This window comes from Prunus dulcis, chromosome 7 (genome assembly GCF_902201215.1).
Source record: "Prunus dulcis chromosome 7, ALMONDv2, whole genome shotgun sequence".
Lineage (NCBI taxonomy): Eukaryota > Viridiplantae > Streptophyta > Magnoliopsida > Rosales > Rosaceae > Prunus > Prunus dulcis.
Genome location: NC_047656.1, coordinates 8,107,473 through 8,168,026, shown reverse-complemented (window position 1 = coordinate 8,168,026; position 60,554 = coordinate 8,107,473). Strand labels below are relative to the sequence as shown.

At 36.7% G+C, this 60,554-nt stretch overlaps 5 protein-coding genes and 1 pseudogene across 7 annotated transcripts; 1 reads left to right on the top strand and 5 right to left on the bottom strand.

The window, feature by feature from the left end:
- Positions 1–11,079: 11,079 nt before the first annotated feature.
- On the bottom strand, positions 11,080–11,970 carry LOC117635584 (protein MIZU-KUSSEI 1). Its single transcript, XM_034369892.1, has one exon. The coding sequence runs from the start codon at positions 11,923–11,925 to the stop codon at positions 11,080–11,082; it is 846 nt and encodes a 281-aa protein (XP_034225783.1). The 5' UTR covers positions 11,926–11,970.
- A 4,922-nt stretch (positions 11,971–16,892) lies between these two features.
- On the bottom strand, positions 16,893–19,553 carry LOC117635015 (agamous-like MADS-box protein AGL18). Its single transcript, XM_034369334.1, has 8 exons — positions 19,283–19,553; positions 18,437–18,518; positions 18,168–18,259; positions 17,887–17,986; positions 17,724–17,765; positions 17,544–17,585; positions 17,341–17,459; positions 16,893–17,165 (listed from the first exon to the last, which is right to left on the bottom strand). The coding sequence occupies exons 1-8, from the start codon at positions 19,498–19,500 to the stop codon at positions 17,069–17,071; spliced, it is 792 nt and encodes a 263-aa protein (XP_034225225.1). The 5' UTR covers positions 19,501–19,553; the 3' UTR covers positions 16,893–17,068.
- Positions 19,554–33,325: 13,772 nt separating this feature from the next.
- On the top strand, positions 33,326–42,577 carry LOC117635834 (kinesin-like protein KIN-14L). Of its 3 annotated transcripts, none has more exons than XM_034370202.1 (20): positions 33,326–33,466; positions 33,590–33,666; positions 34,010–34,167; positions 34,403–34,549; positions 34,639–34,891; positions 35,563–35,666; positions 35,796–35,867; positions 36,282–36,383; positions 37,608–37,682; positions 38,085–38,166; positions 38,551–38,646; positions 38,746–38,919; positions 39,001–39,107; positions 39,292–39,470; positions 39,559–39,723; positions 39,902–40,152; positions 40,370–40,533; positions 40,785–41,680; positions 41,858–42,039; positions 42,146–42,577. In XM_034370202.1, exons 2-20 carry the CDS (start codon positions 33,600–33,602, stop codon positions 42,220–42,222), a joined length of 3,351 nt encoding a protein of 1,116 aa, XP_034226093.1. In that variant the 5' UTR covers positions 33,326–33,466; positions 33,590–33,599; the 3' UTR covers positions 42,223–42,577. The 3 variants fall into 3 exon arrangements, with proteins under 3 accessions (XP_034226093.1, XP_034226094.1, XP_034226095.1); XM_034370203.1 differs by having other exon boundaries at positions 35,563–35,663; positions 42,146–42,439; XM_034370204.1 differs by lacking the exon at positions 36,282–36,383 and having other exon boundaries at positions 42,146–42,439.
- Positions 42,578–45,728: 3,151 nt separating this feature from the next.
- Positions 45,729–48,512, bottom strand: LOC117635676 (beta-1,2-xylosyltransferase XYXT1-like). The gene is made up of 3 exons (XM_034370014.1): positions 47,805–48,512; positions 47,630–47,707; positions 45,729–47,215 (listed from the first exon to the last, which is right to left on the bottom strand). The coding sequence occupies exons 1-3, from the start codon at positions 48,019–48,021 to the stop codon at positions 45,915–45,917; spliced, it is 1,596 nt and encodes a 531-aa protein (XP_034225905.1). The 5' UTR covers positions 48,022–48,512; the 3' UTR covers positions 45,729–45,914.
- A 225-nt stretch (positions 48,513–48,737) lies between these two features.
- On the bottom strand, positions 48,738–51,301 carry LOC117635305 (annotated as a pseudogene).
- A 663-nt stretch (positions 51,302–51,964) lies between these two features.
- On the bottom strand, positions 51,965–53,239 carry LOC117635861 (alpha-1,3-arabinosyltransferase XAT3-like). Its single transcript, XM_034370240.1, has 2 exons — positions 52,560–53,239; positions 51,965–52,508 (listed from the first exon to the last, which is right to left on the bottom strand). Exons 1-2 carry the CDS (start codon positions 53,198–53,200, stop codon positions 51,965–51,967), a joined length of 1,185 nt encoding a protein of 394 aa, XP_034226131.1. The 5' UTR covers positions 53,201–53,239.
- Between the last annotated feature and the right edge of the window lie 7,315 nt (positions 53,240–60,554).

Below are 60,554 nucleotides of genomic sequence, written 5' to 3'. Positions count from 1 at the left end.
AATTTCATTTCTAATAGCATATGATTCGATTATGCCAAAGAGCCATGTTCTTTACATGCGCTTTCAAGTGTGAACTGAAGAAGATAGCACCCAATCAGTGGCGGAGCCAGGATTTTATGTGTGGAGGGGCCAATATATTAGGGTTTAAGGTTGATTTCTTTCCCAGTGTTAAGTTTGTAAATAAATAAATAATCGATTATCTTTAATTTCCTATTTTCTTAAATATACTTGTGAAAGAAAGATTTGATTTGCTTTTTTTTTTTAAATAATTAATTATGTTGGTAGAATTTAGGAGTAACTTTGCCATATTGCTAAGGAAAGAGTTTTTTAGTTGGAGGGGGAAATGTAAATCCCTCTCTCTTTATTGTGGGGGGCCACAAGCATTAATTTAATATATATATTGTCCTATGTTGTACAATGCAAAGCAATATATATACTATTTCATAATTTTGGGAGGGCCAAGGCCTTTACTGGCCTAAGCACACCTCCGCCCTTGCACCCAACAACCATAGCAAATTAGAAGTAGACAACTTTTGTTTTTTCTTTAAGAACTTATTTGTCAAAAAGATTAGCCTTTCTATGTTTGCACTAAAACGACTTAGAAAGTATGTCATCAAGAAAAGCAAGATGGGGTTTTGCAGTGCTTGCAGTTGTAGATGTTTCCTTCAACACTGATCGCAAACAGTCTTCACATGTCGTCACTCTACACCTCTAAACTTTCTTAACTTCTTTTCTGGCAGTTACAGAGGGAGGAGAATAGCAACAAAACCTTTCTATTCATACTGTGTTGGACACTCTCCTATTTTCTTCTCTCTTTTTTTGTCTGACTGACTTTCTTTTATTTATTTATGTGGGTTTTTGTTTTGAGGGAATTTGAGTCTATTTAAGTGAATTTTTGGCTATTTTTGAAAGTCTTTAAAAATCTGACATTTATGAAAGTGATGGGTTAGTTTTGGCTATTTTTGATAAAAACTCTCCCGAGTTTGGGTGTCATTTTAAATTTCATTATTATTATTATTTTTTAGGCTAAAAGTCATTTTTGGTCTATGTAGTTTATCACTTTTACCATTAAAGTCCCTGCAGGCTAAATTTCAAGTAATTCAAAGGCAATTCTCAATTTCTGTCAAATTAAGAGCACTTCCACCCATTTGTCATGGCAAATGGCAAGAGGTGGCAAGAGGTGGCAAGGGTTGTTACTATTCATGTGAATAGTAGCAGCCCTTGCAAAAGGCAAGGTGTGTTTCCACTCATTGTCATGGCAAATGGCAAATACTATTCACTTTTAATTTTTTTTAAACTAAACAATTAATTTGGAGAAGATTTTCATATAAGATTTTGGGTTCCCACGTGTCAATATTTATTATAAAATTCATATCTCATAGGCTTATTTACTGTAGTACCCCTTGAAACTTCAGTCAAATCTCACATTGCCCCCCCAAAACTTAAAGTGGCCCCAATTATCCTGCTTCACCGTGGTTTTGTGACCCACTTTACCCCCGACGTCAACTTCATCCAAATTTTTATTAAAATTGATGATGTGACAGGGGTGTTTAAGTAATTTTGTACACATGAGTTATTTTTATAATGATGTGCACTCCACATAAACAATAAACCAATCAAACAAATTCAAAAAAAAAAATAAGAACAACAATAAAAATTCAAAAAGCCAAAAGAAAAAAGAAAAAGAAATTAAAAATTAAATTATTAGTGAGAAAAAAAGGCATCGCATCCCATTTTGCCGACAAGTTCCCACCTTACAGCCCCAACCTTCTCTCTCTACAACCATAATTTCCCTTTGCCCTCACTAGATTTAATCACTCATAGCCCATACCCCAACATAACCAATCCTCCATACAACATATCAAAATCCATGAATACCCATAAGATGGTTCGACGAAGGGAGGCAGGGGAAACCAAAGGCCTCCAAGTTTGTAACGAGGTCTCACAAAGCAGGGCTCCAGTTTCCGATGGGTAGGTAGGAGCAGGGACGGATCCAGGAATTGTCCCTCCGGGGGTCAACTTTTAAAAAGTTAAAAAAATTCTATACAAAATATACCTATAAATGTTTTTATTATTAAGAAATCCTTTATTCAAACTAAAGGTAACTAACCAAAATTAAACCTCCTTGGAGAAAAATAAAATAAAAAACCTCAACAACTAATCAAGAAAAACATCAATATTCATCCCATAAAAATAAAACGATAAATTATCATTCATATATAATTCATTGAGAAAACAATTGAGAAAACACATATTAAATCAAGTAACTTCCCCAGATGAGTCTTTCACATGTGGGTTCACAAACTCTAAAAGCAGAACAGTTGTTTGGATGGCTAACAGAGACAAAACTGTCAATAGCCTTGGCGCCAGAGTTTCGCTTCGAAAAGATGGCTCATTGGTCTTGAGACCGATGTGGATGGCGCAACTGTCTGGCAAACCAGCACCAACTCCAGTAGCCTTGATGTTGAGAGAGCAGAGCTTTTGAATTCTGGCAACCTTTTTCTGAAAGATGCACATGGTAAAATTCGATGGCAAAGCTTCGATTTTCCCAATGATACTGTTCTCCCAAACCACCCTTTGCAAAGAGCAAGAAGCTGATATCCACTTTAGGAAGAGGGACTTTTGGACGAAAAAAAGGAAGCGCTCTGCGTGCACTCCTTCTTGCTGCGCTGAAGTTGAAGTTGCTGCAACCCTTTGAGGCATTTCCTCGAACATATGGCGGGCATGAATTGCCCAGCCATCCAGCCATTGCAGGGGTCAATTTTTCTTCCTCTAGTGGCGGATTCTGGAGTTGCAGGGGTCAATTGACCACCCTTGCTCCTCTGTGGATCCGTCCCTGGGTAGGAGATGGGTATTTCTCCTCCATTATCGTCGAAGATGAGGTCACTACACCACCACTCGTCGAGCGTGCCGTACTCGGAGGGACTTGTGAGAGTAGCGGGTAAAGATGATGGGGATGGGCTTGAAGCTACTAATCTATAAGAGAGAGAGAGAGAGAGAGAGAGAGAGAGAGAGAGAGAGAGGGTTGGGGAAGGGGGTCCGGGTTTCAAACAACCCAGATTTGAAGTTGGGTGTTGAGGTTGAGATGAGGATGAGAGCATTGGAGGCTAAGATAGGTGGGATGAGTTTCTTTCTTCCAAGGGTATTTGCAGGAGACGAGAAGGGCGTAGGGATGGAGGTTGGGCGGCTGGGATCTAATTTCATTTTGTGTTTTTTATTTTAATTAGTTTTAATAATTAGAATATCTAATTATATTTTTATCTATGTGGAGGTGGGTTCCATTTGCCACGTCACCCCTCAGTTGGTGGATAATGATGTATGTGTATGAAACTACAAAAATACCCATGCCACTTCATTAATTTTAACAGAGTTTTGGATGAAGTTGACGACAAGGGGCAAAGTGGGTCACCAAACCACGATCAAGTGGGGTAAATGGGTCACGTGTCAATATTTCAAATAATATTTTAGGATAAGATTCTTGGGTGCCACGTGTCAATATTTATTATAAAATACAAATCTCATATTTCAAATAAGATTTTCACCCTCTAAAATCCTGCCACATGTCATCTCTATCTTCTAAATCTCTCTATAAAACCAGAGACTTAACTCATACCTCTCACACGGGATCTTTTCTATCCTTTCATTTCTCAGATTTTAGATTTCATACTCCACTCTCAATGTTAGACATGAGGAGATGCTTGGAGAGGCAAGAGCGAGAAATTAAAGACAGAAGGCGTAGACGAGCTGAAGAAAAAAAGGTGCAGCAAAGCCAAGGCCGCCACCGTGGTTCACAAGTTGGTCCTGGCAAGAACGTGGACAGACATAAGCATTCTCGGGGTAAGAATATTTTGGAATATTACTTTATCCCAAATTATGTGTACTCTAATGTTGATTTTTGAGGGCGATATAGAATTCAACCTCATTTGTCCAATAAAGTCATGCATCATGTTTGCAATTACGATGCATACTTCGTTCAAAAGTGTGGTGCTGCTGGGTTTTTGGGTTTCCTTTGGAACAAAAGCTTACAATTGTTATACGAATGTTGGCATATGGTGCATATGCTGATCAGGTGGATGAGATTGCTAGGATGGGGAAATTCACTACTCTAGAGAGCTTGGTCAGATTCTGTGATGCAATCGAAACTCTCTACACCAGGGACTACCTCCGCAAACCTACGCCCAGGGACCTTCAAAGGCTTCTACAAAAAGCTGAAGCTCGAGGTTTTCTAGGCATGATTGGAAGTATCGACTGTATGCACTGGAAATTGAAGAATTGCACAACTGCCTGACAAAGAGATTATGGGAATAGGAAAGGGCAAAAAAGTATCATTCTCGAAGCCATCGCTAGATTCGATACATGGGTTTGCCGTGCCTTTTTTGGAGTTGTCGAATCTCAAAACGACCTGAACGTACTTGGTCAATCCTCGGTATTCAACTATGTCTTGAGAGGTGAAGCCCCGAATATCACCTATGAAATCAACAATACCGTCTACTGGAATGGATATTATCTAATAGACGGCATTTACCCAAGTTGGACCACATTTGTCAAATCAATTTCGCATCCCTAATCCGAGAAGGAAAAATTATTTTCTGCCTATCAAGAGGGTCACAGGAAATATGTCGAAAGGTGTTTTGGTATCTTCCAAGCTCGGTGGACAATTATTAGGGGTGCTGCGCGTATGTTTGATAAGAAGGTGCTGAGGAGCATTATGATGACGTGCATCATCCTCCATAACATGATTGTGGAGGATGAGTATGATTATGATGCTCCAGACGTGTACGAACCGAATCCCATGAACACGGCATTGACAAGAATTTATGAAAGGCCCATGGGAGCAAATGGACAACCATTGGAGCATGATCAGTTGGTTAGGGACGGTCGTTTCATAAACCGTATAATTGATCGATATACGGAGATGCAATCGTCTTATATTCATGAACGACGTCAAGTTGACTTGATGGAGTACTTATGGGCGGTGAGAGGCAATGACGGTGAATGAAGTGAAGTGAAGATGCTTTGTTTTTAATTTTGCTTTGTGTTGATGTATGTTTTGTTTGTGTTTTATTTGCATTATGCTTTGGTTGTGTTTTTTTTTTAATTATGCTTTGGTTGTGGTTTTATTTATTTATTATGTTTTGTTTGATGTATACAATGTGTTTAACGAAAATGTATTTTATTGAATGATTTCTTTATTCACTCAAAGAAAAGCAATTCAACTAATTAAGAAAAACTACTAATTAAATAAAAGACAAGAATTACAACTACTTTAATACAAACAATTAAATAAAAGGCAAGCAAACTAACTTAATAGTTTTGATCATTTAACCAATAGGTGTTGCTAAGTCCATTGTCACGGAAAATTCTTCTTCTCATAACATCCCTTCGTTTTAGCTTCCAAAATTGTTTTGTTTCAGGGGACATATGACTTGTATCCATGGCTATGGTTTCCCAATCCTTCTTCTCAATGTCTTGTTTGTGTATATACTCTATTTCTCTTGCATATTCTTCATTCATTGCCTTCTCGTCCGCATCTTTTTTCATGTCTTACTCAATTCTCATGGTGTCGTTCCTTGCAATTTGCTCCAAAAATTTTGCAATATCATTGCTGGAAGTACTCACTCTCTTCGCCTTCGCCGCCTTTCAACGAATAGGCATCGGCTTCTTCTGGATTGGTGAGTCTTGACTCATCAGGGAATCCAAAGGCGAATCCGATGCCGTTAAATCATGGAGTGGCATTTCGTTCAACATAACGGTTGGACCTTTATGAATAATTCTGAATCGTTTGTAATTTTTCACCACCTCTCAACATTGTTGATGGTTGAAAGATTTTCTGCCTTCCCCAATAGCACCGAACCACATTTGTGCTTGCATAATCTATTTTTTTAAAAAAATTGAAAATGCAAGACACTTTTATTGTTTTGATTAGTTATTGCATGTTTATATTAGAACTCATGGAACTTTTGTTGTTTTGATTAGTTATGAAGTTTGTCCCACTAAAAAAAGGAATATAAGAAAATAAATAGAATTATTATATTTATAATCTCAATTCTGTAGTGGGTGCATTTTCGTCAGTCATTAGGATGACCGTATCTGTAGTAGCTACATTCTCCACTCCCGGAAGTTGTTCAAAGCCTTTATAGAAACAAAACCTACTAACTCTCTCAACTCTGGATACCTGAACCTATATTAAATAAAACATTGACTCTTTTCAAAAGATGCATTAATCTCTGTGTACTCCAGCTCTAACAATGGGTGAATAGTTACCCATGATCTCTCAAAATTAAGTTGACTCAAGCCGAGTTGTCGCTTCAACTTTTCGCTCTGTTGATAACAATAATAAATTTTCCTGAAGGTGCAACGTTTTGGTGGCATACCACAACTGAAACAGGTGCAACATTTCAATGGCATCTCACCGAATATACCTATCGCGTTCGATACTGATATACTGAACACAACCAGCGACCACCATAAAATTCTAAACTTGAAAAATGCCAAAAATAAACTCATATCTCATTCGAAGCATCTCTAACTTCAATCTCACCCTTTATGAATAAATACAAGATATTTTTCACCAATATAAACGTATAAACCTCGTTAGGGTTGTAGGAACATGATGGTTTCAGAAAATAGTCTAACTAGGGTTACATGAACATATGTGGGGTGTAGTAAGCAATTTTAATTTTAATTTTAAATGTTTTTTTGTCCTTAACGGTAATTATATAAAAGGATATAATATGTTATTTATGTTTAAAATTAGTATGGGGTGCAAAGAGCAAATAATAGAGTGCCAATAAAATTTTTCAAATAATTAAAGAAATAGGTTGAATAATAAGACAATTTACATAAATAAATTTTAAAGTAAACAAAAAACGAAAATAAATGAATTTTTTTTTTCTCATACTATTGTTTGTACCAAAAATTATAATTTTGCCTAAAATGGAAGATAATGTTCTATGAACATCAAAACGACCAATATGGCTAGACATGCATTGCTGCAGTCAGTTGGAGTGGGTCCAAACTTCAACTTCCAGCTCTCAAATCAAGTTTCATTCTTCATGAAGGTTGTTCATCTCTATGTTTATTGCAACATATCCAAGTTTGGGATCATTTAAATAAATGTGGAATCCTCACGACATCAAACATCAGAAGCATACCAGCAATAGCGAAAGTTGAAAACAGTGGCAATTCGGGCCTAATTATGGTCCAATTCGGGCCAACTTCCAGTCCTCAAATGAACATTCGTTCTTCATGAAATTGGATGTCTACTATGACATATCCGAATTTGGCGTCATTTGCACAAGTATCGAATCTTTAGTGCATTAATCATAATTTATATTCGTGACAGCAGTCTGTGAGGACCAATCAGTTGCAACCATGCTAAATCATATTTTCTATTGATTAAATGAAATTAAGTTCTTCCTGAATGTTGTTCCTACTTATGTGGAGAACAACATATTCGAAATTGGCAGCAATTAGATCAATCTAGCATTCCCAGTTTATTATGTATCAAGGCATGTTCGGAGAAGAAATTTAGTAGCTGCTAATCAAGTTTCACTTCATCAATGGAGGGACTTCATCACAAGTGATTTGATTCAAAGAAGAATAAAATAATGATGGGTGGATGAAAATCTTTTAATATTCTTTGTGATGAAGAATATTAAAATAAAGCCAAAGCTCAACATACACATGAAAAAGTTGAAAGAAGAGAAGAAATAATGCAAGTGGACTTAAAGAATGAATAAATAAAGAAGTAGAGATGGTGGTCATTATCTCTCCATTTATTTTTTCTTTTAGTCAGCTACTTTTGGCTGTCACTCACCAATTAATGTCAAGTGGACTAATACTTTGGATTTCTTTAAGTCTAATAGTGGCAACTTCTGTCATTTCTCATCAAAGCCTCTTAGCAACTTTTTTAGGTTTGCTTGTATTTTCAGCAACCCACTTACAAAAATCAATGGCAAGTGGGTACTTCAAATTGGTTGTTGATCTCAATACTCAACCGACCTCATTCTCGAAGGAGAAATCATCAGCAAAAAGACAACTCAACCAACAAAAACCAGACTCAATGTCTATAAACCCAGCTCAAAAGCTTGAAACAGCCTTCCTTTTTCATTATCTGAATTCCTAGTTGACAACTCCTGATCAATTTTCTTTATTTTGCTCTGCCAACTCTTGGTATGATTTTTTCTTGTACAAGATTGAATAGAAAAATCTTCAATCTCCATTTTAATTTTATATATTCATATCTGAATAGAGAAATCTTCAGGTTGTGTTGATTATGTATTTCCTTTGTCTTTCAAGTTGTCTGAATAGAGAAATATTCCGATAAACTTCTGTCATTTTCATTACCGTTCAATTTCAACTTCTTTCAGTTACCATTTTCACACTAGATGAATATTGAAATCCTCTTAATTAAGGCATAGAAAATAACCTATATTGGGTCAGTTCCCCACCCAATCCACAATCGATTGATTAAAGTCAATATAGGTGCTCATTTTCTAATCTTACCATTTTCAATCTGTTAGAGTTTTTCACTGTCAATAATTGCACGCCTTTGTAATCACAAGAAGCAACTCCACGGCCAAACCCCACGCGCGTGGCCGGTGGGTCCTTTTCGGGCTAAACAACTATCAAATGAGTAATTACTGCCGACCACATTACACCTCATATATAAACAAAAGCCTCTTGGGAAAGAAGGCCCAACGAGATTAAAAAAAAAGAATGAAACTGAACATGACAGAGGATTGTGAAACGACCCCATTTTAACCCAAAGGTATTTTTAATATAAGTGAGCTCACACGTGCTATAAACCTATGAGTGAGCTCACATGACACCATATTTTAACCCAAAGGTACCTATAGCTTGCAAATTTAACCTCCTGAATTTGTTAATTGTTTATGATAAAAACAAAAACAAAACCAGCAAGTTTTGTCACTCATTCTTCCATTTTTGGTCATCCCGTTAAATTTCAAAAAAACGACGACTTACTACTAACACTGATACTATCCTCAACTTAATCATTTGCAAAGCCCAATAAATGTGAAATTTTATCAAAAAAGACCTCGGTACGTTTATTAGTGAAACCACTCATTATACATTGTATTTATTTTTGTCAAATTTCTACATTAGATTCTTCAACACATACAACATCACAATATGTCAAATGCTAGCTATATAGCCAAGCAGAGTTTTTCCTGATATGCTGGAGACGTTTTACCTCAGTGCCCGACAGTGATCCCAAGAAAGATGCCCCTTTTCAAAAATTGGGTTTGATGGTATGACATTTTCCAAAGAGGAGAACAGGCGGGCATAGTAATCAATTGCCCAAACAAAACTAGTGGGCATAGTAATGCTCTCTATAATTTCTACACGGACAATGTCACATTTTTCAGACTTTTTTTCAATTCTTTCCAAATGAAATGACAATTGAATGTTAAAAACTTATTAATTTGCTTTAAAACAACAAACATCCAATTAATCTAACATTTCCTTCAAGAGAACTAGTTATTCTATTCTGATTTTTTTTCTTTTTGTTGCCGATGATTTTATGGTTTTTTAAATTTGGTTTTTAAAAATATTTTATGATTCATGTAGTTTTGTTATTTTAGTTTAATAGAACTGCTACTTAAGCCAGAAATAAAATACATATGAAGAAAAAATTTATTTTTCTTACTTCTTGAACTACGATTGTATACAAAGCGAAAGGGATTCATTCTAATTTCTGCCCCTAGACCACTTAAAAAATAAAGTTGTCTTTAGTAACGATGCTTCCTTGAACACCTAAAAATTGTTTCTTAACACTTTTTTTTATTTTTTTTATTTTAGAGAAACATATGCATGCTCAAGATTTATAAGTCTCGGGATGCTGCCAACTAAAATTTATGACCATACGAAAAAGAGGGGAGTGATTTCTAAGTGTTTCTATGAGATAATCGAAAAAATACATCAACACAAAAAATATTTCTAGGGAAGTTACCTTAGCACACTTACAACATTCAGGTATACCTTGAAATACGTAATATGTTTGGCATCTTCTCCTCGAAATACTTCATATTTAGGTATGCCTTGAAATACTTTATATTTGAGTATGTCATGAAGAAAGGTGAGGTTTTATCCTAAAATCAATTAGCAATAGGAGTTGTAACACAACTATAGAATATTGGGCAAATAATAAAGAGATATTTAGTAATATACTCATTCTTAGCACTAATATTATAAATAAATCATACACCATTGAAATTCTATAAACAAACCCCAAAAAAATCCAAAAAATGACAGTTTGTCTTAGTGAATTTAATATTAATTATTAAATTACTTTGATGCCCTATTGAGTATTTTTGGTATTTTTATGAGATTTTGGGGTTGGGTTTGTTTTAAGAAATTGATGACAGTTTTGTAATTTATAAGAAGTTAAAAGTCTCTTTGTTATATTGTAAATGGACTTTATGTGTATTTCTAAAATCCATTTCATATGAGGTATTTTTATAATTTGGGCCCCTATATTGATTATAATAGTGAATCTCCCAATAATAAAATAGTATATCCTGATAATTCACCTTGGTTTCCGAACCCATTTCCTTGTTCAAGAACATGTTTCTTCCTTGTATAAATTTTAGAATTTAGTATTGGAAGTGCAAAACGACAAGCGTGCCAATTAATCATCCTGCTAGCTAAACATTGTTCAATTTAAATACAAACATACATGCACGCACGCACTAAACCCACCACAGAAACATACAAACAAACATATCAGAAAAAGATCCATCTCTTTCTCTGACATCAAATCATCCCCAACCCAACACCAAAATCACAGCTCAGACCAGACACAAAATTCGCTTAACCACCACCTTTTTCTAATGCATATCATGTGAGTGATATAAAATTCTAAGTATATATATCAACTGTATTTCAACAGAAAGAAGATATAAAATCACATGGTCGTACATCTTAAAAGTTGTAAATTACATAAAAGTCACTAAGCTAGCTAGCATTCACTTTTGTTGCAACTTGCAATTCAATTGCCTAAATCTATATATCTCTCACCAACAATCTTTTTTTTTTTCTTTTTCTTTTTGATGTTCATATTCTGAGCAAGAAAATACTGAGTTCAGGACCTCCATTGCCTTCTGGGTTCAACATGTAAAAGGCCTCCGAGTCACGGCTTCCCACAACTCGTTCAAACCTAGCCCTCATGTAAAGCAACTCGCCTTCTGAAGCGCTACCCTTTTTCCCGTCATCCACCACTGGAATCACGCCTGCTCCTACTGACACGCTCCGAACAGTAGTCAACACGTGCCAGTCGGACTCCCCGCACGTACGAGACGCTGCGTAGCCGCACTTCCTCCCGTTGCAATACATGGTCCAGGAAGGCTCCTGAAACAGTTTTCGGCCGTGGATACCGGTACGGCTGGAACCATGATGCCTTTCGGACTCCAGCGCAATGCGGACGAGTCCGGAAGACATCTCCTTGACGAGCGAAGATGTTGACATGGCAAGCTCGAGAAGCAAAACGGGCTCCGACCTGGGATCCAGCTGGACGGCGAAGCTGACATGGCCCCGGCGGTTCCCGAAGAGCGTCCCGGTGACTTTTCGGCCCAGGGAGGGAGTGATGGAGAGGCCGGAGGGGATGGCAAGCCACTTGCAAGTTGGGATAATGGTGGGGAAGGAGAGGAAGCTGAGAAAAGAGCGGAGGAGTGAGGTAAGCTTGGTTTGGGTTTTGGAGACGTGGTGGATGGAGACTGGAGAGTGCTGCTTCGGAATCAAGAAGTTGTTGGAGACGTCTTCGTTTTGATGACGATGATGATCAAGTGGGAGAGTGGACGATGAGGATCTGAAGTGGTTTGATGGGATGATCTTTCTTGATGAGCTTCTTGCAATGGAAGTAGTGCTGTTGCTTCTGTGGAGACTGAGGTCTTGGTGTTTCATGGTGAAACGAAAACTAAACGAAAATGATACGATCAAAGAAAATGTTGGGTTTGTTTGTATTTATTTATTTATTTATTTATTCTAATTTCGAAGTATGAACACAAAGAAAATGTACAAGTATTTTTTGTGACTGATGAATCTGAATTAGCAGAAAGAGGAGAGGGCGTGGGTTTCTCTGTTGATAGAAGATAGAGAAATGGAATTAAAGAGGCCGACAAGTGATGATAGTGTTGGGAGGTGGCCAATATAAAGGGAGACTATGGAGGCTTGTGGTGATGATGATTTCATCCAAGACCTTTTATATTGTGTGCTTAAGACCTCATATGGTCCTACATATGCCACACCACTTTTCATCTACCTGCTTTTTTTGTATTGGAAATTACTTTTAGTTTCCTAATTTTCTTATTAGTATATAACACTTTTTTTTTATAAGTGCTAATATAGAATGAGAAATTCGAACACATAACTTCAGGTAAAAAGAATTTCAGAGTTATCTATATATTTGCTGCAACCCAAAGAGAGGAAAAATTAGGTCAATAAGCTCATGGATGGATTTGAGTGGTCTCATGATCTTTCTTGATCAGATTCCAACTCTTGTTGGTCACATAACGTTTTACGATTTCATGATCGTGTACGTTGACCGTTGGATTAAAATCATGAAGAATAAGTGGTTGAGATATGAGTTTATTAAAAATGAAAACAAAAAGTAGTTGAGATATGAGACATTGTTTAGACTTAAACCACAGTAAAGAGATATATGCTTGTCGATTCCACTTCATTTTTTAATGAAGTGGTAGTGGTCCAAGTTTATGGGACGGTTGCTGTAAATAACTAAAATGGAGGCCTTGTGTCATCATTCTAGGGAGAGTTTTCGGTGAAAAAACAACTTCTATTATTTGCAATGCATCTTATATTATATATGTAATCTTTCTCATTTCTGGTGCACGCCCGTTTTATTACTTTTATATCAATTTTCCATTTAAATTATTTTTTAAATACATACTAATTTAATCAACGTATCTGTATTCTAATTTTTGAAAATTTTTCATATCGTATCGGCATATCTGTACTCTTAACCATGCAACACAGTTGATAACTCGATGATTAATAGAAAAGAAAATTCATATGAACGAAGTAAAAATTTAAAGAATTTTCACTATAAGGGCGTAATGACGCAAAACAAACAAAAAACGGCATATAGCAAATGTGCGTTAGGCCAGCTGAGTTCGATACCCCTCCTTGCACATTAGATTAATTTAGAATATCGATTTGTAAAAAATAATAATAATAAAAAAGGCATGTTGAATATTTAATGCATTATATTAGTTGGATGAAACTTTAGTTTTAACATATACAATTTTTTTTTGGGCCATAAAATCACCAATCATTAAAGCTCTAGTCTTATGTATACCTTTACCATGAGGTTCCGCACTCTTCTTTGATCTGTTTTAGGGCCAGGGCCCGGGTGTAATTGCCTCAACCTGAGGGAAAGATGCGATGAGAAGAGAAGAAAGAGGCATGGAGTTCGAAAATCAACTCTAATTGTGAATAGGAAATATTAAAAATATATTCTCCATTATCTCTCCTTATTGCTTAACATCTTTCGTCCCTCTCTCTCTCTCTCTCTCTCTCAAAACAACTAACATCGTTGTCAAACGACGTAAACACCAGAACCAATAGAACTTACAGAAGTATTGGTTTTTTGAACAAGTTCGGGAAAAAAAAAAAAAAAAAACTAATCTTTGTTGTAAAGAATAAACATGTGGAGCCCACATTTATGGGGCCCACAAAGAAATTAAGCAAAATATTTTGGAGGTTTATCCCCTGTACACTCACGGATGTGTATTGTAGAATCACGGGTGCCATTTAACATGCCTATAAATAGGCAACCCTCTGCCTGCAAAGTGAGATAGAAAAGAAAGGAGAAAGGGAAACGGAAAGAGAAAGGAGGAAAAAGAAGAAGAGAGAAAGAGAAGAAGAAGAGGAAGAGAAGAAAGAAAGAGGGTGAGTGAGCAGAGAGAAAATTCAGTAAGCCTCATATATTGTAAACTCTAAAGTTGTAGCCCTATTATATTATTTAGTGAAATGGTTACTGCTGCTACTCTCTGAGGACGTAGGCATAGCCGAACCTCGTTAAATGCTGTGTCTCATCTACTTTACGTGCAGCTCAAAATTCGCACATATCTTAGGTTATTTTATAACACGTTATCAGAACGATAGTCTCTCCTTTTATTTCTGAAATTTTTCAACTCAACACTATGTGGTTATTTCTCTATCTCCTCTCTGTCATATGTCTACTCTCACTTTACTACTATAACGACATGCAAACTTTCTTTTCTATCTCACTTTGCAGGCAGAGGGTTGCCTATTTATAGGCATGTTAAATGGCACCCGTGATTCTACAATACACATCCGTGAGTGTACAGGTGATAAACCTCCAAAATATTTTGCTTAATTTCTTTGTGGGCCCCATAAATGTGGGCTCCACATGTTTATTCTTTACAACACTGGAGAGGGAGTGTTGTAAAGAATAAACATGTGGAGCCCACATTTATGGGGCCCACAAAGAAATTAAGCAAAATATTTTGGAGGTTTATCACCTGTACACTCACGGATGTGTATTGTAGAATCACGGGTGCCATTTAACATGCCTATAAATAGGCAACCCTCTGCCTGCAAAGTGAGATAGAAAAGAAAGGAGAAAGGGAAACGGAAAGAGAAAGGAGGAAAAAGAAGAAGAGAGAAAGAGAAGAAGAAGAGGAAGAGAAGAAAGAAAGAGGGTGAGTGAGCAGAGAGAAAATTCAGTAAGCCTCATATATTGTAAACTCTAAAGTTGTAGCCCTATTATATTATTTAGTGAAAATGTTACTGCTGCTGCTCTCCGAGGACGTAGGCATAGCCGAACCTCGTTAAATACTGTGTCTCATCTACTTTACGTGCAGCTCAAAATTCGCACATATCTCAGGTTATTTTATAACAATCTTGTATTTGTCTAATGAATACATGCGATAAGCATTGGGGAGTTGACCCAACACAAGGGCGTGATGAGAGACTGGGAAGTTTTTTACTGGTTGAAAGTGACACGAGGGTGACGAGCATGATAGGGAAAGTTGATCCAAATTATGTCGTATGAGAAAGGCCAACTTGTCCCCATCAATTTGGAAGCCACACAAATAATGCTTTTTTTTAAAAATATATAAATTGCTTTTTGCTCAATACATGCTTTTCTATAATTAATCATCATTACCATAATTAAATATATTAAGCAGTTAAAAAATTGTATTGAACATTTTGGACGGTTCCAAACTGAGAATGGGTTGCCCCATGACCAATAGATTGGTGGCCTAAACATTGTGTTTTTTTAGAGCTCTTAGTGTCACCAAGAGTTCAATGTGGACAGAATCAGCCTTATAAAACATTATTCGTCTCATACATCAGCACGAAAATAATTGTGTATGTTTGAGAATTTAGAATACTTTTATAATTGAACATCTCAAATCTCATTAAGTCGTTTTGATTATGAAAAGAAAAATATACAATTATATAGGACTCTGAGTTGGCCAACTTTCGCGTGGGACCATTTTTTAGGTTTATTGACTATGTGATGTGATGTAAAGTAAAATTTGACGTTGTGACGTTACACGTGAAACCAATTCCACATTGGTAACTATTTAAAAAATATATTATTTAAGTAGAGTTTGTTTAATTTGGGTTCAATTCGGGGTTTTGTTTGGTTTTGGTTAGTTGGATATAAGGTTTTATACAAAAGGTCTCGATGCTATTAGTAGTGTAACCTTTCATTATATATTGCATTTCATTTGTCAAATTTTCAATGTGGGACTCTATATTGTTCAGCATGCCCTCTCATGTGGGATCACCACATAGTAGACTTTGTAGGTGATATAAGTTGGGGAAAATATTGATGTTAATAGTGGGCCAAGTCCTTATGAAATCTTAACATGGTATCAAAGTGGGTTTGCTCATGTGTGAAACCCAATAGCCACATGTTCTTCACGTTACCCAATATGTATTGTCCACGTGCTAGGCTTGAAATGTTGCCACACATAAGAGGGCGTGTAAGAATGTGAAGCTCAAAATGTCCCACGTTAGAAAGTTAAGGAACCTAGTAATGTATGGCTTATAATTGAGCTACTCCCTCTATTACCAATTGGTTTTAGGATTATTGAACCTCGACTTTCTTCAAGTTGAACCTCAGTTTAGACACGATAGCTTGCCAAACACCCACTTGGCCAAAAGGAAAAAAAAAATTACTTGTAAAAGGGATAACACTGTTTTACTATCCCTACCAATAACACCATGACATGAAAAAAAGTAGTATCATATTTAAGGAGGGGAGAGATCCTATGTGTGAGATATTTTGATTGTAGCTTACACACTATTTCACAAAAATATCTTATGGTGTTGAGTTTGAATATACTTTGATTATACTCGTGAATATTTCTTTCAAATATTTGAGAAAAGAAAAATGACTAGTTCCAAGAAGGAACCTAATGAGATACAAGACCACCAATGCGTCTAGCTTAATGAATAAGTTGATAAAAATTTGAGTTGTGGCAACGAAAATATTGGTGCATAATCCTCAATCATATCTAAGAACTTCAACCAATTTTGTATGAATTTCCCTAATATATAATTTGTGTTTAAGCTTAAATTTATGGTCCTTTGATATCGATATGATACCAGTCGAACTCGAGACCTGTTGAGCTCTGAATGTAGCACAAAGTCAACAAGTCACAATTTTTATTTTTTTTTTGGGAGAGAAAATGGTATTGCATTTAACTCAAAGAGAACATTACGTGGAGAATAACGTAGGTCAATATGAAGAGCAGTTGACAAGGCTGGCAAGGCTCAGCCTAGGAAGAAAATAATGCAGTTGTTTGCTGGCTTTGCCATGTAACCAAAGAAAACACAAGTCTCAGACTCGCAACCCTCTTTGCCTTTTCCCATGCAATGTAAGCTTTGATGAATCTGTATACATCTATAATTAATCCAAAAATAACACACTAACTTATCTGTATATGTAGCTGTGATAAAAATAAAAAACAAAAGAACAAAAGATTTAACTGATCCGAGTCACAAAACTACCAAAAAGATATAATTAAAAAAAATCGAAAACAAGTCTTCAATGTGAGACCACTTGACTCCCTGAATCATTAGAATTTCGTTCAATTTTAGCCGCCTTCCTCTTTTGATGATGAGCATCTGATGATGATGACAACCTGAGTAAACCAATTGAATGTTAGATAATTATGTCTTCTTCTGTTACTTATATTATCTTCTTTTTTTTTCGTCTACGTAGATTTAGCGAAGAATTAGGTTTAGTAAAAAGTTAATATCGCAATCAGAAACAAGTTTTAGGAGAAAATGGAAATTGGTGGCGAATTTGTGGCATACCCCAAGTGCAAATAAGTGTCTGGTTCATAACTCGAAACGGCTTTTGAGCTCTCTAATGGATGATCGGATGCAGGGACAATTTGCCAATTTGGCTTGTGGGTTTGCCGCATCTCCTCAAGCTATGTACATATCATAAATTTAATTAGTGAGAGGTTCAGATTTTGGCATAAATCTTATATATCTGGATGAAGTTCAATGCTTACCTGTTTGCGTAGATTCTCATTTTCCTCCACAGCCTTTTGTTCCTGAGAATAACACCATTTATACATAAATTAAAAACATTACAAAAAGCTTATCTAGAAAGGGAAAAATCTGGTCCATTATATTAATTTCTTCTTCGTCGGTGGCTCACGTTAGTATAACAAAGATGGTGAGTTTATTACCAGTAATCTGGAGCTCTTTAGTGTCTCCAAAAGTATTTCCTCCTGCAATAGTATAAAGACTCGTGAGCAAAGGCCTAAGAAACCAAATCCTTTCAAATGTCTTTCGAAAAAAATTTATATATATATATATATATATATATATATATATAGATATATACATCACCTTCTTTTGCTTCACAAATAAGACCCCTTCACGTAGTTGTTCCTCCAGTTGCTGCAGCTCTTTATAACTCAAGCCGTGCAACTCCTTACCCATCATCCGCCTGCACAAGTAGAAATATCAGAAGCTAAGAATTTAATAAAAGGAAAAGAAAATGTTAAACACTTCCTTTTACTAGTTTAGATCTACTGTGATTAGGCCTAATCGACTCGTATACTTAATCGTATCAAATTACTCAATATTCATTCAACAAGATATCCGCAACCAGCAGAAGAATGACTTACATGCATGTCAAGCGTAGTGTTGCAATCTCATTCTGCGGTCCATTTACATCACGGTTGGGCTCCACTTTTTTTTTCTGGACAAAGTTCGGCTCCTGTTTGTTGAACATGAGATTGGTTAGATTGATTCATAGCGTTCGAATCCGAGACCACTTGTTTACAAGTTAAGGTCTTTTTTCAGTGAGCTATAACCCGTTAGCTAATATACTTGTATTTATAAAAAAATAAAAAAAATAAAAACGTATTTGAATTTAGAAATATATATGCCGTACCTTTGTTGCAGGTTCACTTGAGCGTTCTTGTGGGTAATCTATTACGCCACCCTTCTTGTATCTTAAAAGAGTGTGTGGCATGCTACATAAATAGAAGAGGAGGTAAGTTTTAATTTAAAACAAAAAAGAATATTATATATTAATTAATAATGTCGCCCATAAAATTTAGTGGCCACTGAAAAAAATATAACTGGGCCATTGGCCCATTGTTAGCTTAGGGTTGTAAGTTGCGAGGTTTGTAAATTGTATATGAACATAGTAATTTATTTACGTACACGATTTCTATTTGTCCACAAACTCTTTGACCAAAACGTCTTTGACTAGAATAGGGTTTCTACTCTTGGTGACTTACCGGTTTCAGCAAATTTCGTCCTTTTACGTTATCTTTCATCCTCCAAAACGATTCTTTTCTAATTTCAGTAGAAACTTTCCAATTTGTGTGTGTTCGAAAACTTTTTTCGAATTACCAAAACTACTTTTTGTGGAGATTGGTTGAATTGGACGAAAGCAATTTTCAAGAATCGAGAGTACTATGTTACCAATTGATACGGAAAATTTCAGATTTAAGAATAATCAAATTTGAAATTAAAGGTTGTAACGAGACCATTTTGTAGTACTTAAAAGAGGCTGTCAGGAACTGTAGTTGTCTTTCGTTTCAATGAAAGTTCTTGATTTGATAAAAAAAGAAAATTGAAATTACTCGACTCCTAATCATCATTCGCATGAATACATAAAATAAAAAAGGCGTTTAGGTTTGACTAGCGTCAGAAACGTGATTACAATCAGAATAACAAAAACAGAAAAGGGAAAAAGCAAAAAAAGTAAAAAAGAAGCTAATGAACAAACCTGGTGCTTGAGAATTCATAAAGCCTTCCGGTGCTGGCGAAAACAATGACAGCAACCTCTGCATCACAAAGAACTGACAATTCCTTGGCCTTCTTGAGCAACCCGTTACGGCGTTTCGTGAAGGTGACTTGCCTGCTATTCACATTTTCAATCTTCTTAATCTCAATCCTTCCTCTCCCCATAGTTTTTCTGGTGTCTGCGTTGTTTTCTGTATTCATTGAGACAGAGAAAATAGAGAGACTCAAAGTAATAGAATAATAGAGAGAACAAAAGTGTATCTGTGGCTATATTATGCAATTACTATGTTACTTTTATAAATAGGGATTTGGTAAAGTCTCAGGAAGGAAAGTTCAACAGAATTAGGATATGGTTATTTGGTAAATGGAATCCTAAAGGTGGCAAACGTCCAAAAAAGGCATGCATTATCCTTGCCAGAGAAGAAATTACTTCTTTCTCTTCTTTTTTTTCGTTCTTTTTTCTTCTTTAACTTGGGTAGTAAGTCATATTGTTATTGCTACTTCCGGAATGTTTCCCGAGAAGTGTTTCGAGATATAATGGAATTTGTTGCACGGATATCCTTTCCCTTTTATGAGATAATATTGGACGCGCATATATTATGTGATTATCAAAAACAATTATATTATTTGTTTTTTTTTTCCTTTTGGCATGGGTCACACGCTTACATATGTAGAAAAAATTTCAAACACATAGATTATCATGATGATAAATCGTCAATCTGTTTCATGTTTATCTGATTGTTTACATAGATGAGCTTTGAAATGGGGTTAAAAATCGATAGTTCGAAACATAAGAACATTGTGTGTGGGCTCAAAATTGGTTACATCGGAATAAGTTACATATTCGTGTATGTTTAAAATTTTCTTGATGCGGCACTATAAGTTTAGCCGGTATGGCGTTATGGGTTTAGCTAAGAATTTGGTACGACACTATAGATTTAGCCAGTATGACATTGTGGCTCTCTTCGGGTTGCTTGAGAGAATGTGGAGCAGTGGTCTTGCTTCTTAGTTTGTTTGTCTAGTAATTTTTATGAACTCTTTAGGAGTTTGTTGTCATTTGTTGGTTTTATTTCTTTTCAGTTTTCAACTTTCGATACAGATTGATAGTTTCTGTCGTTTCACGGCAGATTTATATTATAGGTTTGAGTAGGCGTGCTTTTTGTTGTTAGATCAGATCAAGGATATTAATCAGTTTGTAGATTGTGCATGATCTCTGCAGATCAATTCAACTTATTGTTGTGTTTAGTCACTGAAGAAGATTTATAAATCTTTGGCATCATAGTAGCCTAGTACTTCTTTTTATTCGTCTTATCAATAAAGTACTCTCTCTCTCTCTCTCTCTCTCTCTCTCTCTCTCTCTCTCTCACACACACCCTATATATATATATACAACTTGATTTTAAATACTGCAATCTTGGGTTTTGAATTCTAATCAACTCAGTACTGTTTGATAAACAAAAGACATGTCTAAACGGAAAAAACTTTGGTGTAATTGTCATACTACAACATGGTTTAACTCACCTACATGTTATAATATATGTACAATATTTCTTTTTTACTTCACATGTTATAATATGAATAGATTGGTCACATCACATATGACGTTATAAAGTCCTAGATTCGATTCTCCCATTTTTCAATATCACTTATATAAAATTAAAAAAAAAACAAAAAAGACAGACTGTGATGCCGGTAGGGCTCATCAATGGGCCGGGCCGGGCTAGCCCTCCCCAATTTTAATGGGCTTGGGCCGGGCTTTAAAGAGGAGAGAGAAAATATCGGGCCGGGCCAGGCCGGATTTTTTTAGAAAATTCAAAGCCCAAACCCGACCCATGAGCGGGGCTTGAGAAAGCCCATCGGGCCGGGCCGGGCTAAGCCCAATAAGCCCTGCCTAAATGGGCCTACTTCATTTTTTAAAAAAAATCATAAACTTAATCATAAGGGCATTTTAGTCCAAATTTGAGATTAAACTCACTTAATTCCAATATTTTCACATCAAACCAAATTCATAAAACACCTAATAAAGTCACATAACTTAATAAGATTTTCCACAAAAATAATAAAACCAAGTATTATTTTTGAGGTTATTATATAATTAGATCGTAATACGTTTTAAGAAATAATTTTAAAAAATAATGAGTATAAATTTTTTTTTTTTTTTAAAGGATGGTATGAATAAATATGCAAATATTTGGTGATGTGTTCAAGAAAAGCATGATTATATTTGATGGTACGATTATGTTTCGTGATATGATTATATTTGGTGATGTGATATGTTGTTCATCTTATTTATATATATATATATATATATAATTGTTGAATTAATAATTGACACAAATTAATGTGCTAATCATCCAATTATAAACTAGAAATGAGTAAAGAAAAGTAAATGAAATGAAACAAATTATATATGTGATTTAAGTGATATAATCCTAAACCTAAACTCTTATTTATACATAATTATATATGTATGCGGGCCTAACGGGCCGGGCCTATGGGTCGGGCTGGGCTTCAGACACTCAAGCCCAAATCTAGCCTGACCCAAGGCGGGCCGAGCCATCTCAAAGCCCATAATGGGCCAAGCCGGGCTTTTTTTCGATGGGCCGGCCGGGCCCCTATCTGCCCATGAACCCGTGGGCCAAATGATGAGGCCTAGATGCTAGTTCATGTGGAGTAGGTTTACTCCAATGTGCCCCTGCCCTTTTTCATATGGGAGTGCGAGGAGGAACCAAAAAAAAAAAAAAAAAAAAAAAAAACATTGTCATAAATAAACCATCAGAAAGACCTCAGTTTTGTCCTACTTCTAGTTCGTTTTGAAACCTAAAGTTTCGTTCTATTTATAAACAGGAATAAATTTCCGTCAAGCTTTATTTTACAAACTAGTTGTTTCCAAGCACAATCGCCTCTAAAGCAATTTAGCATTTGTATCTTGCTAATTTGTTGCACATATCCTTTTGTATAAGATAATATTGGACACATATCAAAATACAATGTGATTATAAAAAACAATTATATAATGTGTTTTTTTTTTTTTTTTTTTTTTTTTACCACGAGGTCACATACACATAGATATGTAGAAAAAATTTCTAATGCATATAAAATTGATGATCATGAAAATAATCAAATCGTAAATCTATTTTATAGGTTTATTTTGTTTCTACATAGAAGATCTTTAAAATGGGCCTAAAAATCAATAGTTCATAATATAAAAGCATTTTATGGGGTGGGGCAGAAATATTAGTTTTGTATTAAGTTACGTTGCGGGTTCATTACGAATTATATTCCAATCATCCAAACTATGGTTTCAAATTTGAGTGGTTTTTTTGTTGTTGTTGTTGTTGTTTTTTGTTTTTGTAGAGATACCTAAAATATAGATAGTTTGGATCATTAAAATACAATGTATAATGGGCACTACAAGAGTGTCCTTCAAATAAGGTTATTTGAGAACTGAATTTTACTTCAATGCAGTTTGTGGGAGCCAAATTATAGAAAAACCCTAGGTCAAATATTTCCTTCCATTTGGGGATTATTTGACCTAATTGGGAGTTACCTAATTTAATTGGAATTGATTTGATTCCTACCTTAATTAGGCATTTGAATCAAATCCCTAATTAAGCCAATCTCGCCAAATCAGGAAGGAATAATTCTTTTCCATTTGCGGAATTATTCCTCTGAAACCCTAGCTTCCGAGACCTCTATAAATAGATGGCTACACACAAGGGTTGAGGTACGTCTAAATTCCTTTCTGAAACTATGCAGAAATTATCTTTCACAAACCCTAGCCGCCATACTCTTTCTCTCTCTCACACAAGGCTCCTTCCACCGCATACGGCTCCGGTCATCCGGTTCACACCATACATACAACTTCATACCCTTTTTGTTAGCTATTGTTTTCCTACAAACACTTGAACTAACTTAGGCATCGAAGGGCCTTTGGCGAACACCCCCTGTGTAAGAACCCAAAACAAAATATCTAAAAAGAAAGAAAATATCTAAAAAGTAAGGAAAATATCTTCTAGCAAAAAGACAATTTTGCCCTCGCATTATTTAATGGGGAAAAATTTGACTTTTTAATCGCGAAAGAATTTGGGATTGCCGCTTGCGCCATTGCGTAGAGCACGGCGAAATGAGTTCATAGACATGGAGAAGACCCGAATCGGGGCTGTAACGAAGAAGTTATGGTCTAAAAATCGCAAAGGGCAAAACGGTAATTTGGCCAAAAGTCAGATTTTTATCCCCCTCTCTCTCTTCTCCCCCGTCACTTTCTCTCTCTTCCCTCTCTCTCTCTCTCTCTCCCGCGGGACTTGGCAGTACGCCCGTTCGACTTCCAGGCGACGGCCCGGCCACCACAAGCCGAGCCGATCTCCGCCGTGGGTACCATCGGGTCCGCCTCCGTGTCGCCGTCAAGACCTGACCGACCTCAACCCCGGGGCCGCCCTGAGCTGGCCGGAAAGCCATGTTTTCCGACGGAGGTTCGTCCGAAGTCACCCGAACTTCCAACATGAAATTCTCCTTCGTTTCTCCACCAAATCGATCGAGTAAGGTATGGTTTCTCAGCTATTTTTCGTGTTCTAGCTGATGGGTATATGGGTTTCGATCAATTTTAGGTCTAAGGGGTTCGATTTTCCACTTGAAGTTTGGCCGAAACTTCGGCGGCTCGAAACTACTGTTTCGGGTCACTTTTTGGGGGTTGTCCAAGAACAAAAGTGACTCCAAATGGGGTGTTTTACCTAGGGTCGAAGTTTGGAGTCTTAGTTCTGAGATTTTTCGGCCACCGGAAATCGCTTTGGACACCCAAAGCTGCCCGCGCGTGCTGGAGCGCGGAGGCGAGGGTAGTGATGTAATTTTGTGTAGTTTTGTGACCCTCGTGTCGTCACGAGCGTGTGGGATTTCCCGGATCTCGATTCGGAGTCCGTTTGAGCCCCGAACGAATTTTCCATATCATGCGATCCGTGGGTGCAGTGTCGTTAAATAATCGGATCGCGTTGAATTTCGGATATGTCGGTCTTCATGATGTCAGAATCGTGTAGGATTCGACGGATTACGAATCGGAGTCCCGGATACTCCGGAATCGCGAACCCCGCGGCTAGGGTTTGGATTCTAAGCGGTAATGCGAGTTTGGCCAATCCGACCGTCCGTTTTGGACCAAACAGAACATGGTTCCTTCCCTGTAAGGAACCTTCAGGGAAGCCCAGATTGGCCATCGGAGGTCGTGGACCCACGGGGTCCCGGGTCGGCCGATCAGACAGTTTATCACTTAGTTGAGCGTCGGACCTTCCCAAAACTGGTCCAAGTGTCTGAAAGGGCTAACGTGGGCATAAGAGTAACTTGGAAGGAGATGCACGTATTTCTAGGAGCCGTGGGCAAGGGGTTTAGTTGAAATTCTTTTTATTCAGCAGTCTAGTAATTTAATCTTTATGGGTAATCAGGCACCAGGAGCCCGACAGGATGGCAAAAGAGACCTTCGAAGGGTCAAAGTAGCACGGACCATCTATGAGTGGACTTTCTTTGATAAATCAGATTTCTTGAATGATTTGATGTGATTTTATATAAATAAGTTTTATAAATGAGTTTATATTGATTTTATATAAATAAGTTTTTAGAAATGAATTTATTGGATAAATATCTTTATTTGATCTTGAGTAAGTTTTATTACGGTTCTGAACATGATCAGTACAGTAACAGTTCAATAAGTCTGTGCTGCTTATTTACAAGTTATAGAAACAAAGTTTGAGGTTGTAATCAGATGAGACAGCAGCACAACTTGAGATTTCAGTTATTATTCAGATTTTTCTAAAGGAATTTATTTTAAAACCACCTCGTACCCATTCATTTTTGGTGATTACCCAGAGTTGGACCGATGTCTACGGACATGCAGTCCGATTTCAATTAGTCAGTGCACTTGACTTGCCTCACGAGTTTCGGGGACGCTCGAACCGTGAGTGCCAGGATTTGCGGCTCGGCAGACTTGGTGTCCCGAGACCTGCCAGGATTGCGGCTCGGCTGACTCTGTGTCCCCGAGACCTGCCAGGATTGCGGATCAGGCTGACTACGGTCCCCTGCATCCTGCCAGAGCGACTCGAGCTGACTTGGTGTCATCGAGGAATCTGCCGGCGGGACAGGCTGATCATAGTCCCTTGATTTCGCCAGTTTGCGGCTCGGGTAGCCTGTGTGACGCCCGAGACCTGCCAGGGAATTGACGGTTATGACAGGGGTACAAATAGGTGGTATTTTCAAAGGATTTTGGGTTTTCTCTTATTTAATTATGACTTTCAGTTATTTTATATCAGCTTCTCCAATTTTTCAGGCATTGATACATTTATACAGTTTTGTTCAGTTATATAAGGTTTGAGTACAGTGCTTTTATACAAGTTTGATTTCAATGTTTTATACAAGCTTTGATTTCAGTGCTTTTGAATAAAATTTATCGAGCTTGATTATGATTTACATGGAATGCTTTGAGTTTAGAAGGCTTTAAATGGAATGTACGTATTCAGTTTATTTAACAATTTTTATAGTGGGGGTTATTATGATTGTTAAACTGTTTTCAAGAATTCTTATGTTCGGTCCACTCACATCTTCAAACTGTTTTCGCCCCCAGGCTGTAGAAGTACGCAGGATCCACCACCGGGCCAATTATAGCTTCCGCACCAAGGTAGAGTTTTGTAGAAAATCCTTGAAACCTTGAAAACTTTAGAGTATGCTCTAATATCTAGTATTAGTGGAAAAATGGAGCTGAGATTTGTTACTTGAGATGTTCTGGCTGTTGGGTTGGTTTTACTAATTGTTTAACAGGTGGAAAATTTTGGGATTGGTCAAAATACAGGGGAGACTCTGCCGAATTTTCGGCAGAAGTCTAAGGGAATTTTAAAGAGAAATTGAAGTAAGAAGGGTAAAAAGGTCATTTGTGCCCGACATTCGCCAGGTGTCGGACACGCACAGGACTTGGCTCGAATTTCAAAGTGGAAATTGGGTCGGGTCCTGTCACCCCGGGTGTGATCATCTTATTTCGATTTGTTCTGTAGGGAGAAAGAGACGACGAAGAGGAAGACAGAATCTTAGACGAATATTCCCGTGGGACGGAAATCGCTCCCACAAATTGGTGCTTTCATTAAGAGTGCGAAATAATACTCAAAGCGTGCTCCAAATCCATTTTCCACACTTTGTTTCAAACAACCATGGTTGATACAAGACGTGCGAAGAGTAACACCACCACGACGGGCCTGTCTCATGGTTTCATAGTGGAAACCTCGCTGCAACCGTACGGAACTGTGGCTGCCAACACCTTGCAGCCACCTCCAGCTACTAGAATTACAAGGCAGCAGCTGCAGACAGCTGCTGGAATTACAGGACAGCCGCTGCAGACAATTGCTGGAATTGCAGAACAGCCACTACAAACAGCTGTTGGAATTGCAGAACAGTCGCCACATGGCCCCGTGACCTTCACAGCCCTGAGCCCTCAAGCGCGGGCTGCCGAAGTAGCTCTGGTACTACCGGATTAGACACACTTGCATCCCCTGCAGGGCTGAACTTGTCCACCTTGGGATCAGCCACTGACGTTGCAGAAGAGCCCTTACCTCGGACAGATGACTCTCTCGTCTTCTTAGCCACCGCCATCCTCACCTCCAATGAAGTCAACGATGTTGACTCAACTCCATGCTTGAATGCCAGTGACTCAACAGCTGGATCATGAGCAGACCTCCTAGTTCGATCTTCATCGTTTGACTGAGGTAGACAACCCAAACTTCAAAGAGGAATATCTGCATCTCTTTGCCTCTCTGCAGGTGAGCTAGATCGGGCACAGGCTATTCTATGGAGCAAATCATGGTTTTCAAGCTTGTCAGCAGGAGGCTTGAGTAGAACATCCAAAGCACTGTGCGTATCACCAACCTTCCTGCTATATGCATCAACGAGATGTTTGACCTTGGCAGATGACGATGGAACAGACCTCACTTGAGTTTTCTTAGTAGAAGGGATCTTTGACTTCTTCCTCAATAGAGACACATTCTTTGCCTGCGAAGAAGTAGCTTCATCTCTTGAAGACTTCGCAACAACCTTCCTTTTTTAGGGGGTTTCGGCAGAACAATCCTCCTGCCCAGCCGGCAGATCATCAGAGTCTAGACCATTCTACTTCCATCTCTCAACATCCTGGGCAAGGGGCAGACCACCTACTTCCTTCCAATACTCGCTCAACTAACGCGGCTGGCAACGCATGAGGCCGAGCACGCTCCAACCTAGATATGCGACAATAGGGAGTAGCTGGTCCACATGCACACACCTGCTCCACCACGTCTGCGGCTCACTGCCAGCCGTCGCCTATCACAACGACAACCAGCAAGGCTTCCACCAGCTATACCTCATCGCAAAAAAAGAAATATACGTACTCGACTTACCTTAGGATGCACGATGAATCCTCTCTTCGACAAGCAATACAAATTCTCCAAGATCTCTCTCAAGCTACAAAGTAGAGAAGTTAAGTTTGCGATGTGAAGAAGAGTGAAGAGAAGCCCTGCATTTATACAGGATGGGCATCTTAGGTCAACAAAGAATCTCAAGCCCATTCCAACTGGGTGTTCTAAAAATTAGCCAGTCGAATACCTCCTCTACTCAGGAGCCCAAATCCAAGAAGGAAGCCCAGTTGTAGATGGACAACCCAACAGTTAATTCATACCTCCTCCATGCCACCACGCGCCATGAAAAAGCTAGGGGGCATTTATGGGAGCCAAATTATAGCAAAACCTTAAGTCAAATATTTCCTTCAATTTGGGGATTATTTGACCTAATTGGGAGATACTCAATTTAATTGGGATTGATTTGATTCCTACCTTAATAAAACAAATCCCTAATTAAGCCAATCTAGCCAAATCATGGGGGAATAATTCATTTCCATATGCGGAATTATTCCTCTGAAACCCTAGTCTCCGAGGCCCCTATAAATATATGGCTATGCACAAGGGTTATGTCTAAATTCCTCTATGAAACTCTGCAAAAATTATCTTTCACAAACCCTAGTCGCCATACTCTTTCTCTCTCTCACACAAGGCTTCGACCACCACACACGGCTCCGGCCGCTCGGTTCACACCATACATACAACTCCGTACCCTTTCTGTTAGCTATTGTTTTCCTATAAACACTTGAACTAACTTAGGCATCGAATGACCTTTGGCCAACACCCCCTGGGTGTGATCCTCTTATTCCGATTTATTTTGCAGGGAGAAAGAGACGACGAAGGGGAAGACAAAATCTTAGATGAATATTCCCGTGGGACGAAAATCACTCCCACACAGTTCCTTTCCATCGAGGGACACCTTTGTTGGTCCACCATGAATTATTTCTCAACTATTCAAACCTTCTATTCAAGTCTTCAATTATGCGATGGTGTAGGAATTCTTTTTGCTTCAATGGGGCTGAAAAATTCCACTGATCTGTATCGGGTTGGGAGGAATTGAATTATGGAAGAGTAGGATTGAGGGGGAGTTGGAATCCAGATTCCTTTTAAAGTTGTTTACTAAACTATAAAAAAAACAAGAACATAAAAAAAACTACGTGGAATCAGAGTAAGAATGGTATCGATTCCTTATAAGTTATTTACTAAGGGCATGTGTACATATCAGTAATGGGTATGGGAAGAAAGGGAATGAATTGCATTCATGATTTCTTCCCATTTACTTGCAATCAGGAATGAAAAACAGTGTGTGCCCTACCTCAAAATTTGTAATCGCATCCCCTCAAAACTAGGAATCAAATCAAATAGGAGGGGGTAGTTGATCCAATTCCCATTCCTTTTTTTCCCTTACTACCTTCCGAAAATACCCTTAACACTTTACGATAATTCCAAAACACCTAATCATTGTTGGAAAAAGCAAAAAATTTCCCTTTTCACCTAGGTTGCTAGCCTCTACTTGTCTTGATATGCTTCTTATCATCGTGTCATATTTGTTTCTTTTTTTCTATTATATCACTTATATTATTATATACTAGTTTTTTTTCATCATTCGTCATATAGTATCATATATTATGTATTAGTTGTAAAATAAAGTTTTCTCAATTTTCTTTTTTACTAGTTACTTAGGTGAAAATTATATATTTATACGTGCATGGCATTTTAGTAATCAAATTAGTTTAGGTTATGATTCATGAGAATTAGTAAACAATGACAATGAGAATCAACTCCATTCTTGTGTGTTGATTTAATATGGTTAATAAACAGCTTAATGGGAATGATTCTTCTCATACTGATTCATTACTTCCTCGATTACTAAATTCTCCGATTCCTTACTTCCTCCATTCCTGGTAAGTAAACAGCCCCTAAATTCTCATGATTTCGAATTAAAACCAACTTGGTTACTAAAATGCACTTATTCTAAATAAATTATTGGGTTAAAGTGGATGACAAATTTTAAATTTTAAATTTTGTGTGAGGATATAATGGGCAAAAAGGATGAAGTCCTAATGAGCTAGCCCTCCAAGAATTAGAATACCACTTCCCACCAAAGAGTCCAATTTCTCCAAAATCATGAGATAAATTTCTGATTTTGTGTGGGGACCGCTTGCTTTTCTATTCCTTTATGTGAAGTAAATGCATGAATAATTGTTATGTGCTTGGGACAGGGCTCATGTGATTGGGCGATTAGATATAGGGAGTTGGTATGTAGTCTTCTTCTTACGGCCTCCTTTGGTTGCAGCAGTATCTAGAAAGCTCAGTTGGGATAAGAATTAGATGAAAAGGGTTGCTTCGAGGGAACCCAAAACCTCCAAGTTAGATAAGCTAATAGTAGGAATATTATATGTTGTCCCATTAATGAAAGCCATTGGAATTTATACATAGACCAGACTCTAACTAAAAGTATAAAAATAGGAAACACTTTCTCACGACATCTCTCCACTATGAGAGTGACTAACTAGACTCCTATAATTACTCAACTAAAGTTTAAAAGACATGCAACTCTATAAGTATTCAACAACTAAAGACACGTTGATTTGGCTGTTGAGAAAAAAGTAGATGATATTATTATTGAGACGGATTCTGATACTGCTGTGCTTCTTATTCAGAGTAAGGTTTTGAATGCTTGTCATCCTAATACTGGGTTGGTCAGCAACTGTAAAAGGCTTATGAATCTGTTTCGATAGATCAAGCTTCAACATATCTATAGAGAGAGAGGAATGATGTAGCTGATGGGTTGGCTACTTGAAGTCATAGTCTGGACTTGGGCTGTTACTATTTTGAGAAGAGTCCTGCCTGGCTTGGTTGTTTATTGCTTAATGATTCTTTGGGAGCTGTTAAGGCTCGTCTGATTAGTACTAGTTAGTTGTTGTGTTGGTGTTTGGGGGGTTTTCCCCCCTTTTCTTCATAAAAAAAACAACTAAAGACACGTAGCCACTACTTTAAGCACGTGACATTCCTTCCCCCATCGAAAAAAAACCTTGTCCTCAAGGTTGATATTTGAAAAACTGAGATCGAGGGAATAGATTTGGAGAAGAGTTCCATCTTTATTTTCATCCACCTCTTTCCAAACCTCACGTTCTCTTTCAATTTTTGTTGTTGGAGGTGGCACCCCTTTGAGTACCACATCTTGTCCACCCACGTTAAATGCCATTTGCAGTTTAGAGAAATCCCAAACAATTGGCCCTAACGTGTGCAACCATTGTGCGCCGAAAACAACATCACAACCCTTTAAAGGAAGAAGATATAAATCAACAGTGATGAGAACTCCTTGGATTAGCATGCACACCCCTTTGCAAAGCCCAACACTAGTAAGCGTTTCACCATTGGTAATTGACACCTTAAACTTTCCATAGCCAGTGGCATTAACACTAGCTTTCTTTGCAACTTTATTACTCAGAAAATTATGGGTGCTTCCAGAATCCACCATAAATAGCACGAAGAGATATTTCAAGAAATACTTCTTCACCCAATTCCACTTCATGAGTATCTGCATCTTTAGCGTCATTTTCTTCATTTGACCAGCAACCTTCAATGAGAAATAATTTTTTGCACCGATGACCAGGACTAAACTTCTCATCACAATTGTAGCAAAGTCCTTTATCTCTTCATTCCTTTAGTTCAACGGCAGACAATCGCTTAATTGGCATGAAATTTTGTCAATGGTCAGACTTCGTAACCCCATCGGTACATGGCTACTTTACATCCGAAGTTAAGTATCGCTTAGTTGTTTGATTACGAGACTCATATAAGCGAGCCAATCCGATGGCAGCAGAGAGTGTTTGCGGCTTACACGCTTGCACATCAGTTTTGATATTTTCCTTCAAACCACTCACAAAACAACCAACTTGTTGATCTAGAGTTAGTTTTCCTGCTCTAATCAATAATTTCTCAAAACTCAGTTTGATAGTCTCGTACCGAACCTGATTGTTGTAACTTCGTTAGATCACCAAAAAAGTCTTGAAATTGGGTGGGGCCGTACCTGTTATGCAGTCCTTGCTTAAAAGTCGTCCACGTGGTGATGGGGTTTTCTTCCTTCATCACTTGGAACCATAATTGAGCATGCCCTTCAAGACTGAATGAAGCTAACGGAATTCTCTCAGTTTCTGGAGTTTGGTGAAAGTCAAAGAATTGTTCAGCATGACATATTTAACTTGTAAGGTTTTCCAATCCGTTGAAGTAAGGAAAGTCTAGCTTCACCATTTTAGGAAGGTAAGAGGTGCTAGAGTTTAGAATGTTGGATCCACTTCCAAAGGTTCGGCCTCGTCCACCATTGAAGGTACTACTAACGCTATCACCGGTCCGAAAAATTTGATCCAAGCGAGCATTAATGGCTGAGAACATCTCTTGCATCTCCTTAAGTAGTCTTTCTTGTCCAGTGGCTAGGGAGGTCACTTCAATTTCCAGGCATTCTACTCGCTGCTCTTCTATGCCCGTCTCTAATACCAATCTGTTATGTGCTTGGGACATGACTCATGTGATTGGGCGATTAGGTACAAGGAGTTGGTATGTAGTCTTCTTCTTACGGCCTCCTATGGTTGCAGCAATATCTAGAAAGCTCAGTTGGGATAAGAATTAGATGAAAAGGGTTATTTCGAGGGAACCCAAAACCTCCTGGTTAGATAAGCTAATAGTAGGAATATTATCTGTTGTCCCATTAATGAAAAGCCATTGGAATTTATAGATACACCAGACTCTAACTGAAAGCATAAAAATAGGAAACACTTTCTCACGACATCTCTCCACTATGAGAGTGACTAACTAGGCTCCTACAATTACTCAACTAAAGTTTAAAAGACATGCAACTCTATAAGTATTCAACAACTAAAGACACGTAGTTCCACTAAGCACGTGACAATAATCCATAATGGGAATTCAACTCCTTATTTTGATTCCCATTACGAATTAGTAAACATGACTAAAAGCAGAGTGCATGAAATACCAAGAGGGGCGATCAAAGTTTCCTCCAAGAGTTTGAAATAGATTTGAGCATGAGAATGGCTTTCCATTCGACTATAATTTAATCAAGTCTGGAAAACAAAAAAACAAAAAAAAACAAAAAAAAAAAACTTATAAGGCAACTTCACCAAAATTAGAAGCAAATCAGATGGAAGAACAAGGAAAAAAATAAATATTGACTTTGTTCTCTCAGAAACAAGAAACTATTGACTTTATTAATATCTTCCATCCTAGCGAATCCCTAAAATTTAGAGATAAAAAAATCCCCAAATTTTTGATGCCCATAATACACAATTTTAGACGGACGAATTGAATATAATGAGAAAATTTTAAAACCCAAACACCAAACGCAAGTTTAACGCACAATTTTTGATGCCCACAGCACACAAGTTCAACGCTTCCCCTTCTAAGAGATCTCGTCCGTCGGCTGAGATCCACGGTCGTGAATTCGGACGGTCGAGATCAAGCTTAAGTCAGCAAATCCACGTGTGGCCCTACCTATTTGAATTTGAAAAAAAAAGAAACGTTAGGATTTCGTAGCCTCAGCTTCGGAGCCGTGCCTACATTGAGCCCAAAAGGCAAGAACCCAAGAACGCATGCCATTGTTGCCTCCTTCTAGACTGTAGACTCTCTCTCTCTCTCTCTCTCTCTCTCTCTCTCTCTCTCTCAATCTGTATCGGCCACCACCAACCCCACCTCTCTTTCTCTCTCTTCTGGATTGTGGGGTTTTCGCGTTTTGGAGAAGGACCCAGATAAAGAAGCAAGTATGTTATTGAATTTTCTCTGTTCTTCTCTCTGGGTTTGTGTCATTCTATGTTGTTTATTTATAAAGATTTTTCGTGGGTTTTCTATGGGATGTAATGTAGTTTCATTCTCTAAATTTGCAGGAAACAAGGAATGGAGGACAGTTCAAGGACTGGGTTGCATGATTTTACTAGGGCTTCAAGAAAAGCCGAAGAAGCAGGTTGGTTGGTTCATTAAGTCATTTCCATTTTTATTTTAGAGTATGTCTGTTTGCTTTCTCAGAATGTCATAGGAAATAGAAAAATAATCAAAATTTGGAATAGGGGTGTGGCTATGTCGGAATGGGTTTCCAAGATTTGAACAAATATTATTAACTAATAGAAATTGTGTTGTATTTGGCTCATATGAATTGTGGGATTATTTTCTTGGTTCGAAAATTACAGAGAAATCTGGGATTTATGAATCTTTTCCCTGCATTTTGTTCTGAAAACAAACAAGGGCATAGTTGTTGAATTTTCAAGAATCGTTAAATCATTCAAATTTTAATTTCTGAATGTTGGCAGCTTGGAGGCGATTCCAAGCTGTTGAATGGCTTGAAACCTTGGTGGGTCCACTTGGCATACCAAAACAACCATCGGAGAGAGAGTTCATTTCTTGCTTGAGAAATGGTCTGATCCTATGCAATGCCATCAACAAGATTCAACCAGGAGCAGTGCCCAAGGTATTACATTTGTATCTCAGATTATTATATTTTGATTCCCTCTCCTTGGTTGATAAGAAGTGAACAAAGCAAAAGAAACTGATATACTGAATTTTATTGCTGATTTATTTTTGAACTGTAAAAATTGGCATATATTCTTGTATAAAAAGACTCACATGTATAAGCTCCTAAGTTTCTATTTATGTCAGTTTCTTACTACTTTTTTATTTTATTTTATCGTCATTATTATTTTAAGGTTGTGGAGAGCCAAATGCCTTTGCAACCATTAAGTCGGGAATCTCAAGCATTGCCTGCATATCAGTATTTTGAAAATGTTCGTAACTTTCTAGTCGCTGTGGAAGAGTTGAAGCTGCCTGCTTTTGAAGCTTCTGACCTCGAAAGGGTAGATCATCTGCTCACACATATATGCATAAATGTATATGTCAATCCTACTTGCATTTTCACATTGTATTCCATGCTTTATTGTCTCAGGATGCATTAGAGGCAGGGTCGGCAGCCAAGGTTGTTGATTGTGTTTTAGCCCTTAAATCCTATGAGTGGAAGCAGATGAGCAACGGGAATAGCTTTAATAAAAATGTTAAATCTCCCTTAGTTATGATTTCCGCCAATATAATGCATTCAAGGGCCTCAGCTGTGGTCCCATCAGACTCGTGCAGGCAATTGGATATGTCTGCTGCATGTGAGATACAACCACCTGTTGAGGGTGACAATCAAAAACTTCAAGGTATAAGGTTTCTCTTCCTTCAGAATTTTTGTCCATTTCTAAGAGACGTAAAATGATAACCTAACATAATAGTGATATTTTTTATGATTGTGAATGATGAAATATTGATATTTTATAAGAAATATTTCACATCAAACAAATAAAATACAATTAATCTGCAAGCTCATTGGTTGATACAGCAGCATATGTAGTAAGATTTCATAAGAAACCCTAGACTCTTAGGTACATTATTGGTGCTATAATAGTTTTCCCTGGATTGTAGACTAGTATGTATTTAACATCACACTATTAATGATAATTGTATTTTCCTCTAAGCCAAGTGTAGCATTATAGTAAATCAACTGTATATGTCATGCTTACTTCTAGATTTTAAGGATTAATGATAAAGTATCAGAACTGGATATATAACCTCACAAAAGTAATGTGTAATCCATCACGGTGACTTCATTTATTGATGTAACCGCATGTACAGTAAGATTTAGGGCTTAGGGTTCCTATTGAATGATAAACAGCTCACTTTTTTTTTTCCTATCTGTTAGTATATTTGAAAATACTTCCTCTAGAAATGCCATCACACTTATATGGAATCCACATCTTATTATATGGTTATTTGTGATGATCTTCAGTTTCTCTCCCTAACTTTTACTTCTCTGTTATTTCTTGTGATTTAGTGGATTGCATAGAATCTGTTATCAAGTTACTTGTTGACTCTATGGTTGACGCAAAGGAAAACATTGATGACAAACTTCTTGCTTCCTACCATAATGGAGATGTGGTAATGATCTCTCCTTTTTTTTAATCTTCCAACAGAGAGAATGTTACTCTGATGCAGCCAATAAATACTGGAATATGGCTCAGATTTGATGTCAATTTTCATTTCTATTAACCAATTTCTTCTTTGCAGGATACAATCCACCTCCTTCGAAGGATCATGACAAGTTGTTCAGAGCAACATCTTCAGAAGAAGTCTCCTGAGGTTAGTTTGATTTGAGTGTTACAATATTTTAATTTTATATTTTCTTGGTTGAAAAATTCCCGAGCAAGCCACTTTGTGTTTTAGCTTTTCAAGTATGATTATGTTTTGATTCTCTGAAGCAATATTAGACAGAAGTCTCTTAATAATAATACATTTAGGACGAAAATTTGGATAAAATTGCAATCTAGCTGGTATTTTAGTGAAATTTTTTAATCCAAAGAAATGGTGCATTGTTTGCGGGTTTAACAATACTGTCCCATCATATGAATTTTTTCCTTCTGCACTCCCTAAGTACATAATTATATACATAGTTTTTTGAAATGGTTGAGTTTATGTTTCATTTGGAACATCGCACCTCATCTCCCTTCACCTAACCTCACTCCTTTATATTCTTGTCTTTTTGTGTATAAACAGTTGAATTCTATGTCAAAAGAACCCTTGAAAGAAAGAAGCAGCTCACCTGCCCATTCAACATCTATGCCTCTAGAGGATTTATCTGCTCTTGAAAACTCCAGAGTATGTCTACCTTGTATAGATGCACCCTTTATGTAACCAATTCACATAGAAAATTGTGCTATAAGATTATGTCAGCATGTTCTAAAATTGTTTGTTTTATATGCAACATTAGTTTTCCAGTGACTTTTAATGAAATATTTACTGTTTTCTTGATTGTAACCCCATCTTTCGTGGTGTTAGTGAATGGAGAATAATACTAGTTATATCTACTCCTTGTAACCCCTCTTTTCTTTTTTGTTTTTTTCGTCTTTGAATCTCTAGATTTCTTATTCACCCTTTATGTAGACAATCTCTAGAGTATGTCTACCTTGTATAGATGCACCCTTTATGTAACCAATTCACATAGAAAATTGTGCTATAAGATTACGTCAGCATGTTCTAAAATTGTTTGTTTTATATGCAATATTAGTTTTCCAGTGACTTTTAATGAAATATTTACTGTTTTCTTGATTGTAACCCCATCTTTCGTGGTGTTAGTGAGTGGAGAATAATACTAGTTATATCTACTCCTTGTAACCCCTCTTTTCTTTTTTGTTTTTTTCGTCCTTGAATCTCTAGATTTCTTATTCATTCCTTCAATATTTAGAAATATAATTCCGAACTTCTTCATATGGTTAAAACCATTTACTTAGTTTTTATTTTTTAGGATTCTGTATTGCTTGTAATTTGGTAACATTTATTTATGTTAAGAGTAACCTGCTCTCTGAAAATCAGATTATTCCAATGTTGTTGGATATTTTCCATTTCACAGTTCTCTTGTGTTTATTATTTTGAATTTCATCATTGACAACTAGAATTGAACAAAAAGTATTGTGCGTTATAAGCTTATCTTTATTTCATAGGCAAGGGATATATTCATGGATTTCAGTATGCACACAGATATCTGTATTGCTTGTAATTTGGTAACATTTATTTATGTTAAGAGTAACCTGCTCTCTGAAAATCAGATTATTCCAATGTTGTTGGATATTTTCCATTTCACAGTTCTCTTGTGTTTATTATTTTGAATTTCATCATTGACAACTAGAATTGAACAAAAACTGTTGTGCGTTATAAGCTTATCTTTATTTCATAGGCAAGGGATATATTCATGGATTTCAATATGCACACAGATATCCTACATAGCTGAAAAAGTCTGAATGTATACATAAACAATTTTCTCTTATGGTATTGGATGTTGCACTACTGGTTTCTGAAGTGTATTTATCTTTATCTTTTCAATAGTGCTGCAAAGCTTGTTTGAAAAATGGTAACTGCAACCACAGACTTCTATTCCAAACACAAGAGAAAGAACTTGTGGTACGTATTTAGTTCGTTTTCTGTCCTTTATGTGTACTATCTTTTCAGTATAAAGTTAGGTTCTACGAATTCCCATCAGAATACAAAACTAATTTTGACAATGCATAGCCATTTTGTTTATCTTTTTTAAGGGTTCGAGACAGAGTTTGATTTGCATGCACTTTGTATTGGTTCTCTGAAGAACATTTTTTTTCTTTTTCTTTTTGTTAAGGTCGTATCTTATAGCAGAAGTCATATATAATGACATAATGGTTATGGGCAACCTCCTGGTTGGACAAATAAATTTCGATCTATGTCAAAATACAATTAGTTAAGGACATAGTTTTCTAAAGGAATAATAAGACTGCAGTAGGACTGTTGAATGCATCCAGCATTAAAATGGTAATGGTTTTCATTTGGCAGGATCTCAAGGCTTTGTGGTTAAGTGCAAAAAAGGACTTTGAAGACTTACAGACCCAGCTACAGAGAGATATGAAACACTTGGGTATGTCCATCTTCAGAGGCTTTTTACCTTCTCCTTCCATTTTCTAGACAGAATCGACAGTTTTCAAGTATTTAATCTGCAAAAACAAGTAATCATTCATTTTAGTATCTTATAATTCAACTGTAAATGTGATCTTATATATCTGTTGAGATCTTATTTCTTTCAATTTTCATCTAGCTTAATCTTCTAAATTTCCTTATACCAAGTATAATTTACAGTTTTGGAATGTATATAGCCATTTTTTTCAAGTAACATCATAGTCATAATAATTAAATGCTCTTTACGAGTGCTCCGTTCTTTAAAAGTAGATGGAAATTATGATGGAAGAATGTCTTAGATCTGTGCATTTTTACATGCGCATAAATTTCTTGATTGTGGGTTCAGGGACTCAGGTACAGGAACTGTCCACTGCCGCTCTTGGATATCACAGGGTGGTGAAAGAGAATCAAAAACTATACAACATGGTTCAGGATTTGAAAGGTTGGTACTTTTAAATGTTTGCTTTGCTATAATATTTCTAGTTTGACAGCTATCAAAAATTAGTTATCTAGCTATCTGATCTTGGTTGAAATTTGTCAGGTAATATTCGAGTATACTGCCGGATTAGGCCTTCCTTCAGTTCTGAATCCAAAAATGTGATCAAATTTATTGGAGAGGATGGTTCAGTTGTGATCTTGGACCCTGCAAAGCCCCAAAAAGATGGAAGGAAAGATTTTCAATTCAACCGAGTGTTTGGTCCAACTTCTAGCCAAGGTAGCATTACATCACACTACTTTTTATGGATTTCAATATCAATCAGTTTCTTTCTGACTAGATTATACTTTCATTTTTCAGATGAGGTTTTCAAGGACACTCAACCACTCATTAGGTCTGTGATGGATGGCTATAATGTTTGCATTTTTGCTTATGGTCAAACTGGATCCGGAAAAACACATACTATGGTAAGATACAAGCCATAGATTTCAGTTGATAAATCTTTTGCAATTTTTAGGCCAACAATTTGTGGCTTTCATCTGCGTGCTAGCATTGTTGCATAATACCAGATTTTTGACACATTAGATTTGTGCATGTGCACACTCTGATCAAGGTTCTTTAATCTGAAATGAAGTGTTTATATTTTTACAGAGTGGTCCATCAGGTGGGTCAACTAGGGATATGGGGATTAATTATCTAGCTCTCAACGATTTATTCCAGATGTCAAATAGAAGGAAGGATATCATACATTATGACATTCATGTCCAAATGGTTGAAATATACAACGAACAAGTACGAGACCTCCTTGCAGAAGATGCATCCACTGTCAAATATCCTTTACTATTGGCTATTTTAGGATTATTTTTAAGCAAATCATTTCAATTCACATCCAAATGTTGTTTCCTTAACAATTCACAAATTAGAGATTCGAAGCTGCCCTACTGATAATGGCTTGAGTATTCCAGATGCTACAATGCATTCAGTGAATTCTACCACTGATGTCCTCAACCTCATGAAATTTGGTGAGATGAATCGTATGGTCAGTTCTACTGCAATCAATAACCGCAGTAGCCGTTCCCATAGGTCAGTTTTTGGCGCTCAGTTATGAGTTGTTTCTCTTATAATAAAAACCTTACCTTTCTTATTTCATAGCTTATGATACCATTTCTTAAAACTACTGAGCATAAATTAAAATAAAAACAGCAATAAGCAAGATATCGTTATTTTGTGCCCACTGATAGTTGTTGGTGTGCGTCTGCAGTGTCCTGACAATCCATGTGCACGGAAAAGATACTTCCGGAGGCACTCTCCGCAGTTGCCTTCATTTGGTTGACCTAGCAGGAAGTGAAAGAGTGGACAAATCTGAAGTTACAGGTGATAGGCTCAAAGAGGCACAGTATATCAACAAATCTCTTTCTTGTTTAGGAGATGTTATCACAGCCTTGGCTCAGAAGAACTCTCACATCCCCTACAGAAACAGCAAACTCACACTTCTGCTGCAAGGCGCCTTAGGTTGTAATTTCTTGAATTTCCAGCATCTATCTCTATTATTTGTCTTCTTATATTGGTTTCCGAAAAAGGAGTGAACTGTTTGCGTGTGATACAAGAATTTGATTGGTGAAATGGAACAATTTGAGAAGCTTGTTCCCTGAGGAGTTGACCAATTAGATTGAGATATTATGCATATGCTGTGGACTCACCCAACTTTCTCTTTTGATTTATCCTTCAGGTGGACATGCTAAAACTTTAATGCTTGCTCATGTGAGTCCAGAAGAAGATTCTTTCAATGAAACAATCAGTACCTTGAAGTTTGCTCAGAGGGTTTCCACTGTTGAACTTGGTGCTGCTCGTTCAAACAAGGAGAGTGGTGAGGTTATGCAACTCAAAGAACAGGTGAACAAATTTTATTAATTTGGTTTTTGCTGCCTATATTTTTTTAATATTCCGTTGTACTTTCTATCCCTGGGACTGATTAGTTGTTTGATCTAAAGTCATCCTGAAACTTGTGTTGTGCACTAACAGTCTTCATAGTTGTTTATGCACTAACGTTGTTTGATCTAAAGTCATCCTGAAACTTGTGTTGTGCGCTAACAGTCTTCATAGTTGTTTATGCACTAACACTTGATGTGTTTCAAAATCTTCAGATTGAGAATCTTAAAAAGGCATTAGCAAACAAGGAAGTTCACGGTATACAGTTTAGTAAAACAAGCGAGAAACCAAGAACAATGACTGAGAGAACTCCTCAACGTCTTAGAAGATTAAGCATTGAAAATTGCAGCACTGTGAAGACTGAGAAAGCAATAAACCTTGAAGACAGAAAGGGATCAAAAACCCCGTCTCTATCAACTCGTTCCAGAAGATTGAGCTTGGAAGGTCCAAGGTCTGTTAAGAAGGATAATCTGCGAATATCACATGACATGGGGAAATTCCTGGCATCTGAAACAGTACCAATGGAGAATTGTGGTCAACTTCAAGAGACAGAAGCAGTCACTAAGCCTTTTGGCCATTTCAGAAATGAGAATACCACATTGGAAGTGTGGTGTCCCAAAACTCCTCGAAGTCCAACAAGGATTCCCTATCAGAAGCGAGTTGTAGAAACAGATAGTAAAACACAAGTTCCTTCTCTTCAGCCACCAGCAACAACACCTGAACCACGTCCCAGGGCTCCTCGAAGTCCAACAAGTTGTACCTATCAGAAGCGAGTATTTGAAACAGAGAGTATAACCCAATGTCCTCCTCTTCAGCGACCAGTGACACCTGAACCTCAGCCGAAGGCTCCTCGAAGTCCAAGGATGGCTAGCTATCAGAAGGGAGGGTTAAAAACAGATAGTAAGATCCCTCCTGTTCAGATACCAACAACACCTGGTCCTGAACCACCAATGCGTTCCAGAAATGAGGTACAGATTGCTATGCAAAGTAAGCTCCCTCTTCCTGCGGATTACCTGACACCTAATTTGGCAAGTAGCATCAGTGGGAAAGGATCTCAGATAAGGAGATCCCTGCGGACAATTGGAAAACTGATTAATGGCTCTGAAAAGAGGTGGGTGAAACTCATAATTTTAAGGACTTTTTCTGTTTCAATACATGTAATGTGTATGTTATTTTGGTATGTATGTTAGATTTCTATGATGTCTCCCACATCATATATTCATATTGAATGTTATTCATATTTACTACTGCTGCCATTTCTTACTAAACTTACGATGAAATACTGCAGGAACCAGCAAAGTTTGGTGGACACACATTCAACTGTTAAATGCTCAGGCGATATCAATGAAGGGAAATCACCAGTTACAAATAATGCAAGAACTCTGAGGCGGCAATCACTAACTGGCATTCCATCATCAGGGTCTGACAGACGATCCTCTCTGGGAGGGGGAGGGAATCCAGTTGACACTGGTACATAAAGCTCATACAAGCTTCATTACATTCTAGAACTTCTTACCAGTTACAGCTTTCATATTCATCTATGTTTTGACTTTCTTATGGTGTTTGCCTTTTGAAGGTGTAAAGGACAATAGAAATGCCAAAACACCTCCGCCAGTTCGCTCGTCAACGAAAAATAACAAGCGGTGGCTCTAGATCATTTGATGTGCTGAAATTGCAGTGGTGGTGCTTTGACTCGAAGCATACTGATGTGCTGAAATTTGAAGTGGCTATAGATCATTTGATGCAAAGTGAAAACTGCAGTGGTGGTGCTTTGACTCAAAGCATACTGATGTGCTAAAATTTGAAGTGGTAACAGATAGCATTATGAGAATGCCCTTGAGTAAAAGACAGGCTAACATGATTGTAACTGATCTACTTGTCTTCAGATCACAGTTTTGTTTGGCTAAAATGTTTCATATCGTCAATGATCCTCATTCATTGTAATTGTAATACATAGTTTGGATCCATATTGTGAATTTCTGTTAATAAAAGTAGTTTATCTTCCAAAGTTGTTACCAGGGGTGGGCATAAAAACTGTTGAACTGGAAAACCGAAACGAAAAAAAAATAAAAAAATCAAATCCATACCAAAACCGAACTGGAACTGGACTGGACTGATTATTTTAATTAACTAATTAATTATATTTTAAGCCCACTTTTCTATACCTTTAGCCCAATGATCTTTCAATGCATAAAACCCAACTTTATATATAATAAAATCCTAAAGCACAACAATACTTAGCCAATAGCCCAAACCGAATCAACAACCCTACTTTCCTCCCACTCTAACCGGCCCCCACTTGACAATGTGAAACGTTTTAGCCAAACAAAACTGTGATCTGAAGACGAGTAGATCAGTTACAATCATGTTAGCCTGTCTTTTACTCAAGGGCATTCTTATATATCTCAATCAGAAAATTTCCTTTTCGTTCCCAAGAGTTGGTCTCTTGCCGAATATTTGGCATGTGTTGTTGAATCAAGGGCATTCTCATATATCTCAATTGTCGATATTAACCATCCAACAACATAAAATGTCTAATCATGTGATAAGAGAACATTTTTATCGTTTCGAATATCCCAAAGAAGATAAACACAAGATATTGTAACCTTTTATATTTCATGTGCCCTCCATTCTGTATTTCTTCCCTGCTCGAAGGGTCGAAATCTTCTTCCTTCTTTTTCTTCTCAAACGGCTCAACTCCTTTACAAACTCTTAACATTTTTGTAATCTTCAAGCTGCTTTTGGTTGCAACTTGAAACTTGAGTTTTGCATTATGTGTGTGATGCCATAATAATACCCTCTTCTTTACAATTTTAAAAGAAGGGACCAAAGCCCATGTGACACAAACACTTCACTTCCCTAATGCGTAGTGTATGGCTTTTGGGGATTTGAACATGTGCACTTAAATTATATAATAGGACTTGAAAATCTTAGATCCTTGACAACCCAAAGAGAAAATGTATGGTCTAGGTAAAAGCTACATTAATATCCCATCATGTGACTTCGATAGATGGTGCACAAAGTAATATTCTATTCTTCCAGCATGTTTGTTCATTTACTTGTATGCATCTACTTTTTATCTGTTTATTTTTTTTTTCTACATGCACTCTTTCCCCCACGGGTGATAATTTAAATTATTGATGAGCATTTACTTACTGACATTGTTCATTTTATTTATTAAACAAGAAATAGATAAAGATGTCTTAAGAATTCAAAGCTAAAAGCCTTATAAACAAATTCAAAGCTAGAAGCATTTTATTCACAACCATAACTTTAATAAGATTTGACTAAGTCACCGGGGTCTAGTCTAGTGATCTCAAATTTGAACCCCCTTATAACATCTTAATAGTGCCTCAACATTGATGTCGTAATATCTTATTTGTTCATGAAATATATTGAGATATCACATTCGTTTACTATTTAGAAAAAGCCTATTTTATTAAATGTTATCCAACTTTTTGTAGTGAGATGTATAGTGTTGTCCAATCTATATAACTATGGAGTCCATGTGAGAGAATTAGGGAACATTTACAAAAAAAAAAAAAAAAAAAAAAAAAAAAAAAAAGCAGCTTAGGTTGTATAACATTTTCATATTATTTAATCTCCAAAAGCTCAAATTCCTTAAATAATTGACATTTTTTTTAAAGCCATTGTAATTATTCTAACTATAAAAATCAGGAGGGAAGAATAGGAGTGGCTAGATCTTCGGGTTTAAAATAAGTGGAAATTTCCAGGTATATCCCAAGATAAAACCTGTTTAGGAGATGTGAAATCAAGCAAGCTGATCCGTTAGTATATAAAAAAAATTAAATTAAAAATAAAAAAATAAAAAAATAAAAAATCTATGTTCCCTATTTGTTGAACAAACCAAGCTCAACGACTAGTATTTTGTCAGGGCTATCCTGTATGCAAATTGCAGTTGTGTTATTTTTCTGACTCTGCCCATGTGGCATGTGGTCCCCCTAGTGCATATCTGCCACCTTGTGCAGTGTAGCATATGAGCTTTTGAGCTTTCAAACCATACTTTTAGAAGTGTGTGTTTGGAAGGAACCCAATATTTATTCTCATCATGGATTGGGCTAAGCTTGCATGCATCCTTTTAAAGTCCTAGAAGTAGTTTTTAAAAAAATTGTGTAAGAAAGTTTGTTTATGCCTGGCTTGTCAAAATCTCCTCAATCTCAAGGAATTCTATGAATTGAGTGTGCTCATCATGGTAAAAGATAAAAGTAACTTTAAAAGCTGCAGGCCTTTTCACAGGCATATTTTGGTACAAGGATACAATAATGCACTCAACTTGATTCTGCCTCCACATGCATGGAGAATTAATCCATCTATGCTATGCACCTTCTCAAACAATAGAGATATTCGGATTCACATGCCATGATGACCTTATTTGGTTGTTTGGCAAACAGAAAACAATCTAATACACACAAGTATGCACATATATATTTCTTATTTTATACAACGGTAGTCTAATTTACTCTATATTAATCTACATCATGGACTCGAATTTGAGTTTAAGAGGACGGACTCATTGTCCTAACCAACTGAACATAGAAGCATTTTTTTGATAAGGTAAAGTTATCTTTCTAGACTTTATGATGCCAAATAAATGCATTTTTGTACATATACATCCAAGAAATTTTGGATATTTTGCTGATCTTGCTCAAAATTCGTAAGGTTTACAAACCTCTGGTTAGGGATGCAGACAAAAAGGCATTACAGGCTGCCTAAAGCTGGAAGTATGGTATGCCCACTAATGCATAAAGATGTAGGCTCCTGTCAATATTTTGGTCTAATAGATGAATGTGCCGATCTGGAAGATGCAAAAACCAATAATATGATCAACCCAAGAAGTATGATAATTGCAGAAAATATAACTAGGAAACATGGCTAATTCATAAGCCAACAAACTTAAGTACTTATGATGTCACTGTCAGCATCATATATATGAGCACAATCCTCGCAAAAACTTGTGCACTAATCAGGGCAACAAGAGAAACAAGAAGAGAAAAATGCAGAGAGAAACAAAAATTACTCTTGAATTTGTAGCAAAACTAGACATCAAAGAATCAAAAGTCAACATTAGCCACAAAATCAGTAAAACTGCTTTTGGTACAGTAGATCAAATAGTAAAAAGGTCCTAGAAGAAGAGAATATAGTTGCTTCAAAATCAAAAGTATTTACCAAAAAATCGGTTTCTTTGTGCAATGATTAATGTACATAGGTCACATATATTCAACAACTTCTACCAAGTACAAACATATCTTCCTAGTAACCATTTCATGCCATGTACAACCTTCAAAATGATTTATGTAAGGTAAAGAATAAGTAAGCCCATGGAATTACTGAGAATGAAGATGGGGATGCTTGTTCAGTCTATGGTTCATGTAATCGTAAGCACGAACCAATCGCTTGCGAAATCTTCCAAGATCTAATCTCACAGTCTGACCATCAAGATAGATCTTCTTTGTGTACTCCCAACCCATTTTGGTTACACTCTTTGGATCTCTAAGAACAGGATCATCTTTTTCATACTTGTCATATAAGGAACTCTCTCTAGTAAGAATTTGGTAGCCAATGTATTTTAAGCCAAGCTTCCTTGCAGGTTCCCCATAATATTCCTCTGCTGCCCACACAGTTCCAAGGGGAACAACTTGGATGAAAACAGAGCCAGGCTTCATGAATAGAAAATGAGTCATGGCAGCACCATGAGCCCCAATCATCACATCACTAGCATTAAGGGCCCGATAAATCTTTGCCAACTCGGTCGTGGGGTCGGGTCTCAAAACATTCACTTCAAACCCGATTTCCTCAGCCATTTTCACCAATAAATTCTCATTCGTTATGGCTCTTGATCCATTTCGAGATATGATTACCAGTTTAGGCTTCCTCACTTGATCTTCTTGCACTTCATTCTCTATTTCTAAAGGGCTTTCAGATGTCAAAGATGCAGAAAGCTTCTCCTGCGCTTCTCGTTCCTCATCTTGAATTAGACTTCGGATTCTAGGCCAATAAGCTCGGTCTAGAAGATTTCGAAAGTCAACAATGCCCATATTTCCCTCCATCAGTGAAGAATCCACAGTGAGCTCGTCGTGAATTCTCAGGCCAACAGTGACCTCAGGGAAGCAGTGAGTTCTCTTGTCTCCGCTAAAATCTATCGGTGGATAATCTGACAGTTGTGAAAGAATGTCTCCATATTTCGTGATCCACCATGTATGGTAATCAAGCATGACAAATATAACCTTCTTGTTGAAATGCTGGGAAGTAATGTATAATGGCATAATCCCATCATTGAATTCATGATAAACATTACCAGTATAGCCCCCAGTCGAGAAAAACACTGCTGGTACATCATGTTCGACATCACACTGATGGTGCATACCTAGAGTGTCTTTCTTTGCAATGAGCTGCAATTCATCAATGGTGTCCATGACACTTGTTTCCCATTTCCTTGTATACGGTTTGACCTTTTCGTGCTCAAGTTCCTCAGTTTCCTCAACAACACCCGCAACATAATTTTTCAAGCTGCTTCTGTCCTTAGATCTGTAGAGAAATATAGAAGAGGAAGCAGAGTGTGTTCTCACATCCCCTTTCATGACACAAATATCTGAACGAATACTGCTTCTATCACAACATATAGTTCCTGCAGCCACAGAAAGAAATTACAATTAATTTATATTAAAAAAAGAGAACACAAATAATCAAAAAGCAATTGAAGATTATGATGGGATTATACTGTTTGATCAAACTCAAAACATATGAGAGAGAGTTTTGATCAAATCCACAACTTGGCTGCTGAGAAAATTGAAGAACATAGGGAGGAAAAGGATATTCAAATCTCAGGCAATATGGTATTATTTACTTCAATCATAGTATTAGATTTTTCTGCGTTTTCAATATACTTTCTATTCTTCCCCCTTTTTCTTTTTCCTATAACTTTTTCTCTCTTCACGAACCACATGGACAAAAGCGACCCTCTTTAGCAGTATATCAATACAGTTTGAGAAAACTAATAACACAAACAATCTAAAGAGAAAGAGAGAGGCAGAGTATTAACCATTAGCGATTGAAGAACACAAGGGAATGTTTACATCCATTTCAGCAGCAAGGCCTTCATTTTCTACCATTGTCGAATCTATAAAAACCAAAAGTTTCAGTTATTAATAAGCAGGTAAAGAGGAACCAAAAAAAAAAAAAAGGTAAGGCCTTGTCTTTGAGAGAGAAAAACTCACATAAGAGAGAGAAGGTGGTGTTGGTGCTAAAAAGATGAGGGGCCAATATGAAGCTGCAAGAGAGAAAAGAGAGGAAGAGGAGATAGAGAAGCTTGGGACTTGTTCTTTTGTAATAACCAGAGTTTGCAAACTCCATTAGAAAGGTCTGAGACTCTTCATCATCTTCTGTATGCTTTTCACCTTTTCTCCACTGATGATGGCGCTGATAGCGTCCCATGTCCTATGCAAAAAAGTTTTGATCTTTTTTTCTCCCCTGCTTTTCAAAGTAAGCTGGTTTTCAAGTTAACCCAACTAGAGAAAGAGAGAGTTCCTATGCAAAAGCTTTGATCTTTTTTCTCCCCTGCTTTTCAAAGTAAGCTGGTTTTCAAGTTAACGCAACTAGAGAGAGAGAGAGAGAGAGAGAGAGAGAGAGAGAGAGAGATTTATGGGCTGTTGATGATGGTCTGGGTACAAAACCCAGATGAGGAAATGGACAGAAATATACAAATAGAGAGAAAGCAAGCTATTTTCTTGGATTCCTCTGCTTTCACAGCGAGATAGAGAGAGAGAGAGAGAGAGAGAGAGAGAGAGAGAGATGGAAGATGGGTTTTGGGTTTTATTTATTGAGAAGGTGCTGATTCTTTCCTAGAGAGAAGAGTCTAGAGAGAGAGAGAGAGGGAGAGAGGGAAATGAGAGGAGAGAGGAGGGATGGATGGGTAATGAGTTAATAAGAAATCAAAAGAGAAGCTGGCAAAGGAGGGTAGGCTGCTCTGGTCCTAAAATTCAGTCAGTTTCTCTCTGCTGAAGGAAGTTGGGTATTTTGATTTTAATAATATTTTAATTTTACAGTCAAATGCGTGTAAAGAGAGGGAATTGTGATGCGAACAAAGTCCCTTCTTTCCTCGGTTTGGCTCGTTGCTTTCTCTTTTGGCACCTGTTTCAAATCAGCGCAGCTCATCCCACGCGCCCCTTGGAACACGCACCTTTGAAAGCTGTGTCCAACTTGGCAAACTGCGTTTTTAGACCCGAAAAGCAAGATGAGACCTTTTGCTAAGAACACGGTGGTGGATGGATCATGGATTGGCCATTAAGAAAAAAATAGAATTTTGCAGATAAACATTGGCTGCAGCATACGTAGGAGAATCTGCCATTCGAATAACTTGTAAAAAAATCATGTTCTTTGCTTATCTTCTTGGTAGCAATTTAATTAGTATTTTTCTACCTTCCTATTTGTCACTTCAACCTCTTTAGATTTCCTATGTTTATTCATTAATTTTTCTGTTTTTTTTTTTTTTTTTGTCCCTTGCTGCTCTTCAGTTTGTGTCTTTGGTTTGTTGCTCACCCTTCTTTTTTGAAACCAAGGCGATTAAGTTATATTTCAGAGAGCAAAAGGTAGATAAAAGACGTTGACAAAGGCCGAAGAAGATTAGGTGAGCAAATCTACACATAAATTTATTATTTAATATAACAAAGAAAAAAAAAATACCATTAAGGGTAACCAATCAAAAAATTTGCATGTCATTGCAACTCATAATTTAAAATGGCCAAATGACTAAATTAAGCCGTAAAAAAATATAGTATGAGTAATTAGAGTATGGTAGCGGAATACCGTCAATTTTGTAAAAACATTAGATTGTAACAATTGGTCACCTTTGTTGAGACTTGATATAATAAATAAATGTTTTGACATATACAGCACCTAAGGTATGATGTCATGATGTATTTGATTTTTATTATTAATATAACTGTATGATATTTTACATAAAAGTCAAAACCAAGATCAATCTTGACACATTCCATCAATGATGTTTTGAGGTCCAATCTCACAGTTTGATCTTCAAGATAAATCTTCTTTGTATGTTCCCATCCTTTTTGGTTCACTCTTGTTGGATCAGCAAGATTGTGATCATTTTTATCATACTTGTCATACAATGAGCTCTCTGTGGCAAGAATTTGGTAGCCAATGTATATCCAAGCAAGTGTTTTCTGCAGGTGCACCATAATATTCCTCTGCTGCCCAAGCATTTCCAATGGGGATAACTTGGACGAACACAGAGCCAGGCCTCATGAACAGAAAATGTGTCATGGCAGCACCATGAACTCCAATCGTGGCATCACTTGAATTAAGAACCCAATAAATCTTTGCCAACTCTGTCCTTGGATCTGGCCTCAAAACTTTTACTTGAATTCCAATCTGCTCAGCCATTTTCACTATCAAATTCTCATTGGTTATTGCTCTTGATCCATTTCTAGATATGACAAGAAGTTTAGGCCTCTTTAGTTGAGGCACTTCATGCACTTTCATCCTGATTTTGAAGGAGCTTTTCTGTTGTGGTTTTTGTAGTTCCTCTTCATGAATTAGGCTTTGAATCCTAGGCATGTAAGCTCGATTTAGAAGATCCCGAAAATCGAAAATGCTCTTGTTTCCCTCCATCAGTAAAGAATCCACAGAGAGCTCATTGTGAATTCTCAAGCCAACAATGGCCTCAGGGAAGCAGTGAGTTCTCATATCTGCACCAAAATCCACCACTTGATAATCTGACAGATGAGAAATAATGCCACCAGTCATGAAAATGAAGAATCACAAACATAACCCTCTTGCTCAAATGCTGTGAAGTGATGTACAAGGCCAGAACATTATGCTGAACATCACACTTGTGTTGTGTGCTTAGAGTGTCCTTTTTGGCAATGAGATTTAATTCTTTAATGGTGTCCATGGTGGCTTTTTCCCTCTTTTGTGTGTAGGGTTTTATTTTTTCGTGTTGGAGTTGCTCCTCATTTTGGCATTCTTCATTTTCCTCAATAATGCTTGAAGCATAATTCATGAAGCTGCTTCTGTCTATGGATCTGTAGACAAAGATAGACGAGGAAGCAGAATGTGTTCTTACATCCCCTTTCATGATACAAAGTACAAACATCTGATCGAAAACTGCTCCTGTCACAACGTATAGTTCCTGTGGCACAAAAACAAATTACAATTAATTTGTACAGGAAAATATTTTAAATAAAAAATTAATTAAAAAAATATTTACATAATTAGAATGAATTACTCTTGCATAATTACAATACAGATAATGACAAGTCTAAAAGAAATATATGTATATAAAAAAATGTGATATTAGGAGAGAGGCTAAGAGAGTTGATATAACTCTAGTTTCAAAATAGCAAGTCATGTTCATATATAGGAGCTATTTTAGAAGAATTGGCAAGTAATTAGCATTGATTGGGTGGGTTAGGCTGTTAAGCAATTGTTAATTACCAAAGATTAGTCAATGGTTGTTGGGTTAAGCCGGAATGGTACGTAGCCTTTGTCTCCAATCAATGCTATAAATAGATTTGTTTTCTTTTTTCTTCCAGTTGCCAGTGTGATTAATTGTTGTATGTGTTTGTTACTTATCAAAATCAGGATTCTTATTAGCTACTGATCACCCTATTTTCCGAGCCTGTACGTCATTGTGGGTTGGTAGCATGGTTCTTTCGTGAATTTCACTAAGTAGAACTGAACCTACCATTCTCATTTAGTCCTTACATGTACATGACCAAGAAATTTCACCCCAAAAAAGGCCAAAGATGAGCATGGTTTTTTTTCTTCTTCCGTTATTAAAATGTCCAAGGGCTGGAGGAAGGGAGATTCAAACTCTAGCCTCCAAAAACAAAGGCCAAAGATGAATACGCCTCAATCTCCCATGCCAAACGGCTAGTTGACAAGCTTACTGAAGATAGCTCACGTCGGTTTGGTTTAGGCTCAACTGTTAGCTCACGTCGCCTAGCCTTTAACAGTTGAGGATCATCAAATCTCAACCAAGCTTACTGAAAATCAGTTCGCAACAAAACCCTTTACCAACAAAAAAAAAGAAAAAGAAAAAAAAAGAAGCTGCTTTTGAAACATGAAAATTGAAAAATAACAACAAAGTCATAGAAGAAATTATTCACATGCATAGTATTTACAAAAAACGTTATCCTTTTCAACTAATGCTTAATGTCTAAACCTCATATATGTTCACCAATTTCTACCAAGTAGTTACATTATACATACAATACAAATCTTCCTAGTCAACATTTTATGCCATCTACAACTTCCAAAATGACTAAGGCAACGTAAAGAATGACTAAAATTCATGAAAGAAAAAAAAAAAAAACACATGAAATCAATGAAATGACAGTGACTTAGAAATGCTGATTCATATTCTATCAATGGTGTAATTATAAGCACCAACCAACTGCTTCCTAAATCTTCTGAGGTGTAGTCTCACAGTTTGATCTTCAAGATAAATCTTCTTTGTGTATTCCCATCCTTTTTTAGTAACACTTCTTGGATTTGTCACAACAGGATCATCTTTACCATATTTGCCATACAATGAGCTCTCTGTGGCAAGAATTTGGTAACCAATGTATTCTAAGCCAAGCTTTCTTGCAGGTTCCCCATAATATGCCTCTGCTGCCCATGCAGTTCCAAGAGGGATGACTTGGATAAACACAGAGCCAGGCCTCATGAACAGAAAATGTGCCATGGCAGCACCATGAACTCCAATCATGACATCACTAGAATTAAGAGCCCAATAAATCTTTGCCAACTCTGTCGAAGATTCGGGTCTCAAAACTTCAACTCGAAACCCAATTTTCTCTGCCATTTTAGCCAGCAAATTCTCATTGGTTATTGTCCTTGATCCGTTTCTAGATATGATAACCAGTTTAGGCCTCTTCAGTGAATGTTCATGCACTTTTCTCTTGATTCGTAAAGAGCTTTTCGACGTGGGAGACACCGAAACAGAAAGCTTCTGATTTGCTTCTTGTTCGCGGATCAGACTTCTAACTCGAGGCCTGTAAGCACGGTCTAGAAGATTGCGAAAGTCTAATATGCTCTTGTCTCCGTCCATCAATGAAGAATCCACAGTGAGCTCATTATGAATTCTCATACCAACAATGGCTTCAGGGAAGCAATGAGTTCTCATATCTGCACTAAAATCTATTACTGGATAATCCGATAGATGCGAAATAATGTCTCCATATTTCATGAGCCACCATTTATGAAAATCAAGAATCACAAACACAACCTTCTTGCTCAAATGCTGGGAAGTAATGTACAATGGTAAAATGCCATCGTTGAATTCATGATAAACATTACCAGTATATCCTCCAGTTGAGAAAAACACTGCTGGAACATCATGCTGGACATCACACTGATGTTTCATGCCTGGACTTTCTTTCTTTGCAATGAGGTCTAATTCTGTGACGGTGTCCATGGTGCTTGTTTCCCATTTCCGAGTATATGGTTTGATCTTTTCCTGTTGAAGTTCTTCCCGGTTTTCATGTTCCTCAACGAGGCCCCAAAGATAATTTGTGAAGCTACTTTTGTCTCTGGACCTGTAGACAAAGATAGAAGAGGAAGGAGATTGTGTTCTTACATCCCCTTTCATGATACAAATATCTGACCGGAAACTGCTTCTGTCACAAGATATAGTTCCTGCACCCACAACATATCTTATGGAAGTAAGAGGGAGTTAAAAAGGTATGTATGTGATTAAATTACTGAATTGATTTTAAATTTTATGCCTATTATTAAACTTATTTAGTTGAATAGGGGGATCGTTGACATTGTTCACTCTTAGATTGATAAAATAAAGATTTGAAAACCTAAATGGATCTCTTAAATAATAGTATACAGTAGGGATATCAATCTTAGCATGCCCTAACTCAACTCGAATTTCTGTATCTGTGTATATTATCAAACGGGTCCTAAGCCTTTTTCAGAATGTAAAAGTCTTTTAGTTATGTTTTTCAAAATTTAGAAATATAGCCACTTGAGGCCCTCGTAAACCCCCTCCGATTTTGTTCAAGCCGGTTGGAGTGATTAAAATTCCATAAACAAAAAAAGGGGCTAAATGTCTCTTTACCTAGCATGCCCACAAGGACATGAGCCATAGTTCTATGATGACGTGACGGCTCCTTAACCATGCCAAGCAAGTGGTTGCTGTCAAAGTTCAACTCCAATGTATTTGATAATAAATATTTTATTAATGTGAAGTTAATATAATAGACAAATTATTATATGGTTAACTTGCAGGATGCACTTGGGGATTGAGGTCGTTATTACTTTCACTTCAACACTCTAGCAACTTGAGGATATAAAATTCTTGACGGCTGAACTTGAGCTGAATTTATTCTCTAATTAGATTAAATTAGGTTCGTGTCGTCACTCAATTAATTATCATGTAGGGTTGGGTTCGAATTGACCCCTCACCTTGACCGACCTCCACGCCTAGTTTATAATAATGGGATTATATGATTCCTCTAATAAACTCAGACAAAGAGAGAGAAACTAGACAGCACCAGATAAATAGAAACAGAGGGAAAAAAATAAAAATTCAACATCTTGGTGTGCAAGTTTCATTCTTTCCTCGAGTTTATAATAATGGGATTATATGATTCCTCTAATAAACTCAGACAAAGAGAGAGAAACTAGACAGCACCAGATAAATAGAAACAGAGGGAAAAAAATAAAAATTCAACATCTTGGTGTGCAAGTTTCATTCTTTCCTCGAGTTTATTTCATTCTATTAGGATTTATTACTAATAATAGTGACACACTCGCAACTAACACAATCTCTTGACCTGTTAATGACTAGCAGATCTGAGATAAATAATTATTTTATGTTTTTTGTACACTCCGATACTGATACCAAATGGAGCATAATCGAGTGTTACCATACGGTCCATACAAATCAAATTTCAACCCCTTCAGCAGAATATAGTAAAACTGTTTGACGAAATTTTATAACATAACAACTAGGAAACACGTGCAATTTAAAGAGAAGCGATATGGAGAAGTAGAGAACTTGTGCTATACCGTTAGAGATTGAAGAACCCAAGGGAGCATTTGCAACCTTATCAGCAGCAAGGCCTTCATTTTCGACTTCTAGTGAATCTACAGTGACCAAAATGCGCACACATTATATTTTATGCGGTAAAAGAATTAGAGCATTCGACTCCAAACCTTTCATAATGTAGGATAATATTCTCAAAGTCACTTCACATGTGGTGTGACTTAAGCCAAACACAACATATATTGCGTGACGTGATAGCAATAAAACAATTAGAACATTCAACGCAAAACAAAGAAAACATATAAGATAATATGTTCTAACATACAGAAAATTAGCGAGGAAACAAAGAAGACATCAAAACAATAATATAGGGACTAGAGGAGCAAAAAAAAGAAGAAGGGAGATTCACTATTATACCAAATATGGGGGCCCAAATTATAAAAATACCATATATGAAATGGATTTTAGAAACACACCCAAAGTCCATTTACAACATAACAAAAAAGCTTTTAACTTCTTATAAATTACAAAACTGCCATCAATTTCTTAAAATAAGCCCAACCCCAAAATCTCATAAAAATACCCAAAACACTTAATAGGGCATCAAAGTAATTTAATATTTAATATTAAACTAGCCTCTCTGCACGCGCTTCCGCGCCTGCAAGAGGCTTTTTTTAAAAAAAATTAAATTTATTTTAGAATTAAAAAAGATAATGGATAGTTGTGTTCCATAAAAATAGGATCCATTATCTGAATTTTCTTTTTTTTTTTAAATTTTTTTAATACGAAAAATTTTGAATTTACCATATTATCCTCATTTAATTAATAATTTCAATTTGTAATGTTTGTATTAACCAATGGCATTTTCTGGTATTTTGAATGTTTCACCATTCTCTGCCTTTTGCTTTATATATATAGATTCAATAAGGTCAGCTGTCATTTTTTGAGTTTTTTTTGGGTTTGTTTATAGAAATTCAATTACGTATGGTTTATTTATAATATTAGTGCTAGAAATAAGTATATCATTAAATATCTCTATAATAAAAAACTTACATAATGAGAAAGTGGCGTCAGAGTAAAAAAGATGAGAGGCTAATATGAAGCTGCAAGAGAGAAGAGAGAGTAAGAGGAAAGAGAGAAGCTTGGGCCTTGTTCTTTTGTAGTAACCAGAATTTGCACACTCCGTTATAAAGGCCTGACACTCTTCATCTTCTTCTGTACCCACTTCACCCTTTTTCCTCTGCTGATATCTCTGATGGTATACCATTTCTTATGCAAACAAAAGCTTTGATTTGATCTCTTCTTCTTTTTTCCTTGTTTTATGCTTATCTCTTCAGCTGAACTGGGCTGGTTTTAAAGTATACTTAACCCAACCACAGAGAGAGAGAGAGAGAGAGAGAGAGAGAGAGAGAGAGAGAGAGATGGCAAATGATGAAGTTGGTTTGTGTTTATGGAGAAGCTGCTTCTTCATACAGCTCTTGTTTCAACCTCTAGAAGAGGAGAGAGAAAGAAGGAGAGGGAGAGAGAGAATTAATCAAAAAAGGGTGCTGTCAAAGAAAGGCTAATTCAGGGCAGTGCTTTCTATTTTCAGTCGCGTATGCATGGAGAATATATAATATAAAATAAAATAAGGGTGTATATGCAAGATGTTGTTAGATAGTCTAATCATTTTGGAGGCTTGTTCTAATTTTAGTGAAACCTTGGTATTGTTGGATACCATATCAGAAAATTAAAATATTATTAGAAAAAATCATTTAAGTTTAAAAAAATTAAAATAAATAAGTTGAACAGTATTTTCTGCGTGAACCAATGTGGGACAAATAACGATTCCAAAGCTGTGTGCTTGAGAATGGGCATTACATAATGGTAGTCTTTAATTAAGGAAACCATGACGCAACTTTGAATTATTATCTTGTTCTTCCAACGTTGATGAATTAGATGCTTCAGAATTAACAATACACTAATGATAAAGGTAAAATTTTAATGATGTCATGTTGAGAGCATCCAAACATTAGAAAATGGAATAGATGATTTTTGGTCACCCCACCTATGCTGATTGATTTTACATTCAATGTTCTAATTCTAACATGGTATCATTGTAGAGCATGTGATTCACGTGTCAGGCTCAACGACATGTGATTTTTCATAGCAAAGTACCAACCCCGCTCCTGAAAAATTCATGGTTCTGCCCTTGCTTGAGTGGTCCATGCTGCAAAGGGGATTGATTGTCAACTATACATATCATGATTAACATGATGACTGATGAGATTAAATTAGTCAAGAAGCACTATCAAAGCAAAACAAATTAGTGGAACACTAAAGCGATGTATTTGAATTAGATGTCTTTCTTTCAATGAGTGTCGTAGAACTAGAGCATTAATATTGACGTGTTTGTTTCAAACACAAGTTTTTGGACCAACCAGAGATGTCCTTCTGTTTCTTATCTCTAAACAATCACAACTCCTTGACAAGAAATAATTAATGGAGTTGAAACAGTGAAAATCAACAAGCTAAGATGGAAATTGTCAACTAATCCCAAAACAAAACAAAAAAACTTTCAGGCTTTTGGGGCCAACAATTCCATAAACAATGCTTTGAGTTCAAATCACGGATTGTAACTTTGCACTACATAATTTGTGAACCAAAAAAATTAATAGCGACATGTGATGTAGGGGCTGAATAAAAAATTCCCCATATATGCATTGCATTCTATATATGTGGGGAGTCATAAGATAAGAATGAATAATTGGATTCGCAAAACCAAAATATAAAACCTCCAATAATTTATACTTTTAAAATAAAATAAAAGTGCATTTTTTCTCATTTGAACCATCTATTTTTCAGCTATTTCCCCAAAAATCATCACTATAAAAAATAACTTCCAATTAAATATCTATTTTTTGGACCCCAGTTAGATGTCTTGACAACTTCTAAATTATCTATTTTTATTTATTTATAAAGTGATATATAAATGAAGATTTTAAAAATAGGTTGATCATTGAAACACAATGCGACATGAATAGATTCTTTAAATAAGTTTATTTGAAAAATCTCTCAATAGAAAAATAGTATGGGTCAAGATCGGTGGACATACAAAAACCACAAATTTATGCACACATTTTCAACCTTTAAATTAAATCAATTTTAATAGCTAAGATTAAATCTGGCTACTGCATTTAAACTTAATTATTAAGATAATAAAAAGTTAGACTGTTTCATTCTCTTTTTACTCTCTTCTCTATATTATTGGTGGTCTATTCATTTACCCTTTTGTTTAATTTGTTCTCAAAATAAATAATATATAAATAAATAAATAAAAACACTTCTCAGCATTGAGCTGGAGGAGGACGATGCCATGGATTTCTTTTTTCATATGGCTTCGGACGGTTCACCACAAAGCTTCCTGATCATTAACAAGGCTCTATATAACATAATTCCATTTCTTACTTTCATTCCTCCTATTTCTTTATATATTCTTAAAAAGACTCAATGAACCTCCGGAATTCGAATTGCTTTGGTCTTATTGTAGATACCTAGGCTTTAAAAAATTATAGCAACTGTAATATAAGTTTCTTTCGATGTCAAAAAGAAAAGAAAAGAAAAGAAAAATTAAATTGAAGATGTCATCCTTATCTTGAAAGCCATAATAGAAAGAAGACTTTTATCTCTGGATAAGAAAAGTCAGTAAAACTTGATGTAAATTTGCGTAATAGCTACATCAGTAGATTGAGACTTTCTCAAATGATTTATAATTAGCTAGCTTTTATTGGCAGGTCGAAAGAAAAAAGGGGTATGAATACTCATCCTTTGAAGAAAGAAATCCATGTTGTTCATTGTCCTCCTCCAGCTTACATGGAAATGACAAGTGTTTTTCTTCATATATTTATTCGGGTAAACTACAGTAAATCCCCCAACTTATAGGGTCATTTACGAGTTCATACTCGATTTTGGGGATATTTACGAGTACATACTCAACTTCACCGAAAACCTACAGATTGCCCATCCGTTAGCGAGACCGTTAGAAAATCTGTTACCTACCTACGTGGCGTCTAGTTGGACGATTTTTTAAGGGCATTTTTGGCATCTCATGTCCCTGGGTTTCGTGCCCAAAACAAAACGTGGCCTTTTCCAATTCAGAAAAAAAAAAAACAGAAAACCCCCAAATCGAGTTCCATATCTAAGCCCCCACTCATACCTAAGCCCCAAATCAACAGAAGTGGTTGCCTAGGTTCCAAATCGAAGAAGACGATGTCGACGAGGTCGATGATGTCGGCAAATCAAAGATGCGAAGTGGGCTAGCCCATTTGTCACTGCGGCAATCAATGTCGTCTGACAACGTCGTGGACTGACAACAACCCTGGGAGAAGATTTTGGGGCTGTGCCGATTATGGGGTAAGAAGAGGTTGTGCATTCTTTGAATGGTATGATCCACAGGTATGCGAAAGGTCCAAGATTGTGATATGCGGACTATTGAAACAATTAAGTAAGGAAGAAGAGGAAAACCGAAAATTGAAAAAAGAGGTTGGAGCTGCCTTGAAAGCACAAAGATTTCTACGAGCAAGTGTTTTGGGTTCTTGGATTTTTTTGATTATGTTGTTGGGAATGCTAGTACTGGAATGGAGAGACTCTGGATCTTCCAAGAATGTGAAATTAGCACTTACATTTTAGGGTCTAGAACTTAGAAGACTTTTTTTTTGGGACAAGACGTGGGTTATTTTGTATGCGTATGGTGAGAAGCAATGTACTTTGCATCTATTGCAGCCGGAAGATCTTCTTTAACATTTTGAAGGTTTAGTATAAAAGAAAATGTACACATCATTTGACTGAATAAAAGATAAAAGAGATTTTTTACAAACTTCTCTAGTGAAGATACTTTATACGAACCATAGTCGTATAAATACAGGCCGGAACATAGCCATAAATACCAAGCATCCCATGCCATCACCTGCCACACTGGAAGATTATAGCAAAAAATAAGTCAACACAAGACAATAGCAAAACCACACTGGAAGATGATGTAAGAAACTACCATAAGAACCAGCAATGAATTTCACGTGCTTACACATTTAGTAAAAGACCCAACTTTTTTCCCTTTCGGTAAATAGAAGTCAAAACATTCTAAGAAAAAGACTATCTAACTGTATATCTTATGCATATAAAATCAGTAAAACTTCTTATGCGTTGCAAAGGACCAACAGGATAAAATAGAGAGCTTTTCAGCCCTAGAAAAACAAAAGGAGATGTACATCTACACTAACAAATTGAGGAACATAGAAAGAATAAATTACCACATACATCATGGACAGATGAGGCTCGGGCGATCAGTATTTGAAGCACAAAACTATTCCTCTGGCATCTTCCCCACACTAACATCCACAGAGAGAGAAATGTGACGATTTTGAGTTACTGATTCAGGTTTGGGTGTTCAATCTGTTGAGGGGGATTTGCATGCAAAGAATAGATAAAGTAATCAAGTCACGCAAACCTAAAATAGTGCAGCAAGAAACCTAAGAGTGGTGTAGTGGCCAAAAGGCCAATAGATCAATCAAAACCAAGATAACTAACTGTGATATGCCCACCTGAACCTGCGTGTAGATGCAATGGTGTCCAGCAAGGTTTGTTTTTCCCTCCATTCCCGGTACGTATCAATGATGTAGTCCGTTGTAAAGGCATCATAGGTCCTATTGGGAAACAAGGAAAGTCAAACTATAAATGTGGGTGATTCCTGAGGTGTGAACGTCAGGACATGTCAATAACCAGTGGAGAGTGCATGGTTATTAATAGGTTTAACACAGACACACAGATAGGTTGTTGACATGTATGCATTGAGGAAGTCCACACTTGAGGATTCCTCTATAAAGAAAAGGGAAATTTGAGATGGACAAAACTGAGAGTTACAAATACTTCCCACTCTCCAGTAAACGAAAATATAGAGATGCAAAAACCA

Excerpts from the sequence above, each read along its gene's own strand:
- LOC117635861 (XM_034370240.1), bottom strand. The coding sequence starts at position 53,200 with ATGAAAGGGGATGTAAGAACACAATCTCCTTCCTCTTCTATCTTTGTC. Across the intron at positions 52,509-52,559 it reads GAACAAGAAGCAAATCAGAA|AAAAGTGCATGAACATTCAC; the intron begins GCTTTCTGTTTC and ends ACGAATCAAGAG.
- LOC117635834 (XM_034370202.1), top strand. The coding sequence starts at position 33,600 with ATGGAGGACAGTTCAAGGACTGGGTTGCATGATTTTACTAGGGCTTCA. Across the intron at positions 33,667-34,009 it reads AAGAAAAGCCGAAGAAGCAG|CTTGGAGGCGATTCCAAGCT; the intron begins GTTGGTTGGTTC and ends GAATGTTGGCAG. Across the intron at positions 39,471-39,558 it reads GAAGATGCATCCACTGTCAA|ATTAGAGATTCGAAGCTGCC; the intron begins ATATCCTTTACT and ends AACAATTCACAA.
- LOC117635676 (XM_034370014.1), bottom strand. The coding sequence starts at position 48,021 with ATGGGACGCTATCAGCGCCATCATCAGTGGAGAAAAGGTGAAAAGCAT. Across the intron at positions 47,708-47,804 it reads CACCACCTTCTCTCTCTTAT|ATTCGACAATGGTAGAAAAT; the intron begins GTGAGTTTTTCT and ends TGGTTTTTATAG. Across the intron at positions 47,216-47,629 it reads GTGTTCTTCAATCGCTAATG|GAACTATATGTTGTGATAGA; the intron begins GTTAATACTCTG and ends CTGTGGCTGCAG.
- LOC117635015 (XM_034369334.1), bottom strand. The coding sequence starts at position 19,500 with ATGAATACAGAAAACAACGCAGACACCAGAAAAACTATGGGGAGAGGA. Across the intron at positions 17,987-18,167 it reads ACACTACGCTTGACATGCAT|GCGGATGATGGGTAAGGAGT; the intron begins GTAAGTCATTCT and ends CTACTTGTGCAG. Across the intron at positions 17,166-17,340 it reads GACACTTATTTGCACTTGGG|GTTGTCATCATCATCAGATG; the intron begins GTATGCCACAAA and ends TGGTTTACTCAG.
- LOC117635584 (XM_034369892.1), bottom strand. The coding sequence starts at position 11,925 with ATGAAACACCAAGACCTCAGTCTCCACAGAAGCAACAGCACTACTTCC.